This window comes from Onychostruthus taczanowskii, unplaced genomic scaffold, assembly GCF_017590055.1.
Source record: "Onychostruthus taczanowskii isolate IOZ18803 unplaced genomic scaffold, ASM1759005v1 scaffold116, whole genome shotgun sequence".
Lineage (NCBI taxonomy): Eukaryota > Metazoa > Chordata > Aves > Passeriformes > Passeridae > Onychostruthus > Onychostruthus taczanowskii.
Window position 1 is genome coordinate 865405 of NW_024498294.1, and position 71859 is coordinate 937263.

Below are 71859 nucleotides of genomic sequence, written 5' to 3' on the forward strand. Positions count from 1 at the left end.
GTGGAGGACAAGGTGGCTGGTGGAAATCTGTCACCTTGCCCTGCTCCCACAGCTTTAGGATCAGTGCAGGAAGGAGCTGGATGTCCTCTTTGGGCACTGCCACACAGTCCTCTCTCCTGCCAGCCCCACCAGCTTTGGGAAGCAACTCAAAGAATGAAATAAAGCCCAAACACCTGATCTAGCACAACCCTGCAATAGAAATTTATCATCAGGGTGGCTTTTATTCACTGGCTCAGAAAGAAATCCACTGGTAAAATCACTTTGATTTTTTAAAATATTTTTAAAATTTTATTATTATTTTGATTTTTTTTTTCCTTTTTCTTTTGAGAGGAACTGCCTAGTTAGCAGCCTTCTGCAGCACTGCTGTCCTTGCAGCTGGAGCAAGGCACACACAGCAGTGCCATGTAGCTCCAGGTTGTTTGCTGGGGTCACAGAAGAAGGACATGGATCTATTAGAAGATGAGAACTTAACACTTTCCCAGCTCCTCTGGAAGAATGAAACAAGCCCTTCAAAGAGGCAGGTTGGAATTCTATTTAATATGTGTTAATCACCAGTGAATATTATGCTCTGAGAGGTGAATGCTACTCTCACATAGAGGAAGTTTAGGAAAGTGAAGTGATTTATGAGGAATAACATTTGCATTAGTAGTTTGATGTTATAACTCAAGCAATCCATCAGATTTCACTTTGGTCCATTTATTTTGTACTTGCCTTGCCCAAGGCCTTGTTTCTCATTGCAATAAAAGGTCAACTCCCAGCACTGAGCTAAGCAAGAGCAGTGCAGAAGGGAGTTCAAAGACAAGGTAACATACAAACCAGAAGAATCCAGACAAGAGCTGATATTTAAAACACATTTATTTGAAATAGAAATACATTAAAAAATCAATACTTGGGAATAAATCTATCCTGCCTTTAAAATCATCTGCCTAAAGCTTGCATTTGATATGTCATTTTGGGGACAGCAGCTGGTTTCAAAGCCACGTGTACACATCAGTGTCAGGTTCTGTCAGGTGCCACGGATTCTCCTGAAGCCTGACAGGCTGCAAGAATCCTCTGTGAGCCCAAAAATCCTTCCTAAAACCTGAGAGGCTGCAAGAATCCCCCGTGAGCCCAAAAATCCTTCCCTAAACCCGAGCTGCCACAGCCTTCCCCAATGTCCTGTACCAACAGTCTTGGCAATAATCTGCACACAGCACTGCCTAAAATGAAAGCAGTGAGACTGGAAAAAGCAGTTTGTGTGCACTGGAGGATCATGCAGCAATCCCAGTTTCTGTAGTGAAGATGCTGGTCAGGATTATTGTTGCTACCAGATAAGACTGAGCCTGAATGGAGGAAAAATTCAAATAAGGCTTAAGAGGAAGAGAGGATGGAGGAAGAGGTGGAGGATGTGCTGTTTTTCCCTGCTGGTGCACTGGAGCCCCGTGTGGCCACCAGAACAGCTGTGGCTGTAGTTTCTGGACACAGCCAAACACGAGGGGCCATGGCTGTGTCACATTCGCTTGATTTGCAAGAGATTTTGTGCCAAATTAAACCAGAGCCTCACTGCAGCAGCAAGAGCTCATTTTCACCTGTTGGTGCAGCTCCCATCTTCCCTATAAATGTCTTTGCAGAGCAGCAGAGGCAGGTTTTCTTTGCTTGTGGGATTTTTTTCCTCTTCCAGTGGCTGGGTAAGTGTCAGTGGCAGAGCAAGGCAGAACAAAGAGGTCAGAAGGAATGAATTTTGTCAAGTCTGGCTTTGCTGGAGCTGCCAGGCTGCTCCTCCTGTTTGCTGAGTGCCCAGCCCTTGCTGTCCCAGAGTGTCCCCTCAAAGTGGCACATGCCACTTCCTTCATGTCTCCTTGGGCTGGTTTGAAACTGCACAGCCCTTCTCTGGCAGCCTTGAAGGGTTCAAACCAGGCCATATTTAGACACCAAAAGAAAAAAAAATAAAGGCTGCCTCTGGATTTTAGCTCCCTGGAGAATGGCTCTCCTCAGCACCCTGCCTCACTTCCATGGTGCCACCGTGGCTTTAGATTTGCTTTTTCAACTCTAAATACATCAACTACTTGAACCTGACAATGTGTGGTGCACATTTTACAACAGAAATCTTTGAATTAAGCTGAAAATTAATGCACAGTGACATAGGAGTCCTTTATTTTGTGTTAGCCAATTCTTGGCTTCCAGTTGCTGTCTAAATATTAAATATATATTTATCTAAATATAAACTTCCAACTTCTTGGCTTTATTATTTAATCCATTATACACATAAAATCTTCATCTGAGAGAATGAGAGGGAGAAACTGAATTTAGCTGATCCATGAATGGGGATAAGCTGAGAAAAAACTGGTGTGGAGCTCATAGGAGAATATGGGAAGTGTCAAAAGTGGCACTCATGGTATTTACTGACAAATGAAATAATTAACAATAAAAAACTCGGTGGATATTTCTGTGCATAAAAGGGTTGGGTTGGATTTCCATTCCACAGCTCTCTGATTTGCATATTAAGGCACAATTGCTGCTCATGACCAGTTAAGTTTTGTTAAACCTTGGATGAATAACAGCACTAAAAACGACTGATTTCACCCACTTTTGAGATCTCAAGTTGTTCGAGTTTGGAAAGCAGCATCACACCAAGAGAACCAGATCTGTACAGAGGGGGTTTTAACTGACCAGCTGAACAACTCAGTAAATGAAAATGCACAATATTTAGGCTGGGAATTAGTCATCTAAATATTTTTCAGGTCAATACCAAACAAATCCAGGAGCTGTAGAGTATTTGAGATAAGAAGAGACTTTTATAAGTGGCAGTCCTAGAGAGCAGTTGGGCTTACCTTGGAAAATGCTTTGGGAATAGGGGATATACTCTAATTTCCAATATTTATAGCAAAATGCATTAAAGAAGGAATAAAATGCTGGAATCATCTCCTCTGGCACTAATTCCTGGTGTCTGGGAGCTCCTGTGGGGTCAGACCTGCCAGCTGGGTGCATCAGTGGAGCTGGACTTAGAGTAAATAGTTGAATATCCATGTTTTTAAGGGCTGAACACATCCTGATATGAATTGCATCAATAGGATGTGACCTTTTTATGGCCCCTTTGATATTACATTAATAACTGAAAACAAATATTAAAAACAAGCCAGTATTTTGAGTACAACTGAACAGCACTGTCCCTCTGACAGCTGGTGAGAGATCTGTGTGAGGAGCAGGGGTCTCAAATTTGATTTGAGAGCATAGTTCAGACAGATACTAATTTCTTGCTATCCTAAAATCAGTGGCTGGCCTTGTCAAAGGCAGCATTTTGCAAGTTCCCGTGTGAAAGCAATCCTGGTGGGAGCAGTTCATTAACATAACAATCTATTCCTGGTGAAGAGAGTAATAAAGAAAAAAAAAATGCACTTGCATAAACTGTTTTTACACCATCAGATAGAAAAATGAAAACTATCTCTCACAAACTTGAGTGACCAATCAATACAGAATAACAACCTGTTAATAACCAATAAATTAATTGGCAAGAAAGCTCCTGTAGCGGTTTCAGTTTGAAACCAGGTGGAAATACTAATTTTGTGTAGTGGTTTTGGCTTGTTAATTTGAGATTTTACTAATTTTGAGATTTTTTGGTTAATATATTAAAGAGTGTGGTGGGTTTGGTGTTGGTTAGCTACTAATGTACTTTTTGTTGTGAGATAGGATTAGGAGAAAGGTAAATAAGGCTTAAAACTTTAAAAGGGTATAAAGAAAACTTTATTAACAGTAACTAAAAGAAAGAGAAATAAGAATTAGAATAAATTCTCAAGGCATGTTACGTTTTTACTAATCAGAAGAGAAAAAAGTACTTCTTAAGTTTCTTTCATCTTTACCATGTGTTTTTCACAAAAGCATGTCTAGTTTTCTAGTAGCTGGAAGCTTTACATCACTTCCCTAAATGTCTCTCATGTAAAACAACCACAACTACTAACAAACTGGAGTCCCACACGAGGTCTGTAAAACTGTATAAAAAGGAGTTATGTGAATAAAAAATGGGCTTTTCCACCATGAAGGAAATGGAGGCTGTGTGATTTATTCCCATACAGGTGAGGCACAGCAGTGCTGTGATGAGGAAGAATAACCACTACAGAATGAAATGTTTCTCTGGGCTGAGCCCACTAGCCACAGCTGAGAACAGAATATATTCCTTTTATATGGGCAGAATATATTCCTTTTATGTGGGCAGAATATATTCATTTTATGTGGGCAGAATATATTCCTTTTACGGCTGTGGGCAGAACACCCTGACTCTGTCCCTGCTTGTTTTCCCCGTTGTTTGCTGTACAGAAATGGAAGTGATGACCCAGCCAGAGCTGGGAGTTCTCTGCACAGCATCACCTGCTGGGATTTGTGTTTTCAGTGCTGTGCATCAATGCAGGGTGATATTTACCCTGGTGTGATGTGACAATGCCGCTGTGTCACAAGGTACAGACCTGTACTGTCACCCAGGGTTTGGTGATGGACGGGCCAAGAAAAGCACAGGGATTGCTGACTCTCTGGTGGAGAGGAAATCCAGGGAAAATCTCTGGGCTTGAGGCTTGGTTTGGGGGATTTTGGGCTGAAAAAGACCCTGTGAGGCCAAGTGACGTGGGGAGAGGTGAACCCCTGGTACCTTCAACCCAAAAGCAGCTCCCAGTCACTGCTGATGCATTTGCAGAGGGGAAGGTTTGAGCTGGGCACCACTGCAGGGACACCCTGTCCCTTCACAGCCTTTGGAGGCTCTTGCTTTAGGACTGGAGAGATTTGCTAGTTGTAGGAAGGGTCAGGGGGGTAGAAATGTGCCATGGCCACGCCAGGGAGTGCTCAGAGTGTGGGGCAGAGTTTTGTTCTGAATCCACATCAGAGGTTTTGTCTGGTCCTTGTGGTGTCACCAGGCTGAAACCGCTGGGGCAGTGGCACGTCCACTGCTCCGCCCTCCCCTGCCCTTTTCCAGGAAGCAATTCAGAGCCAAAAACCAATATTTCATTCAGCCATGACTGCCTCACCTTGACGTTCCAGAAGATTTGAAAATCTCACTATTTCCTTAGAAAATTGCACCTTGAATTAGATAAATTTGTCTTTGTGTCTTTGTTTCTGGAGATGCTCTGTTGGCTTCATTCTGAAATGAAATATTTGCATCCTTTTTTCTCTTTTTTTCTGCTTTGTCAAAAATCTGCCACCGAGTTTGACTGTTTTACGGATAGTTTGGATGGCAAACATATTATCTGATGGAAACAGAGCTGTTGTAGCAGCCAAAGGCAATCTCCCTGCTGAACAATTTGAACAAAGGATGGAAGCAAAGGACTCTATGTATTTTACTGATGGTAAACTGAGGCTCAAATGCTCCAACTTGTTTCCAAATGGGGTCTGGTAACAGAAAAGGAAGTGTTCTGCTGAAGGGATCAGCACTGCTGTGAAGCAAAGCACAAAAATAAAATTAAAAAAAAAAGCATTTTGTGGTACTTTTAAAGGAAGTTCGGCACTGTGGTGGTTTCCAGGAATTTCTGAGGGCTGGGAGAGAGATCTGGACCTAAAAATTTGGAATCAGTATTGCTGAAAGAAAGCAGAGCAGTGCAGTTGATCTTTTTCTAAACAAGCACATCTCTACATATGAAGCTGTAAATTTTTTTTTTCCCCAAGTCTAGTCCTGTGAGATTCCCCTCGAATAATTGGATTACACAGGAATAGAGGAGCATATAAAGAGGTTAACTTCGAATTTGCTGAATAGCTTAAGTGAATTGTATTTTTTATTATTTCTGTAAGATGTTCATAGTCTGTGTGGGTGGATAACAGCAGAGAGAGAGTTCAGGCAGCACTATGGCCTTGCATTAGGAATAAATTGCAGCCTGGAGGAGTTCTGCTTTATGGTCAAATTTTAAAGCCTTTGATAATAAGAAGAGTAAAGAAAATGGATTTGCCATTGCTGCAGAAGACACAAAGCTGTGTGTCTGTAACCTGTCCTAGATTAGCGTGGCACGTGCAGCATTTGTTGCAGCAGCAGCACGAAGGGATCTGCTCTGGGAGCTCTCTCCTGGCTGGGGGATTTTCTGAGCCCACCCTGAGCGTGCTCCCAAGGTCTATGCTGTTCTGGGGAGGGCAGAGATGAGATTTAATGTGCTGTGAAAGGCACTGAGCACGGGAGAGAGGAGAGGGAGCACAGCAAAAAGTTTATGCTCCCAACTTGTCAGTATAATTTTGCCCCTGCAGGATCTTTTTTTCCTTTTTTTTTTTTTTTTTGGGATGCAGAGCATGTGAGCCAGGAATGTTGCCTGGCAACTGGAGGGGAGCAACCTGTGCAGGGGGAAGGGAAGGGAGAGGGAATAAATTATTGCCCTTATTGCTCCTTTTAGACTGAGCCAGGAAATCTTTTGCTGAAGCTCTTTTCTTCTGAATTTCTTTCCCCAAACAAGTCACTTTTCTCTCTTTCTCTCTCTCTAAGGAGGATGCACCCAGCTGATGAATTGTTGTGATAAAGGAGGTTGGGCATCTGGAAATCATAAAAATTTAGGGTTCCCAGAGTGACTAAAATGAGACAATGTACTGGAGGAAATTCTGGTTGCTGGAATGGAAAGGGTTAAGTTGCTTGGGCTGAGCTCTGGCCTGAATTGGGGTAACAAGGGGAGGAGATCCCTCCCACCAAGGAGTGGGCTGGTGTACTCAGGTACTAGAGGAGATGGACCTGGGTAACAAATCCCATACTGAAGGTCGGGACTGGGGGCGTGGATTTCATGGGATTATCTTCAGCACTCCTGGCTTGTGTCAAGTGCCAAAAGAAGGAATGGTGTGTCACCCTGCCAGACTCTGGGCACAGTGAAATTCTGGCTCACCCCCTAGGAATTTTAGGAGGAAAGCCAGGCAAAGTATCAGTTCCAAGCTCTTTATTATCAGATGACTTCAACTGTAGAATCACAGCTGAGACCATCCAAACCACTCTCGAAGCATAAAATTCTCCTTAGTGCAACTTTTATTCTACAAATAGTAGATCTAAGTTGGCCTCTGATTGCACAGAACATCACTGGTTGCCTGCAAACTCTGCAGAAACAGCTATAAAATGGATTTTAACCAGCAGGCTCTGTGGGCAGTGAGTCCATGAAGCACAGCTGTTTGAAATTCAGGTCTTTTTGGAATGCAGGAGCTGAAATTCAGGTGCTCTCCTGCAAGAGGCAGAAACAGGAGGTGGGAGAGGAGGCTGCCCAGAATATTTATTTGCATGCAGGACACTTGGTGCTGGCAGCTTGGGAGGGAGCACTGAGCAGATTAACAATTAGCTCTGGCTGGGCACGAAGCAGGATGACCTAATGCTGAGATCAAACGCCTCCCCAGCCCGTGGCACTTTTTCTTTTTCTCCCACTTCTTCTTTGCCTGCTAGGAAATGTCAGAATAAATATTTTCTTTTTTTCTATGGAGTCTGGAATAGTCCTGCAATTGCAAAAATGAGCTGCATCTAATTTTCATGGAATCACAGGATGGTTTGGGTTGGGAGGGACCTCAAAGTTCATCCAGTGCCACCCCTGCCATGGGCAGGGACACCTTCCACTGTCCCAGGGGCTCCAAGTCCCAGTGTCCAGCCTGGCCTTGGGCACTGCCAGGGATCCAGGGGCAGCCCCAGCTGCTCTGGGCACCCTGTGCCAGGGCCTGCCCACCCTCACAGGGAACAATTCCTGCCCAATATCCCATCCATCCCTGCCCTCTGGGCCATGGGAAGCCATTCCCTGTGTCCTGTCACTTGTAAATCATCTCTCTCCATATTTCCTGCAGCCCCTCCAGGCCCTGCAAGGCCACAGCTCAGTCACCCCAAAGCTTCTCCTGTGCAGGTGAGCAATGCCAGCCGTGCCAGCCTTTCCTCCCAGCAGAGCTGCTCCATCCTCTGCTCACCCTGGAGCCTCCTCTGGGCTCTGCAGCAGCTCCACATCCTTCCAGGGCAGGAATTTGTCTTCAAGTGTGGAAAACCCTGTGCTGCCTTTTGTGAGAAGCATGGAAGTGCTCTCAGCAGAGAGGCCAGTGCCTGTGTCTGGGTGGATCATCCCAAAAAAGGACAAAATCCATACCAAAATGTTTCAAAGGATATAATTTTGTACAAAACTCCACATCCTGAGAAGACAGGTGCTGGAGCTGCCTGCATTGGGTTTTTGTGTGTGGAGGACAGAGGGAACTGGAATTCCAGCTCTGTTGACAATGTCCAGTAACTGCCTAGGAACTGGGGAAGGAGGATTAGGATGATGTTCTGCTGCGCTCTAAATTTAGGTTGTTTTGAGGCAGCCTGAACTCTGCTTTGGTGCTGGAGGACTGGACAGGAGAAGGGAGGGAGATGAGGAGCTCCTTCCACTCCAAAGCCTTCCCTTTCCAGGGAGAGCATCAGGGCAGCACCTCACCTGCAGCCAATGCCAAGACATTTCTCCCTCTCCTCACACAGCTCTTCCCTACAGACTGATTTTTGGAACCAGGGAATTCTCACTGATGGGAACCATTTGATTTGGGAATTGTCAAGGGAAAAACACAATGGTGTTGAGTTCTTATCTGGAATCTTGGTGCAATTTAAGGATTTAGAATGGGACCAAACAGATGTTTGGGAGGGAGGAGGACGAGGACAGGAGTTGCCCAGATTTTGGGTTGGCACTTTGAGTTCACTGCCTGCCTTGGAGCCCTGAGCTCAGGCAGGGTTGGAGTTTTGGGAAGCAAGGATTTGAGTGCAGAACGTGATGCCTTGGAGGAGCCCCCAGAGCAGAGGCCAGGCAAGGTGAAGGGAATAAAGTGGGGATTCATGAAAGCCTTCAGCAGGCACAGCTCGGGCAGCCACAGCCTCCAGAGGCTGCACCCAAGGTGGGCCATGGGCACGAGTTTCTCACACAATTATCAGTTTGGCCATTCACATATCAGGGGTTAATGCTCCAATTCCAGCTGCAGGTAATGAAGTCATTTACCCCCAGTTTGCTCCCCCAGCTCACTTTAGGTTATACTTTTTGGGGCCTGAGGCAGTGAGGTGTCCTTGAGTTCCAGGCACAGAGGGGAATTGCTGTCTCTGAATAAAACCTGAAGACAGTCCCCAGCATTCTGTATGGAGTTTAGAGTTACACTACAAGAACTGAAAAACACAAAAGCTAAAATCCTAAGACATCAAACAGAACAAAGGCTGATTGTAGGCAGCTGCCACTCCTGCAGGGCTTTACGTGAGTGTTCCTCTTTGCCATCTGAGAGATTCCTGTTCCAATCCCATTATCCCAACACAAAGCCAGGCAGCAGCACCTGCAGAAGGGCACATAGCCGTTAATTCTGGGCCATCTAAAAGCTGGGACTGACACCCAACTTCATTAATGTCTCATGTTGCAAACCTCGCTTGTTAAGATGTTTTTTTCTGCCATATTTACATGTGAACAATTCAGATTTAAACTCAACCAGTGTATTTTCAGAAATAACTCCAGTAAATCACTTTAATCCCCAGTGTGCTCTGTTAAATATAGTTGTTGTTAAAGTGTAAGCTGATATCATTAAAAGATTTAGCTGAGTGATGTCATACTCTGCTTTATCTAAACTGTCTTTTCCAGCTGAAATAATTGAGTACTAAAAATTTTTCTCAGAGGGCATCCTGAATCCAACACTATCCAGATATATGTTATTTTTCTGCAGGTTTTGGGATTGTTTGTCTGCAGTTAAATACTTTAACATTGCGAGCCTCACTGCTACTATTTTATTTGAGGGTTTTTTTCCCTTTCTTTTGACCTTGGTGTGTCCTCAATCTTTGCTGGATTGCTTGGAGGCTTGTCTGAGCGAAGAACCTCGTGTGTGTGATGTCAGCTCCATGCCACAAGGCTTGGAAGGTGAAGAACACTTAGATTTTCCTCTGCAAGGCTTTCTGAAAAATATTCTTTCATGACAACAAAAATTTCTGTCACGGGGTTTTGGATTTTGCTGAGATGTGAAAGGGGAAATCAGCAGCAAAATGGGAATGGGGGGAGAAAATATTGTAAGGAAATATTTGAAATTACTCTTCAAAGTATTTATGATTTACTTAGCAGGAGAGGCTATAAAACACAAAAGGCTTATGATTAAAAATAATAAAAAAGGAAAGATGAAAGGAGATGCAGTAAGAAGCTGCAAGTGTTCTTTGAGATTAAGTTGGTTGATCAAATAATAAGAGCTAAAAAGTGTGATCTGCTCCATTCATAAACCTGTCTTGGATTAATTTAATCTGCCATTTATTTATTTTAAATGCATGTCATATTGCCATATTAAGGTTTCTACCTAAAACAAAGGGGTGGCTGGGAAAACCAGAACAATTTGGTTTAAAATCAAAGACATGAGGACAAGCTGAAGATCAGAAGGTTTTATAAATTCCACGTGTGGCTTCCTGATCCTGGCATCCTGGAATTTATCATCCCCCAGAGCTAGATGGGCAGGATCCATCTTCTCCTGGAGCTCTCTGGGAACATTTTAGGAAATTTCACTTTGGTTTAGAAGGTTGTGCTGTTCAGTGTTTGTTTCCATGGTCTCAGTTCTGCTGAACTTCTGTGAAACAACCAAACTTTTTCTGTTCATCATCCGGACAAATACTGGTGAGACCTGAATTTGTGCTGAGCTCTGTGGAGTTGCCTCGTCATGAGCGAGCCACAGATGGGAGTGAGGCAGAATTCTGGTGTTGGGGCTTTGCAGAACAGCAACCTGAGAAGAAAACAATTTATTTTTCCCACTTTTGCTGCCCTGGATAAACCAGCACAGCTTGCCTGATGTGGGGAAAGGGAAGAGTCCTTTCAAACAGGCCCTGGGACCTGAGCTGCAGGTGCCAGATGAAGCTTTGTGCAGTTATTTCCCATGAATTTTATTTCACTGGCTGCAATGGAAATGCACTTTGTCATGGGCAAATATTTCCAAACATAGGGAAATATTTGTTAAATAAATGAATGTTAAGTATTAAAAAAATGGAATTTGGACAAAGTCTGAAGAGTCACATGGTTTTCCTTCTGTGCCCTTGCATCAGGTCACCAGAAACTGAGATTTTCCACAGGAAATTACTGCAAGTTACTGGGAATAGCACGAGTGAACCAGAGGAGTCTCAGACTTCCCTTGTTTGCTTTGTGTTTTATTAGGAATTTAAATTCTTCAGATTTTCATAGAGTTCATGAACATTTCAAAGTCATCTGTGCCTTCCTGTGCATGAATGTGAATTTCAAGCCAAGATTTATTACACATAGAGGGAAACTAATGGAATTTATCACTTCAGCAGCTTCAGGGGGGTAGTGAAGCCATTGCCACTACAAAAATACCATTGAACAGAAAAAATGGTGTTTTCTGTGAGAAGAAATGGTGTTTTCTGTGAGAGAAAATGGTGTTTTCCATGAGAAGAAATGGTGTTTTCTGTGAGAGAAAGTGGTGTTTTCTGTGAGAAGAAATAGTGTTTTCTGTTTCCCTCTCTGCTCTCCACATAGATTGTGACTTTCATCTTGCACATCTGAGAAAAGCTGCAGCAAAAATCTTTTGGGAAATGCCTTTAAATCTCTCAGATCCCAAAGTCCAGAGGTGCTGCTGGAGCTGATTGCAGGACCTACCTCAGCAGGTTCCGCATCTCCTGCTCTCAGCAGTGCAGGAAGGGCTGAGGGAGCTGAGTCAGGACTGACAAATGTCTGAGTATCCCAGAAAATGTCTGATGGTCAAAGCACAATTCTCTGCTCCTCTGAAGAGCCTGGGATGAGTGCAACTGCATATAGCAAGGAGAAACCAGGAGAAAATGGAAATTCTTCACCTTTTGGATTTGTTTTCAACTCTAGGACAGAACTGATGGAAGCACACACTCCAAGAAAGCTTTTGTGGGGTTTGGTTTTCAACTCCAGCTGCTTCCCAAGACCTCCAATTTGTCCCAGCTGCAAAGCTCATATGACAGGGTGATTATCTTGATTGGTAGGCAAAACAAGAAGGCTCTGAGACAGACTAATGAAGTCAATTGTGCTGCTGCAGGGGCCAGTTGAACACACTTTGTGAGAAATGGATCCACTCAGCTTCTGCAGAATATGTGAAAAAAATCTATATTTTCCTAAATTCCTACCGCCCAGATTAATTCTGAACTTTAATCCTGCTTAGAGCCATGATACATTTTGAAATAAGAAGTTCCAGGCACCCTTCATTTTTCATTAGGAAGGAATATTCTGGTCCTTTGCTTGCTGCATTTTGAGGAAAGGGATTTTCCAGGCAGTGACGTGTTGGGGTGACCATGCCTTGGTGTGAGCTGGGGAGGGAGTCCCAAACAGAATTCTCCAGTGTCTTAGGCTGGAAATGCAAGATGTGCTGGGGATGTGTATTATGTATAATTCTAATGCCACCTGTTAAAACCAGGTGGGGTGGTTTTCTTTAACTCTTCCACCCAGTGTCTTAGGCTGGAAAAGCAAGATGTGCTGGGGATGTGTATTATGTATAATTCTAATGCCACCTGTTAAAACCAGGTGGGGTGGTTTTCTTTAACTCTTCCAGGACCCATTCCTCCTCCAGGAGATCTCTTCTGTTAATGGGCCATTAATTATTAATTATCTTCTGTCCACAGGCCAGTGAGTGTCACTGCATGTCTGATAAAATTACATCCTCCCATTGGGAGAAGCTCCACCCAGGAGGAGGAGCCAAGCATTCCTGCCTGGACAGAATCGGAGATTTTGGGACACCACAGCAGCCTTTTCCCAACTGCATTGCCAGAGCAGCAGCTTTCTCCTCCACTGCATTCCCAGAGGAAGACCAGACCCATCGAAACCACCACTGGAGCTTCAGAGGAAAACTCCAGCCTTGTGCAGGATCCCTGCTCCAACAGAACCACAGCTGGCACTGCAGGAGGACTGAGCCACCATGGGATGGGACTGTGCCACCACCCTGACCCACAGGGTGTCAGCTCCTGCTCTGACTCTGGCAGTGGGTTTTGTATCACTGCATTTTATTTTCCTAGTAAAGAACTGTTACTCCTACTCCCATATCTCTGCCTGAGAGCCCCTTCATTACAAAACTATAATTTGGAGGGAGAGGTTTTACATTTTCCATTTCAAGAGAGGCTCCTGCCTTCCTCAGCAGCCACCTGTCTTTCCAACCAAGACACCCACGGAATTCAGCCCCTCTGGAGTGCTGGCCTTGGTCTGCAACTGGACACTGATGGAGCTGCAGCTCTGTAAATCCTATTTATGGGTAAATGCGATTCATACTGGGAATATCCAGCCCAGAGTGTGCTGTTGGTACCATTGAAACCCCACTAATGTCATTCAAGGGTCATCAGCAGCCTAGGTGGAGGTGATGATTTCTTCTATTTTACTCTAGGATTAGTTTGTGGTCATTTTTCTTATTTGCTAACATGATTTTACATTTTTATTTTCCTTTTTCCCTGAACTGCAGCTCCACAATTCATCTGAATTTACTATACCTGGTACCTTTCACATGTTTTAAACAACTTTTTTTTTTTTTTTGACCCTCTCTAGGTCTGCATTTCTCAATATTGATGAGCTGTTTATTGCCTTGGAGGTCTCTTGTGCCCCAAATTTTACCATCCCACGTGTATTCTCCTCCTCCTGTGGCTCCAGCTCTCACTGCTGCAGCAGGGCAGTGTTTCTCTGCATTTTATCTTTGCACTGCAGTCATTAAAAACCCCCTTTCACACAGAATTACTGCTGTGGCTATAAAACTATGTTTGTAGCACACCAAGATAACAAACCCAAACCAGATTATCCGTAGATAACTGGTCATTCAGAGAAATTGCTGTCACAGCTAAACCAAGTAAAACAAAGCTGTGGGCAGGTCAGGAGAAGTTCAGACTGAGCAGCCCCAGGGTCTGCAAACCCTGCATGAAACTGATGGATTGTTACTAACACAGAAAATGCCAAAAAATTCCACTTCCTAAGGCCTCTTCCTGCTGGTGAAGATGAGCATGTTTTACACAGCAAAACTTCCAGTGTGTTTTCCCAATTTCCTCTTGAATTGGGGTTTTTTGGATGCACAGTTGGCCTGCACACACCCCTCACTTGTACAGATATTTTTGGGGTGTTACTACTTGGACAACATCCATCAGTGTAGGTTTTCTCACAAGGAATTCCAAACTCCTAAAGATGCCCAAACTGAAATTGTTAGAGGCAAACCCTGCAAAAAATCTGCACAAGGGAAGAAAAATCTGCATGTGGGAAGATGGAGTGAGAAGACATCCAAGGCAATCTTTAATTATTCGCAAATCAACCCAAAGAACTCCAAACCACATTGCCTGGTCTCAAGGAAAAGGTTGTTTATAGGAATGAGTATATATTTATAGTGTATATATATTTATAGTATATATATATATTTATAGGAATTTGCTCAGTGTTGTCACCAGCTTCACCAGCCAGGAGGATCCTGGAGCAGATTTCCCTCCTCCTCCCCTGATTTTCTGGTTCTCAAGAGGCTTTGGAAGAGCTGGTGCTCCCCTGTGTTTGGATTTTGCTGTCATCACCTGCCCACACAGCAGATCCTCTGCATTTAGCACAGAAAACACCCTTCCCCTGAGAGGGGGAATTTCCCACTGGAATTCCTGCTCCCTGTTTAGCACAGGTGAAATTTTCCAGTTTTTTTTTTTTTTTCACAAGCTCCTAAATTCAGCCCTGCCTCCCTCTCTGCATTCTGTAGCTGCATTTTTCCTGTGGCCCCTTTCCTCTGATGTTTTCCATCACAGAAGGATGTGGTGTTCTGTTAGAACGTTCTTGGAATTAAAAATACCCTTTTTAAATTAACTATTTGATAATTCTCCTCATTAGTAAGCAGAGAGTAAAATCAGAAAATCATTAAAGATGAAAAAGACCTCCAAGTACCTTCAAACCAACTCCACCATGATGTAAAGTGCCACATATGCTTAATTTTTTACATTTTCAGGAATGGTGACTCCATCACTTCCCAGGGCAGCCTATCCTAATAAATACCTGAATAATTTGATTTTTTGGAAGTAATTTTTGACTTTGAAATGAGGACATGTGTATCAAAAGCATGTTTATCTATGATTCTTCAAGGGAAAAGAAAGTAAAGGTTCTTTTTAGCCATGAATAAATCTTTTAAAAAGTATGTCATCTGCAATAATTTATTCAAAATATTTTTGTTCCAATTAATTTCTAAAGTGTTAAGAAATATATGCATAAGGAAATCTTTGTAGTTGTGACTCCTTTAAAAAATAAAACCAGCCATTCATGATGTAATAATTAGTGAGAAGTACAAAGTGATCTAATACCCATTCTTCTGCATCAAACTGGCTTTCATTTTTAATCATAAATGCTGCCATTCTTAGCTCTGGAATAATTACAATTTCCATCGAGCTGCCCTGGGGGATGTGCTCAGCCCTGGGAGAAGGAAAGCAGGTCACTCCTTTGTTCTTTTTGTCCAAGGCCAGACCCAAACTTTTCCACCCATGGTGGGAAAGGTGTTGAGACGCTCATTCCATAAACACGTCCACGCTCCTCCCTGAGATTTTGGCATTGCTGCTTTGCCTTCTGGGGAAAATGTGGGTCTGGAGAGCCTTAGGAAATAGAATCAATAAAGATCTGTCTCATTAGTGTGGCATTAGGAAATGCTCATTACTCTTAAATCAGCTCATTGCAGCCCCTTAAGTGCAGCAGGTGCCTCCAGGTTAAAAATCATCCCAGCAGGTCCTAAAGCAGTTTTATTTTGCATGTTGTGTGTAAAAGAGTCAGGCTGCAGAGTCACAATTATTACTGAATTTAGGGGCCAGGTGTTGGTGCTGATGCCTTTTCTGGGGCAATTTTCAGGCATTTTTCCAACAGCACACGGGCAAATTTAAAAGAAAATCCTCCGGATTTGATAAGAAATCTAGAAACCTAAAAAGAGAGACCAGCCAAAATTAGGGGAATAAAAAGCAGTTCTATTCATTGAGGGGCCTTCAGGTACATTGCTAAAATCTGCTAGACAGTTTGAGTGGGTAAACAGTGGCCCTTGCAGAAAAACCTGATGCTCCTTTCAGAGTGATGGAAGGAAAAAGGAGCTAATTTGAGCCATCCCAGCCACCAGTGGTGTCTCTTCAAAGGACATCGCCTTGAGTGTGGGAGGTGTGCAGTAATACTGAGTATTTGCCACATCCAGGGGCCATGAATCCTGTGGATTTAACAGGATGTGTGTGAAGATTACTTCTTCTCTGAAGCAGCAAGATGCAAAGGATCTGGGAAGATCCCTGTAAAAAGCAGAACTGGAAGCTGGACCTGGTGGGGTTTATTTTTTAAAAGGTGCTGAGCACCTTCTGTATTGAGGCTTCTGTTTCCTTGTGCATTAGGATGCACTTGGTGGGGATGTCACCTGAGCCTGTCCTCACCCAGACTGGGAGGGCCCCTGCCATGGGAGTGTGTGGTCACTCAGAATTTGGATTTGTTACTCACAGATGGACAGAGACTGGTGAAGGAACCTTTTGCCCTCCCTCCAAAACCCAGGTAAAACCATGCCCTGGAAAGCAAAGCCTTGCTCGTGGCTTTGTGTTTGTGCAGTGTTAAAGGAATGAGAATTTGGCTTAGCCAAGACCCCTGGGCTGCTCCAGTGGCAGTGGGAAATAAGGAAATAAGTGAAGGAAACAATCCTTGAGCAGATAAAGACAACAAGTTGTCAAAGTGGTGGCGAGGTTAAAATCCAGCTGATTGAGCTCTGATGTCATCATACAGCCTGCAATCTGCCACCCTTTAAAAGCCATCAGGACATCCCCAGGGCACTGTGAGGGCAGTGTGTGGCCAGGAGGTGTGAATTTGGTGAGTTTAATGGGGAATGTTGTCCTTTCTGTCCCAGCTGCTCATCCCTGGGATGCCGGAGAGGAGCCACAGGCTGCTGGCCACCCGGCTCTCAGCATATGGACTCACCAGGGACTTCAAGGGAGATGAATTTCCCTTCTCTTTTGCCTCCCCTTGCCTCCATCAGTCCCTACAAGGATGTCCCTGGCTGGTTTGAAGGCTTAGGCAGTTGTGGCATTTGTACTTGCCCTGACAAAAAGCTGGGCTGCGCGGAGCGCCGCGGGAACATCGTTCTGACAGCCCAGTGAGTTTTACACTCCCAAACTCTCCTGCTTAATGTACCATGGGCTCTGGCCTGCTCCTACCTCCCTGTGCTGACTCCGGGGCCCAGGAGATGCTGGGACACGTGGCATGGATCCTGGCAGCTGGGATCACCCACAGGGATGGGGATGGGAATGGGAATGGGATATTCCTGACCCCCTTCTTTGCCAGGGGAAATGTGTGCAGGGGTGAGAGGGAAAAGTGGCCTTTGCAGGAGTGGTAACATGCTCAAAAAAGAGACAATGAAAAGGCTGGAGCAGGGAGTGCTCCTTGGGAAAAATGGTGATTTCCAACACTTGGACAGCGGTGTGGTGGTGATGTTCTCTTATTTGCATTTTTGGGCTAATGAAAGCTGCTAATGAGGCTGCTCCTACAGCAGTGACTAATCTTGGAGAATTTGGAATGAAACATTTCCTGAAAAGCCAGCAGTAAATAAAAATAACCCCTCATCCATGAGTCCCAGTTGCATAATCTTGGAGAATCAAGGTTCACGAGATAAAGCAAAATCAAAGCAGAATGTGGAAGTACAAAACAAGCCAGGAAACCCTGGAGAGAAATGTGGCTTACAAAGGAAATAAGATGAGCCAAACCCACAACAGATCATTAAATATTGAATAGTAAGTAACACAGAGCATGTAAAGAACAAAGAAAAAAACTTCTTGAGCATTTTTGAGCAAGTTTCCTGTGCAAGTGAAAAGCATAAAAGTGACACACACAATGTTTCATGCTGATACTTGAATGGCTTTGAGTGATGGAGCTGAGCAAAATTCCCCTTCTCCACCAGCAAAAGGCAATGCATTGGATCCTTGATATTCCCCAGACTTGTTTTATTGTGCCATTTGCTTATAAGCTGGCATTTTATTATTTAACTGCAAGCACTCAAATCCATGTATTTTTTTTCCCCCCTGAAAACCCGAACAGCAGCCCCATAAAATTGTGTGTAAAGAGAGAAAGTAATGAGAGCAAGTCCTGTCGGGGCTGAGGGAGCTGGGAAGGGGCTCAGCCTGGAGCAGAGGATGCTCGGGGGGGACCTTGTGGCTCTGCACAGCTCCTGCCAGGAGGGGACAGCCAGGGGGGCTCCAGGAGGAGAGGGAACGACCTCAGGTTGTGCCAGCTGGGACATCAGGAGGAATTTCTCCACACAGAGTTATCACAGTGATGATTGAGCTGGGCAAGAAAAAATATCCCTGCTCTGGCTCATTCCCAGCTTGCATTTCCTTATCCCAGCTGGGCTGGAGGACCTGGTGGGTGGCTGGGAGCAGCTGCTGGGAGCTCAGTGCCTGCAGGGGGACATGGACTGGAACTCAGTCCCCTCCGTAGCGCAGGAGGACTGAGGCAGAAATGGCTTCTAATCCACACCCAAGTTTAAATTTGCAGGCTTGAAGCAGATCCTGACAGGCAAGTTTTGTCACGACACAGGGTGCTCAAAACAGGAGAAACCAGGCTGGGAAAGGTCACCCTCAACCCTCAGAGCGAGGCTGGATCTGGGGAAAATCAGCAGGAAAGGTCATGTGCTGCTGCTGTGTGACAGCTGGGAGAGAGCAGGTTAAAAAGCGCTGAGCTTTGTCACTTTTAGGCAAAGTTTGTTGCCTGCAGTGTGAGTTGGTGTTTCTCCCCAGCGTTTTGATTAATTATTTTGGTCATTCATTCAGTGCAGAGTTTGCAGTGCAGTGCAGTGAACTGAAATGACCTAGAAATAATTCCCTAACACAACCTGACGCTCTGGCTTATATTCACAGAGAGATTTTTGGTTTTACTCCTCACCAAAGCACTCCTCAGCCATCCCAGGGAAGCTGGTGCCATTCCTGCAGGACCAAACAGCTTTCCATCCTCCAGGTGATGTTCAGTGGCTTCCTGCTCCAGCACTGCAGTGTGTTGGGACAGCGATTTTGCCTGTGGAGCTTTGGAGGAGCCCTGTGGGACCTGCCCAGGGGTTGAGTCCTGGCAGCAGGAACTGCAGCTGATTTTTTGGGAATCAACCTTGGGTTTTGGGAATCAGCAGCTCCTCAGGCACAGCCAGAGCCGGGGCAGCTGCTCTTTGTGGGGTCTGCTTAGGGTTTTACCAGGGTCACTGCCCTGCAGGAGCTGTAGTTAATTTTTGGTGCCTTTCCACCCACGGGGAGCACTGGGATGCAACGGCAGCTCTGTGTCTGCATAAGGTGTGGCCAGTAAATGATAGTGCCAGCGGGGCCTGGAAAACCTTTTCCTAGACTAAACTGAGCCTCCAAGGCTTCTTTTTTATGTTAAACATTTTCAGACATTCCCAGGTTGCTTTAGAATAATTATAAGGAACAGGAAGTGCACAATGTAAGGGAATAAGGCAGCAACTCATCCCATTCTGTTTTATTCCCCTTCAGCACTAAGTGGCTTTCCAGTTTGGTGAAGTGCAGGGGAAGCTCCAGATTCCAATTGAATATGAACATTTTGGTTATTTTCTACCCTCTGATACTTTGTTTGCAGCCACCTCTCAGCTGCTGATCCCCGAAGGCACGGCAGGCAGCTCTTGCAGCCTGACTAAAGCACCATTGCTGGCAAAACACATTAATTTTTGTCCTGGTGACAATGCCTGATCCGTCCTGTCCTTCTCTTAGGCACTAAGAGAATGTTGGACACATTTAGCACCAGCATGTACTTATGACTCACAAATAACTCACAGGATTACTTCAGCCTGCTTGAGATTCCAAAATAATCACTCAGGATTTGCCACTGAGCTGAATGTGAGACTGTTCACAAACCTGGGGGGAAAAGTGATCAGACGTGAAACTGCAAAATCGTGGAGTCATGGAATCACAGGATGGTTTGGATTGGAAAGGACCTTAAAGATCATCTCATGGGCAGGGCACTCCAGGCTTTTGTAAATAGGCTAAAAATTCCCTCCCACCAATCCACACATTTGAAAAATAATGACAAATCCTGAATGAAAATGCCGGTGTAGTGTGTGGTGAGAAGGAAGAACAAACCACAACAATACAACTCTAAAAGTCAATGGGATTTCTGTGAAAACAGAGGAAAGTTGCCCATTCTCCATCAATTGTCAGCAGGAAAGAGTGATGTCATTATTGACTGGCCTCAAACTATAAAGGCAGGAATGAGAAGTGGCAATACTTGGATGAGCTTCTTGAGAATACCAAGCTCTGTGGAGGGGTGAATATTTTGTTTCACTTTACCCCATTTGTGCTTTAATATTAGTTAAATTTTTTTTTTGCTTACTTTTGTAACTTCAGAAGAAGAAGAGAGGAAGTAATTTAGATTGCAGGAAAAAAGTTTGTAAATGGGTAAATCCCCTCCTCCCACGTTATTTTTATTTGGTTTATTTAAACACCCCCAGCAGGGCAAGAAACTGGGGAAGGAGAGTGAGGGGGGAGTAGAAAGAGCCTTTAGGATGTAAAGGCTGGTGCCTTCCTTCCTGAGCAGAGAACGTGGGTAACTGTGATGCTTTGGCAGAGTCAAACAGGGGCTGGCAGCCGCTGCAGCTCCTAGCTGATCCCTTCAGGTGCTGGGAGTGAGGATTTGGTGTTGCTGCTCCCTTGCCGTGTCTGTCCATGGGTGTCTGTTCGTGCTGTGCAACACCTCCTGGGAGTGGAGCCAATCCATCCTGGAGGGAAAGGGATCAAGGGGTGGATGTCCAAATGCTTTATTGCAGCCCCTTTTTGCTGCTGCCTGCTGGGCAGTGCCCGCCCGAGGGGTGTTGGCAGCAGGAGCTGCTGCCCTGTGCCATGGGATCACCCTGCCTTTGGGTTCCAGCCCCTGAGAACCAGCCAGCAGTGGGGGCTGAGCAGTTCTAATAGTTAATTGTAATGCTGTTGTGGCCTGAGCAGAACAAAACAGAAATAATCAGGCTAAAAACAAACAAAAAAACCCCAAAAGCAGCACAGTGTTATTTTAGAATAAAAGCACATGTAGCTGAACTAATACTCCTGACGAGCAAGGACATGGATTTCTCCCAGGGCATCCTGCAGTCCTGTAGGGGAGAAGTGACCTTATTTGCATTTTTCTTGTTGAATTGCTGTTGGGATTTCTGCAGCACGGCAAGAGCAAATTCCTCCAGGAGAACATGGAAATATCACAGCACTAACGCAATATCCTCCAAGTAGCTTCCTGCTCCTCAGCCCCTGCTGCCCCCCTGCCCTCCCACCACTCCTAACCAGCAATGAATGACAGCCCTCGGCCTCTTCCTTTCCCATTTCCCTCTGTATTCCCCAAATTGCTGCTTCCCCTTTTCCAGAACAATCCGGGACCTGCCCTCCCCGCTGGGCCCTCGCCGTGCGCTCCTCGCGAAGGTCAGCACTTGGCGCTTGAAGGCTGCGATTCCAGACGCCTCTCTCGGGAGCATTTTCCACTCTAATCAGGTCCTCTAAATTGCTTAGGCTCGTCCCCAGCATGAAGCCCTGCTCCAGTTTTGCAGGCAGATAATTAAATCCCGAGCCCAGGAGCGGCGTTGCAGCTGCGCCGCCACTTCTTCTCCGCGTCTTCTCATCTTCCCACCCTGCCAGGGCAGCTGAGACAGGAGCACGGAGCTTTTGGAGCCATGGATCATCTGCCTGGGGAGTATCCAGCACTGAGATGGCTCTAAAACCAGGGAGGTGTGCAGCTCACGGCAGCAGCAGGACTGCATGTGAGAAACTGCCCAAAACATTCCGAAATCTGTTTTTTTCCTTCTCCCGGAGCTCGCTCTGCCATCTTCCCGCAGGAGAATTAAAGCAGCAGGATGCCAGGAAGGGCTATTAACTGTCACCTCTTAAGCTCCCTGTATAATGTATGCACATACTAATTACATCGTAGGAATAGCACGGATTAATTATACACATCACAAGTGGGATACAGCGTTTTGGTATTTAAAGGATATTTTTATATAAATGACACATTTGGAACTTGAAAATAGCACAGATTGGGTTTGTCCAATGAAAGACTGCAAAATTCTGAATTTAATGTATAATATAACCTTTATTCTTTTTCCTCTAAACTCTTGGAAACTTACATAACAATCGTGCTTTAATTATGACACCGTTTATAGACATTTAAAATGCATCTTAATTTATAAATATTTTACATTTGGTCCATAGAACAGGTTGCAATTTACTAAATAATACTGTACTCTTTTAAACAGGCTCTGTATATATTTTTGAATATGTATATATTACATATATATTTTTATATAGAGATAGATTTGCTTGGTGTTGGATATTTCCTTATTGCAAAAAGCATATATGATCATACAATAATCTTTCTTTTTCAGGGCAAGTACTACAAAAAAGATACAGCTATTCACAGTTTACACACAGTAGTTCTACAACACTAGTTTGTGCTATGTGATAACGTTTGTACAGCTTTTTGCTAAAGAGCAGGTCTGTCAAACATCTGTCATAATTGTTTACAATCAAACATTAAATACTGCATTTTTCTTAGAACAACATGGGACTCGGTTACATTAAACAATAAAGAGAAAGTTGGAGTTTTTATCCTTAGTCTAATGAATTCCACAAGTATGATGTATCACGTGTGATGTCTGTGTAGGATGTAGGGGTTCCTCTAAATCCCAAAGACTTACAGGACGTTTGCATCTCAGCTATGGCCGTTTAGGATGGAGCTTAGATCTCCTAGTATTTTACATTTGACCTAGGTATGAAACAGTTTAGAACCTACCCAACATACTCTGAGAGTTTAGGATGTAGTTTGAAATACATGTGTATTATATATATATTATTTCTACATAATGTGCTTGACATTCTGAGAATAATACCTTATTGCAAGAACATGTTTGTCACCTTCAGACGAGAACAACGAAAAACCCAACATTCACAGGTAACATGTTTTTTTGTTTTTTTCCACGTAGTAGTTCTACATAAATTGTGCTATCTAACATTGTACGGTGCACAAAAAAAGTTTGCTGAAAAGCATGTTTTCATTGCACAGTTCTGTCACAGTCATTTACAATCAAACATCACCCTCCCAAAAGAAAAAAAGCCTCTGTGCCTGTCTTATAGCTGCCAAACGAGAAATGCCAAGCGGGGCTCCCGCTGCATTCCCCACACAGGGAAAACTTCCAGGGGCTGGCCGGGCTCTCTGGCCGTGTGGCAAATGCAGGACAGAGCCCAGAGCGGGATTGCATCGGGATCAAAGAGCTCTCCCTCGTGCCCTCAGCACCACCCAGCCCCTGGAAATGGAAATCCCACTGCTCTCAAAGTGCCGACCACGCGGAGTTTGGGGTTGGGAACTGGGGAAGTTCTCTAGCAGTTTCAGCTGAGCCCGACATTGGAACTAACTTCGATCTTTAAGCCGTTGTTTTGGTTTCTATTTTGGTGGCATTGCAATAATAGTAGAGTGATAACAGCATGATAAAAGCTCAGGGAGTCTGAGCTTGAATGGCAAATACTTTGTATTTTACTCCTGGGAATCTTTAAGAGCTCTTGGCTATTACTTTGCTAAAAAAGTTAAAAGTCATATTTATGCCTCTAGCATGGATTCACACAGATATCTTCTTTTTATAAGAAGCAAGATATGTACTTTTAAGGAAATTTATGACCTTGTCTGAAAGTCACCCTGAAAGGCTGAGCACAGCCAGTGTGTTTGGCCTGGGCTGCTCTGCCACAAACAACTCAATTTTTGCACTAGGAATGTTTATAAAGGCTGTGCCTGCTGTTAATTGAAGGAAGAGTCTCTTCCCCCCTCAAATGGCCTCAGCTGGAACAAATTTTAAGGGCAGACTTTTGCACTGGAAATCACTTGTTTACAAAATACTCCGTTCTCTTTGTACAAAACAACTCCGAACGTAATTTTACTCCTGCAAAGTCAGAAATAACAGTCTTGGGATTCAGCGGTAAGAAATAGTGATCAACTACGAAAAATCAGCAGCACAAAACTTCAAATAGTCGTGCTAAAAGGTAGATTAAAAAGGTCTTGGCACATCAATTTACAAATTCCAAGGTATGCAACTATCATTGTGAAAGGATAAAAACATTAACAGTCTGTGGATTGCTGGAGAACACAAAAACACTGTCAAACATCTGAGCTCGCGACGGCTGATCGAACCCATGGCGATTCCCTCGGAGTGGAGATGACCTTGTTGCTTTTTTTTTTTATCTCTTTTTTTTTTTAATATGTATTTTTTATTTTTTTTTTTTTTTGCCACTTCAAGTAGGTAATTTTATTCTCAGACGTGAATTTGTGGTCATATTCAACCATATTTTTTGTTTTTCTGGAGAAGGAGCGGTACTTGGACGAGGGAGGAGTTTAGATGTAGGCTTCTTTGTTGGCAGAGTTGCTTTGTTGGGCCTGGTCTGGCCCGTTCTCAGGGTGGGTGATGTCTTCACTTGGCTGAATCATCACTTGGATGCGCTGTTCAAAGGACAACAGTAAATGTGAGGCAGCCAAAAAACTCTTTCTAACCTTAATCTTCTTTTTTTTCCTAAATATTTAAAGACAGTTCTTCCCAGGGACCAGCAGCAAGCCACTTCCACTAAATAGAATTCCAGCTCTGTCCTGAAGGTGACAGGAGGAGCTCAAAAACCCTGTGCCAAATGCTGGGTGCCAACAAGGAAATGGGAGTTTATTTTCCTGGGGGAAATAAATGACGAGAGGCTCTGCTGTGAGCCCAGGGTCCAGCACAGGAGCTGCAGTGGGCAGCAGTGCTGGGCACCAGAGTGATGGGCATCTCCCCAGGAGAACTGAGAGTTCCTCCAAGGATAAACCAGTGTTTTAGAGTGTTTTATTCCTATTCTGTCTTTCCTCATCCTTTTGTCCTCTCTGTTCCTTCAGCTTCTCTGCCCAGCTCACATTCATATCTCAAAAGAAATTCCAGTCTGGCTCCTCAGAGCCTCTCACTGGTGCAGGCTCCCCCGTCACTTAATAATAATTTGCCAATGCTTTCAAAAATGAGACCTCAATCCACAACAAGGCTGAGATGAGGAACTTTTACCATGGCCTCACACAACCCTGCCCAAAGAGCAGCTGTATTTTAGGGCAACAGTTCTCCTTTTGCACCTAAACATTTACACAAGACCAAGCAAAATCTATTCAAAATGTAGGAGCTAAGAACAGGCAGGGGAGGAAACAAAAAAAAGAAATCAAAATCCAGATTTTTTCTGCAGACTTATTTGAAGCCTCAGTGAGTCCTTCAAAATTTGCTGAAGACAAATCTTTGGATCAAGATCTGAGCATTTCATGAGGCATCACTCGTCAATTCTGCTTAAGATCATCCAGCCCTTTGCAAAGATGGCTCTGTCAGCTGATTTTAGAATATTCCAGAAGTTCTGACAAATTACTTTTGACAGTCTTTGGTTGCCACAATCACAGAGCACTTCAGTACTTGGGCTGGAGAACTGGCTGTGATGTACAGGAGGAGCTGGAGAGGGAAAACTGAGGATCCACCCAGATTAAAAAAATGAGCTGTGGTGATTGTAGGTGGTTCCTGAATGATGTGTGGGGCAATAACATGGCCAATATTTCCCACCCCTTTAGCAGCACATCTCTGAGGACCTCAGAACTGACTGAAATGAAAACTGACTGAAATAAAAACTGACTGAAAAAAAACCTGACTCTCTTCCATGAGAAATGTTACCTCCTTTAAAAAATGGGATGAGCAGTCAGGGAGAGGCTGAGAGCAACGAGAAAAAAAGCCCCTAATGTTCTTCACCAAGTGACTGCTCACAGAAATCCCTTAAATAAAGGCTCAAGGGAAGTGCTCCCAAGGTATTCCATGTCCTCCCTCCCAGCTGCAGCAGAGCAGGGCAGGTGTGGCTCAGAGCAGGTGAAATGCAGGAGCTGAAGCCTTGGGGGCCATCGGGGAGATGCAAGCAGGGTCACTGAGCAGACTCCTGCAATCCCAGAGTTTTGTAGCTCAGCCCCTGATTTTGATTCCAGCTCCCCAGAGCATCCCCTGCCATGATCCACGGCTGCATGTCTTGCATTAATCAGGACAAATTTCCATAATTTGCAAACCTCTCCTCTGTTTTCTAGGTGTGAGGAGCTGGAATGCCGTGTCTGCAGCTGCCAGAGCAGAGATAAGGACCCTGTGGAACGTAGGGAATTGTGTTCAACAACAGATGGCTCAGACACTCCTCTTGTCTTTTGGTTGGCACTTTTATGGGTTTTTTTGGCTCAAAGCAAAATAACTGAGGGGGAAATAAATGACAGGAAAGAAGTGCTCAGCAATCTTTGATTGCACAAGGTGCCAAGGGGGTCGGGACAGGCAGACTTACCTGTTTTAGGGAGCCTTTCAGGGTTAGGAACATGTATGCCATGTAGCCAGGTATCAGCACCATAGAGGACAGGGCCATGAACCAGCCGACCCCCTGGCCCCATTTTGGGAACACGTAGCTGCCCATGGTCAGAGGGGTCATCTGCACAGCACTGAAGATGAACACTCCCTGCAAAAGCAGAAGGGGGGGTTTTGGGTGAGATTCCCAGAGTGTTCTGGCTTCAAGAGATTTTCCGGAGCTTCCCAAGAGGCCTCTTGCCAAAATGAATGTTTCACCTTCAGGCTGTATTTTCACACATAAACCTGCACCTCAGATAATCCAGGTGTGCTGCTAGTACCAGTAAATGCCTTGGATAAGCTGCACAGAGCCAGAGGGAAGGGGGCTGCTGGGGAAAATAGGGATCCTGGGAATACCTGTGAACATGTACGTGGTGCCATTGAGCAACAACACCCATGTTGCTTTTGGGATGTTCTCCAGTCATGCCCTGCAGACACAGAATTCCATGGGCTATTCCCAGGAAAAACTCCTGTCCTGGCCTGTCTCAAATGTCTAAACCAGTCAGGAAAACCTGCTAAAGTCAATCGGGAGAGAGGGAGGCTCTTTCTGATCCCAGGCTGAGGCCTTGTGCAGGACAGATTCCCAGAGGAGGATGCAGAGGCAGATTTTTATCCCTGCTCTGAGCGGGGCTGGGCAGCATGTTCTGCTGAGGACTTGACAAATCTGGCCAGTCTGACAATGTTGGGCATCTTCCTCCTGTGCCACTAAAATAAAATGTATCTCTTATGCCTTCCTGATTGCTTGTTTTTTACAAAAATGAAATCTGCCTAGATTTGGGCAGGGATGACTCGAGGAACCCTCAATGTGAACACATTTCCGTGTCTTTTTAGTCTCCTCATTTGCTTTTTCTGGTTAAATGCTGGCTCATGTGTAACAGTGGCTGCTTGATTAGTTTGTCACATTGCATCTGGGTTCAGTGTATGTGCAGTACATTTACATTCCTTTGCTTACTACTTCACAAGGTACTGAATGGGATTCACTGGGCAAAGTTTAGAATCAGGAAAGGGCTGTTCTGTGGTTTCCAGTTCAGATTCCTTGCAGAGTTTGCCAGAAAACCCACAGCAATGAAGTATGAAATGAGTAATACATGCCACAGAATGCCATGAGGGAAGAACATGAGTTTAGAACCCTGCTCTGTCACCAGAAGTGCTTGTGGAGGAATTCAGTTTACAGAATGTTGGTATTTTTGTGTATGTGGAAAATTTAGATTTTAGATTGCTAAATTCTATTTTAGAACACCAAAAAAAAAAAAAAAAAAGGTCAAAATTTGTTCCTTACAGTTTTCTAAGTCTGCCAATCAACATCTTGAGCATTTCCAGAGGTCTAATAAAAATCTTGGCTTCTCTTTTTGGGGCACAGTCTTTCTGGAATGACACTGCTTTTTGGCTATTGTTTTCAATGAGATTGCTCAAATCCTTAAAAAAATAGTGAGGGCAGAACTAATATGAACCTGTGAACCTGTGGGGCTGGAAATGACAAGGCTGCAGCACCCAGGCCACTCATTTACATCCTTTCAACCAGAGAATAAAAGTTTGTTCCTTACTGCCACAATGATAGGAGTGAAAAAGGACCAGCAGAGTTTCCACCAGATGCAGGGTCTGTATCCCACCATCTCTTGGATGTTGTCATAAAATCTATTAACACCTGGATGTAGAAATAAGAAACAGCACAGAAACATATCAGGTAGTGGAGGTGATGGGAAGCTCAGTGGTTCTGAGAGACATTGCCATAAACTATGATTATATTTGGAAGCTCTACAAAGATCTCAAGATAACTTTTCCTCTGTCTGAATGGCAAAAAAAGTCAAGCTCAAGAGCACCAAAAATCACCTGTTCTTACTCTTCCACATCATACTTAATTAAACAGAGACCAGCAAACTTATTCCCATGCAAAATGAGGAAGTTGTACATGGGAAGGTCAGATGCAAGAAACACCCTTGATTGATTTCAACCCTAGGTTATATTAGGATGAGAAATTCAGGGTGTGTTTTACAATTACAACCCACCCAAGCCATCCCAGCATTAACCAGCTTCGTTGCAGTGCCCACCATGCATGGGCAGAGGTGGAGCTGCAATCAGAGGGGCCCTCTTGCTGCTGCTGCTCTCCACCAGCCTCCTCAAGCTGTGTCTGTCACCAATTCGTGGCTCTGATTTCTTCATGGTTAGAGCCTGGAGCTGACAATTCCAAGGTGTGGTTCAAGCCCTCTATGGACCATCCACTTAAACTCCTTGTATGGTCCCTTCCAGCTCAGAATATTCTGTGATTTCTGGGAGAATTTTGGTGTATTTTTCCATTTGCTGGGTTCATTAGCAGTGCCTCTCCCCTGTCAAATGCTTTCCACCCTCTCAGGCCCACTAAAATCCAGCAGGAAGGCTCCTGGAGCAGCTGGAGTGCCTCATTGATGATGGGAGCAGCTCCTCAGAGGAGCTGACGCAGCTCTGAGGACAAAATACTGTGACAATATCCCACAGATCATTAATCCTTAGAGCCAGAGTGCCAGTCCAGGCTTCTGGATATTTGAAGGTGATTATTCCCTAACTGACCAAGGGGCCTGGCTCACTGCAGGACCCTGGAGCGAGAGAATTTCTGGAAAAGCAAAATATTACAAATCCCAAGAGCCCTGAGGAAATATGTACCCAACAGTTCTGAAGATCCAGGCTTCCCAAGGGAGTGGGACAGGGAAGGAGATGGAATATCACCCTTTCAATGTTCCTGAAACACTTCATGGCTCCCAGGCCTCTAGGTAGGGTTTTTAAAAGGCAGCAGCACCTTCCACAGGCCAACTTTGAATTATATCCACAGAAATCAAGGCCACTTTCAGTTCCAACCCCAGCATGTGCACAGATCAACAGTGCAGATCAAACCCCCAGCACCTACTACAGATCACAGGATGAGTTATCCTCCGAGTGTGTAAAGCTCAGGGAAAACATACAAACAGGCTGTTTACCATAGCACCAGGATATCGAGATGCACTCAAAGAATACAAGGAACAAGAGACTCATTCCACTGGCAGAGTAGTAGTCAAAAAGCTTAAACACATAGATTCCACCCTGAAATGGAAAAGAAAGAATAAAAAAGTAGAGCAAGGCATCCAGCTTCAAAATGTAAGTTACAAACTAACAGTGGTGGGTAGGTTAGGGCCTACTAGTGTAAATTAAACAGGTTGAATTTTGTTCAGAGTTGAGGTCAATCCTGACAAAATTAAGATTGCTACTGTTTAGACTGAAAAGTTTAATTTCACTTTTTGTTCTTTATTTGATAATTTAATCATAATTTAGCCATTAATCATTCCCCTCAAACAATTTGCAAAGTCAACATCTGCAGCTGCCACTTTTTGGACTGTAGGAATGTGGGGATGTGCATTTTGCTGTCCCCTGAGCCCTGCAGGGGACACCCAGGTAAGGCCTTTTAGGGACTACCTGAAAACAGAGGCCAGACAGAATTAATGGGGTTTGGAGTTCTACACTACAGAGCTGCAGGAGTACAAATAGATGGAAAATAGAAAAGCTAAATAAATAAAAGAAAAAATCCTAACATAAAAAAATAATCCTGCTATAAATAAATAAAATAAAAATAAAAATTTCAAAGCTAAAATCCTAAGGCACCACAGGGTGTTCTATGCGTAAACCGCCAAAACCCTGGCGAGCGCCAATCCCTGACAATCCAGGGGCTGGCAGAGATTCCTGGCTGGACTGGGGAAGGGAGAATGCTGGTGCTGGGCAGAGGCAGAGCCCAGCCAGCAGTACCTGAGTGATGTTGGACAGCCCTATCACGTAGGACACGATGCACACCACGGCGATGAAGAGCTCGCGGCGGTTGCGCAGCAGCTTGGGGAACTCGTCCACCAGGGCAGTGATGAACCCTTCCACGGTGCAGAACTGCAGGGAAAGGGGACACAAAACACAGTCCAGAGCCCAGCTGGACACAGAACACAGTCCAGAGCCCAGCATGGAGTTCTGGGGAGCAGTTTGTGATTGGACCCTTTGCTGGCCTCAGGCTGCAGCCGTCCAGCGAGAAGTGAAAATTCACTTGACTGCAGCGGAAGCTCTGCTCCTGAATATCCTTGTTTCTGTCTAAAGAGATCTGTGCAAAAAGATTTCCAGCTTGAGGAACTCTCAAAATTCTAAGCTATGAACTGTGGCTTTCGCTCTGTGAACAGGAACTGTTCTTTTTTTTATATGATAAACTTACTGTTGAGGGCTTTGGTCCCTTAATCCTACAAAATAAACTTCTCTCTTATATGATTTGCTCACATACAAGAAAGCCAACACACAGAGAAAGTCTAACCAGATTGGTGCCTCATGCAGGAGGTTAAAGATTCTCATATGATTCTCATATGTAATAAATCAAATATTCCTGTATCCCCAGAAAACATTTTTTGTTGAGGCTGTGTCCTCCAAACAGAAATCATGGCCACACTCCAGAATCCTCCTGTGTGTTTATATTCAGATAAATGTTATCATTATGGTGGCTGAAATATGAAAACCAGAAGGTAAGTAAAGTTTTATTAATTTTCAGCAGAGCAAGTAGAATTGAACCAATGGTTACAGCTCCTGTAAATTACAGTGGATGAAATGTTTCAGTGACAGACAGAAAATGCAGGGAGCATGACAGCCTGTAGATACATATTCCTTTTAATAATATTAGACCACCTTCCTCAGCTGTTAGTTGCCTAGAGACAAGTGCTTTCAAGAATATTTTTGACCCAATTTTTCACAGCAGCTTCCCCCCAGATTGAGCAGTGGGTTTTAATGTCAAGCCTGAAGCTCACTGAAAAACAAAGAAATAAAAATTGTAAGTTTTCCACTTCCTTTCATCTCCCAGGATAAAATGCCCTCTTGGTCCTTTTGTGTTCACAGGCTGAAGTCAGCTTGGATTTGTAGAAAATGATGTTATTTTCTCTCCTGAAAGACTGGTACAGTGCTGAGGTAGTAAATCCCATATTCCTTTACGTGCTGGGAGGGCTGTGTTAGGGACTGGGAAGTGCTGGTTTGCCAACTGCAGCTGAGTGCAAGTAAATGAACACATCTGCCTAGCACTGGGCTCCTAAAAATGGTCCAAGAGTTCAGCAGCCAGGGGGGACTTTCCTGACCAAACCCTCCACGTATTCCTTGCAAAATAAAGCAGGGTGCTCTCCTGAGTGCTGCCATGGCGTTGTTCTCTGTATTAAAATTAGCACCAATTAACAAAAGGTTTTGTTGGACATAGTTATTTCTAAAGGGTTTTCTCTCATGCTGTGTGCTTTTTTATTTGTGTCACAATCAACATTTTTAATGATTCCATGTTTTAATTATTTAATAGTTTAATCTAGACAGAGAATAGCTTGGATTTGCAAACTCCAGGGTTGATCCTTCTCCTTTATTTCCAGTTGTCAGATACCACCCAGAGCTTAGGTACAGCCTGAACCAATAAATTTGTGATCCTTTCCCTTGGGAAGTGATTTCAGAACACATCAAAACCCAGAACATCCTCAGTAACAATCCCATACCCACTGAACTAACTCCAGATCTTAAAATTAAATGTGTGCTGTGTCTTTTTGCTCCAGTGGTGAGTTCTGGAGCCACCCTTCAGAAATACCTGTGGCATCTAAATCTTGTAAAACATATCCCAGTGTCTCCTACACAGCTGAACATTGCACAGGTATCTTTAACATTGTGATTTCACAGGGAATATTTCAAAGGTAAGCTCCTTTTTGCCTGCAGAATAAATTTTCTGCCCATTTTTCATGTGCTTCCAACAGTTCATAAAAGAACAAAAGTGTTCAAGCGTCAGGTTTTTACTCAATCTTTCCTGAGAGCCTCCTGTTCTTTATTTGATTATTCCAGGGATCATCCTGCCCCACTTCCAGCTGGCAGTGGAAGGTACAGGGGGGAGCCCTGTTGTGTTATTTTGTCTGACCAAAATGGGAAAGCAGCAGCTGACACTCTGTATGGAGTTCAGAGTTATACACTGAAGAACTGCATATGAAAAATACAAACCCTAAATATATTAAAAATCCTAACATAAAATAAATAACCTTAATGTAAAATAAATAATCCTAAATTATTAAATAGATCCTAATTTATAAAATAACTAATCCTAATAGAAATAAATAAAATATAAATTAAAATATCAAACCTGGTTCCACCCAGTGGCAGAAAACCTGTATTTTTATTTGTTTCCACCCCAGTTTTACCTGACTGTCAATGCCAAGCATGAGCAGCATGGAGAAGAAGAGTATTGCCCACAAAGGGGAGATGGGCAACTGTGTCACTGCCTCTGGGTAAGCCAGAAATGCCAGTCCAGGGCCTGGGGGAGAAACAGGAGACAGAAGATCAGTGGGAGGGCTGGGCTGGGATCCTCTGCTCCTGCTGGGCTCTGTTTGGGTGGCTCTGGATGCAGCACCTGAGCAGGGATTTCAGCTGCTCAGTGCTCCCTGACCAGCAGGGCACTGCAAGCACCTGGGTTTGAAAATGAACCAGCCAAAACAACAACAACAACAACAAACCAAACAAACAAACAAAAAAAACCACCCCAGAGCCCCCCAAAGCCAACCAAGCAGAATACTGAATGAGTTCAGGAGCTGCTCCTGAGAGCCCTGGCACAGCCAAGGCAGGGTGCTGTCCTTGGCTGGGGTTACATCCTCAGGCACTGCTCAGCTCTCTCTCCCCCCAAGCAGGTTTGACAGCTGCAATCTCCTTTGCAGCTGTCAGAAGAGAAACAGAGACAGCTCAGCAATGGAGAAGACACTTCCCAGCATTTCCAGTATTCCCATTTGCTGTTCCATTCCACTCACTCTCTCTAAATACACATTTTAATAAACTCTGTCCTTGTGGACAACCAAACTTTTTAATTTTTGTTCTTGCTAACAAATTCCTGTTTAAAAGGAGTTTTGTTGTTCTCATGGCATAGCTGGACTTCAGGGTCAGAGGGAAAATCAGCACATTTAATAGACACAGGAATAAAGCTCATGTGCTTCACCTAAGGAGTGCCTCTGATTTTTCAGTTTCCATTAGAAGTCTGTCAGTGACAAGTGCTGGGTCACAGCCATCAAACCAGTGGAGCAAGGGTGGCATCAACACCTGGATCTCTAAAGTCTAATGAGGATTTTGAAGCAATTAATTGCTAACAAGAGCAGATATGATTGGAAAGCAGTTCAGAAAGCATTCCAAATAGCAGTGCTAAAAGCAAAATAAGCTTCAGATAAATATGTTAATTTTACTCTGTTTTGCACTCCACAGGAATGCAGCTACGCCTTTTAATAATATCATTTGTTTTATAAGGCTGTATAAAAGATGGCAAAACAACCTCTCATGGTGGTAAAATCTGGCACCAGCCTCCAAGCTTACTAGGAGAAATAGAAACCTTAATTAAAGGGTCAAATTTTTAAATATCCTTTGCAATTAGTGGTCATGGGCATCTTTCAGAGATCTGTAATCAAATGTACTTAATATGATGTTAAAATATTGCGGTGTTTGCAGGTGTAGCCTTTATATAATTCCTTCTGTATCAAAGACATAAATCCAAAAAGCTTATTTCACACACCACTGCCTTTCCAGAGCAGTTTTTAATAACAGCGCCTGCCATCATCATTTTGTACCTAATCTCTTTGTATGTGTAATTTATTGAAGATTATTTTTAGGGCTTAAATTCTCTCCTTTTCTAACCAAGGAGATATTTCAGTGGGTTGTGTTTGCTAATACAGTCATCCAGATTTTGTCCACCAGTGAGTTCCAGCCAAGCTTTGAGTTATGAGATCCCTCCCTGTGGCCAGAACTGCTAAGTGAGTATCTGGTGCACCAGCTGGGTCAGGGCAGCCATCTGCTCTGCTGCTTTAAGCTTTTTCAGCTGGAAGACACACAAGAAACTGCAAGGAAGAACACAATCCTCCCATGGACAGCTCCACAGCTCCCTGCCCTAAATAAAATGTCTTTCATGATACAGAGTCACATGAAACAGGTGTAGGTCTGAACAGGGGAGAAATGGATTTGCCTCCAAGGGTTTAACCTCAAGAAATGGGAAAAGGAATAAAACCCAGCTGAATGGGGAAATATTAGCTTAAAACCCAGCCCATAATGACCAGCATTCCTCCTGCTCTGCCTGGAGTGGGTTGGGATAACACTTTTCCTTCTGCCTTTCCTTCTGGGAGAATGAGGGGACAGGGAGCTGAGGAACGGTGAGGAGGGATTTTAAGCAGTTGCAGGAACAACCTACAAGCAAAAAAACCCAAAAAAACCCTGATGCACAGCTTAGAGGAAAAGATTTTGGGTACCTGATGCTGCAACATCTGCAATTGGCCTCTTTGTGACATTGGCCATGAATCCCACAATGGAGAAGATGACAAAGCCAGCAAACATGCTCGTGCATGAGTTTATGCAGCACACTATGATGGAGTCCCTGAAACAAAGGGAAGGGGCTTTAAGCAGCAGGGAAAGCAAATGTTCATCCTTTTTGGGTTGTTTTTTTTGTGTTTTTTTTTTTTTTTTTTTTTAAATTTTATTTTTAATTTTTTTTTTGTCCTGTGAATAATCTCAATGATTTAGGATTTCCCAGTTTGGCTTCCATTCCATGCTGGGGAAGTCTCTCCTGTTGGTGTAAAGGCAGTTACATATCTCACCCCCAGCCAGCTGGAACAGTTAATATTCAGCACTAAACTTTATTTCAATTATCTGTACACAGAGACAGAACCCAACTCCAGCTGAGACAGGCAAGTGCCACTGCAATATGTGCAGTCATCTGCTTACCTGTAAACATTATTGTGGAAAGGGTTGTAACTTCCAAGGGCAATCAGTGAACCAAGACCCAAACCGTAGGAGAAGAAAATCTGTGTGGCAGCATCCAGCCAAACCTGATTGCAGGAAACAATTTTTTTAAAAATCTGTTTCTGCACTTGAGGAAGTGGTCATATGTCTGAAAGCGGAAGAGTGAGGAGTGAAACTTTGGTTTACCAGCACACAATATTTACCTCAGAGTCTGAAAGCTTACTGAAGTTGGGAGTTATATAGAATAAAATGCCTTCCTTTGCTCCAGGCAGTGTTACACCACGGAAGAACAAGATAAGCAGCATAACATAGGGATAAGTAGCAGAGAAATATACCACCTGATGTGAAGAAACAAGACAGTGTAAGTGTGCAAAAAAGAATGATCAAAAGTATTTGCTCCCTGAAAATACTCTAGCAGCAACTGAGGATGGCTCTTAACATTGAGGCATTTTTCAATGAAGAAGCTTGGGACATGCCTACAGCGAAATTCTCTAAACTCCAGCTCTGAAGACAGGTGGCTGCTGCCTATTTTTCTGAAAAGAGAACAGTGTGAACTAGGATATTTTCACACTTTTTTTTTTTTTTTTTGGTATTTAACACAAGGAAGTCCCAAAAGCACAAGGATCGTGGCACCAGGATCCTGCTCGTAAATCATCTGGCAGTTCATTTTCCCCACACTCTCCTCCTCTATATTACAGGCTCCTACTTTCTTGCCTTTTCAGAGGTCCTGTAAGAAACCCTTTCTGAAGTCAGACTCAGCCCTCTTTTTGCCCTCTTTGTGCTTTGGAGACAGGAGAAAGAAAATGGTTTACTCTGAGCTCAGCTCAGCCCTGTCCTACACACAGCTCGAGGTGGATCACAGTTTGGTCAAACTAACAATCTGTTCCCTCAGAGTGAAGAAATCCCAGTCCTTTGCACCAGACCTGAGTTCTTCTAACCCAACACCAAACCCCATTGCTGTGGCTTTTCATTTCCCTAGGATTTCTTCTGACACAAAAAAGCATGAGCCATCATCAGATGTTGCTGCGCTTTCATTCAGAAAGGTCTCTCAAGAATATACTTTCCATTAATTGATTGGTAAATCCTAATTTCCACTCACAGCCAGGCAGACCCCAAGAAGCACAGGGCGAAATCCTGTGGTAGGACCTCAAATGTTTCTCACCCACATGAGGGAAGGTGGGAGCAGCTCTTCCCAACACTTCCTTACATATCCAGGCCCAGCAAGAGATGAGCAATAAATGCATAATTCTTGCTGGAACCAAACCACTCCATCCTCACTCTGTTGCTATTCAAACCAGCTGGAATATTAATCCCAGGAAAAAGCAGGAATATTTTTTAGGTGATTTTATACCTGGCCAAGCCAAGAGGCCTGTAAATGAAACATCTAAGGCTGTGGTCTGACCTAGCTAGAGAGGAGCCAGCTCTTCCTAAAACTTGGGGCTGTATCAATCCAAGAAAACACAAATTAAATCCTTCACAGCCAAACTGCCCCCGGTGCCTCTTACCTCAAGAATTCTCAGAATATTTGAGCAAAATGGGCATTTTTAATTGAAAGGTATTTACAGTACTTTTAAATCTTACCTTTCCAGTCCAGCCTACCCCCTTCCAGATACAAAAATACACCAGGATCCAGGCAATTGCCAGGGTGATTGCCAGTGGCCACCGGATTTGCCCGGGCTTTTCCAAGCCGTCGGTCATTTGGTGCATGTTGCGTCTGCAACGAGCCAACACAACATTTGGCAAAGAATTCAGAAGGTGAAACAGGAAGGATAACAAGGTGACCCTTGGACATGCACGGGAAGGAGAGAGGAAAGTGCTGAGCTTACTCCCAGAACTCCACCACGGCACTTGTCATGTTGGTGGTGTTTGCTAAGGTGTAGTTGGAGAAGCAGCGGTCGGTGTTCCAAGGGTTCTCACAGTGTTTCCAAGGAAGGGTCTGGAGAAGGGAGAGCACAAAAAACCTGGAGTCAAACACTTCTTAAGCAAGAATTACCTCAAGTATCTCTTTCTTTGCTAGAACTGACAGCTGAGTGCAGAACTAAAGCACCTGGAGCTCTGCAGACATTGATCTCCCTGGAGTGAAAGTTATTTCAATTCCTATCAGTTGTGGGAGGCAGGTGTGGAACTATTCCCTTTTTTCTTCAGCACAGCAGCCCAAACACTCTGGGCTCACCATGAGAGTATATTGAAACAGCACAAAGGACCTCCTGGAGGTCCTGCTACCTCTTGTTGCACAAGAGATAATAAAATTGGGATGGTTATTGATCAGAGAGTTTCATTTTCCCATCAGGTCAGGGGACAATTGGAGAAAGGTAAAATTTCTATTTGCTACATGCATGTGTCCATCCCATCTTTCAGAAGCTGTGAGGAGCAGAGCCTGTTTCTCATGGTATCCATTAGAATGAGCCTCATTTACATGTAATTTATGGATCCTTCTGACGGCAATTGTTGGGAAATCCTCTCGCAGAACTTCTGTGTCAGGGCACTGTGTGCTTTATACAGAAGGATAAGAGGCTTCAAGGGAATTAGAAGTCGATATTCATTTAACACGGGCCACAAGAAACACTTCCAGACTCTGCCTGACCTTTCACATCAATAACAATTCTGAGGACAACAAAGCAGAAATGATCATGTCACTTCCAGACAGTAATTAATGCAAATTTGGTCAAGGCAAAATTCTTTAAAGCCAAGAACAAGCAAGCATGAGCAAAATTTATAGAAGAGACAATTGAACAATGACGCATTAATTATATACAACTTATGTAAGAATGCTTCCTCAGATGGCCAAACCCCACACATCAGACAGGACTTACTCAGCTGATGAATCACCCTTGAGGGGGAAAAAAAGGCAGCTAAAAATAAAGTAAACAGGAAAGAAAACAACGCAAAAATAACAACAATGAATGGAAGTTCAGAGCTAATCAAATCACAGACCTTCCATTCCATGGGGGTTTCTTTAATAAACCCCTGTATCGTTAAGCCACATTGCAATGATACAATGTTCCAAAGAACTCATGTTTGTGTGGCTGCTACTGAAGAAACAAAATAATTAGTTGTACACTAGAATTTTTCTTGGGGGAGTGACTGACTGTAAGTTCAGCTTTCTGCTCTAAATTTCTTGTGGAGAAAAAAAAAATAAAAGGGATTTTTACAAAATGGGTTTTATCAGTAAGAATGGATTATCCTACAGATTTCTGTGTGTGCTGTGTTAACCTCACACATCTACACTGAGGCAGATTAGTGATGCATCCATATTTTACTTGGCTTTATATCCACAAAACAATTCCCCATCCCCTCTGACACACACTTACAGTGGTAAAGGAATTATACAGGTAGTATATGGCCCAGGAAATAATCACAATGTAGTAAATATTTAGCCAAAAGGACAGGACTGCAGCAGCCAGTCCCACACCTGCAAGGAAAACAAAGAGAAATAAAACCAAGGGAACTTCCAGTTGAAGAGCTGCATTCAGGGCAAACACATCAGGGCAGGAACCATTGGGAAAAGTTGTATGAGTGAGAATTTCAGAAGTGCCATTACACAAAGGTCATTATTTGGGTGATGGCTCAGCCATCCATGAACTCACTGCCAGCCTTCAGCTCTCTCTGTGGTGCAGTCCCACCAGCTGCTGCTGCTGAGAGTTCCCTGGCATGCTTTACTCCCAGGAAAAGGAGCTAAATCAGCTCATTCTCTGGAACAGCAGCCCCACAGGAGCTCGTGGCAGATGCACACACAGTGAGAATGTGTTCCAAGGCTCTCAGGCCATGGATCAGAGGGCCTGGTGCTCAGTGCAGGCTGTTGGCACGTCAGACTAAAGACATGCCAGGGTTCCACCATGAGGGTGTCTTCTGCTCCACACGGACACTCCAGGGGTGTTCTGAACTATTCAGGACAGATGTTCCATGACACTGAGCAGGAGGAAGTGCTCACAATAATCAGGATAATGCAAAGCAAGGTCGATCCAAACCTTACCAACAGCAGCAACTCAAGCAAAATCACTTCTCTGTGAGAGACAATTTGATCTCCCTGTGTTTTCCCAGTGTTAAATCTCCCAGAGCAAAATCCAGTTTCAACAAACTTGCAGCTCACCCTGTGCTAATTGTCAGTCCTTCTGTGTCAGGTAGTTTGTAACACCACGCGCAGCTCTGCTGGGCCAGAACTCAGCTCAGGAGCTCAGAAGTGTCAGAGGATTTGGGATTAGAAGGGTGAAAATCATCATTTGAGAGCTTTGTGGGTCTGTACAGAATCGAGATTAAAACCCTGGGTTCTGGCAATCAAACCTCAAACTCAAAGTGTGGAGTGAGTTTTTCTTAAGGAATTCAGCATGAAATTGCCAAAAGTGTCTGGCTTTTGAATTCCAGTTAAAAAAACAGGTGATGCCAATCTCTGTGAGCTCAGAAAAATTTACCAAAGTTTACCAAATTGCTGTGAACACATCCAAACATGCTCAGGCACCTACTGCTGGATATGCTATTTTTAACAGTTTTTATTCATTTCTACAGAAAATCCCAAGAGTTTTTGAAGTTCAAAAATAAGTTTGTTGCAATTGTAATGCCTAAATCTTACTATTTTTAATGGAGAAGAAAAAATATTTCAAAAATATTTTTTTTTATTTCAACATCCTCACTTACACCTCAGAAAATCAGTGTCTTTAAAAAAAACATGGTTTAAGTATAAATGAAAGACACCAAGAGACATCCTTGCCTTGGCACTTTTGGAAACTTCTGCAATTTGGAAACAAATGAGAAAGAATTGGAATCCATAGCATACCTTTGAACATTGGAGCAAGCTTCCACACTCCAAGGCCTCCTATAGATGTATACTGACCAAGGGAACACTCCAAAAGGAACAGTGGCACTCCAGCAAAAATTAAAGTAAGGAAATAGGGAATCAGGAATGCACCTAAAAAGGAATTTTAACAAGCCTGTTACAATGGGGGAAAACACAAGCGGATTTCCAGTTTCCATCCCTGTTCCAAATGAAAAGAAACCCACAGGGTATTTTTCCTCTCAGATGTAACCTTTCAAAAATGTTAGTGGAAATCACATGTGCACTTCTGAACCAGCACCTCCAGAGGTGAAAATAAAGGGAGAAACAGAACTCCCCATCGTTTAAATGTTTTCTGTTGAAGTAAAAAGCTGAAATCCAGAAGCCTGTGGGCTTTGCTGCCTTCACCTCTCATGGAGAGCACAAAGGCTTTAACCAGCCCTGGCTGCTTTCCAGCCTTTTATGGGGAGCTCAGAGTCAGCTACAAACCCCATGAAAATCGTCTCAAAACTCAGCCCAGAAGAGAGGGATCTGCAGGGTTGGGTGGAGGGCAACGTGCTTTAGTTCTGCTCTGATACTTTATGGTCTTTCAAGTGCCACTGGCAGCTAGGAGTTAGAATAAACACCAGGGCAGAGCTCAAAGCAGAGCCCCACACTCCAAAATGGCTCTGAACCTCCTGGAAAAGTGGAAAGCAAGAAAACCCAAAAAAACCCAAGCCAAAACAACAACAACAACAAAACCCCCCAAAACCAAACCAAAATAAAAAACCAAACATCAACAACAACAAAAAACCCCAAAAAACCCCAGCTCCAAAACATCACAGCAAACCAAAAACCAAAACCAAAACAGCAACAAAAAAAGCCCCAAACCCCAAAACAAAACAAAAAAAACAAACCAAAGCAACAACAAAACCCCAAAAGTCCCAAAACGTCCGAAAAAACCGTCCAACCCCCCAGCAAACAAACAAACACAAAACCAAACCAAAGCAAGAACAAAACCAAAAAAATCCAAAACAAAAACTAAAACCCCCAAAAGACCCCACAGCAAGCAATCAAACAAAAAATCAAAACCCCAAACCAAAACAACAATAAAAACCAAAAGACCTAAAACAAAACAAAAAACTAAAAGAAAAATGAAAAACACCAGAGCAAACAAATAAAAAGCCAAATAACCACCCCCAATAATAAACCAAACCAATCCTATCAGCCAACCAGCAAAAAAAAAAAAAAAAAACCAAACCAAAAAACCCTCAAAAATATCCTGCAACACCCTAAAAAACCTACCAAAAAATCCCCAAATAACACCAACTAAATGTATGAAAAATCTATCCAAACCAGGGTTTGCTTTGCTGGTGATTTGCTGGTGACTCCCAACCCACAATCACGGCCAACGTACCTCCACCATTCTTGCCGCACAGGTACGGAAATCTCCACACATTCCCTAAGCCAATGGCATAACCTACACAGGACATAAGAAAGTCAAATTTCCCTTTCCAAGTGTCTCGGTCTGGAAGGTCCGTCTTCTTCTTCTGCACTTTTACTACCAAGGTTTTGGGCTTGTCGTTGGTGATGGAGGCGTCGACCTCGGTGGAGATCTGTCCGTCCGCCACTTTGGTGCCGTTGGTGGCCATGTCTCTGGGCTTGGCTGGCGAGGCTCTGGCGGCGGCCGGGCGGGAGATTTCAGCACCAGTCCACGTGGACAGCAGCTTTGCGGCTCGTGGCGATCCACCCGGGAGCGACGGCGTGCGCAGGGCCGGCCCGCGGAGCCACCGCGCGGAGCCTCAGCGCGCCGCGGAGCCACCTGCGCGACACGGGCACACTCAGACACACGGCCAAGGCCTCCTGGCAGGGCTGGCTCTGCACCCAGCAGGGAGCAGAGGGGAATCCCTACAAAACAAGCCCTAAGATCCACTGATTGTAACTTTTCCCTATGGATGACCTACAGAAAAAAGAATTTTAAAAAAATCAAACCAAGGAATAGCAGTTGCCACCTTTAACAGTGGGTTAATATTGAATTTAGAATGTTCACGACTAATCCAAAACAATAACCAATGTTAAAAAAACCAAAATAAAGAATAAACCAAGGAATAGCCTGTTGCCACTTTTAAGAGTGGTTTAATACTGAATTTAAAACGTTCACGACTAATCCAAAACAATCTCCAAGACCCCTTTTTAATATTCTTTCCTATAGATCTATGAGTCTACAGGAAAAAGAATATTTAAAAAAACCAAGCCAAGGAATTGCCACTGCCACCTTTAAGAGTGAGTTAATACTGAATTTAATAGTGGGTTAATGCTGAATTTAGAATGTTCATGACTAATCCAAAACAATCTCCAAGACCCCTTTTTAATATTCTTTCCTATAGATCTCCTCTGAGTCTACAAAAAAAAGGATTTAAAAAAAACCAAACCAAGGAATAGCAGTTGCCACCTTTAATAGTGGGTTAATACTGAATTTAGAACGTTCACAACTAATCCAAAACAATCTCCAAGACCCATTTAAAATATTATTTCCTACAGATCTCCTATGAGTCCACAGAGAAAAGAATTAAAAAAACCCAAACCCCTTTAATAGTGGATTAATAGTGAATTTAGAACACTCATAATTAATCCAAAACAACCACTGAGACCCACTGATTTTATTTCATCCCTATAGATCTCTTACAAGTCCACAGAAAGAATTAAAAAAAAAATTAAAAAATCAAGGCATAGCAGTTGCCACCATTAATAATGGATTTAGAGAGTTCACTATTAATACAAAACAATCTCCAAGATCCACTTATTATACATTGTCCCTATAAATCTCTTATGAGTTTACAGAAAGAATTAAAAAAATAAATCAAGAAACAGCAGTTGCCACCCTTAATAGTATTTGGATTAATAGTATGTTTAGAACATTCACTATTAATCCAAATCAATCTCCAAGACCTACTGATTATAATTTTTCCTATAGATCTCCTATGACTATATAGAAAGAATTTTTAAAAGTAATCAAGAAATAGCAGTTGCCACCCTTAATAGTGGATTTAGAGTGTTCACTATTAACCAAAACAATCTCCAAGACCCATTTATTGTATTTTTTTCTATAGACCTCCTATGAGTCTACAGAGAAAAGAATTTTTTAAAAAATCAAGAAATAGCAGTTGCCACCTTTTATAGTGGGTTAATACTGAATTTAGAGAGTTTACTATTAATCCAAAACAATCTCCAAGACCCACTTCCTATATTCTTATGGGTCTACAGAAAGAATTTTAAAAAATGAAGAAGTATCACTTGGGACCTTTAATGATAAATTAAACAATAAATTTTAAAAGTTCACTATTAATCCCAACCAATCTCTAAGGTGCACTGATTACATTTTGTCACTATAGATCACTCACAGGTCTACAGAAAGAATGTAATAACAATTTCAACTAGTAGCAGTTGCCATCTTTAACAGTGGATTAATACTGAATTTAGAATGCTCACTACCAACCAAAACAATCTCCAAGACCCATTTATTATAATTTTTCCTATAGATCTCTTGCAAGTCTGCAGAAAGAATTAAAACCAATTTCAACGAACAGCAGTTGCCATTTTTAATAATGGACTACTACTGAATTTAGAAAGTTCAATATTAATCCAAAACAATCTCCAAGACCACTTATTATCCTTTTTCCCTACAGATCTCTTATGAGTCTACACAAAAAAGAATTCAAGAAACACCAACCAAGTAATAGAAGTTGCCATGTTTAATAGTGGATTAATGCTAAATTTAGAATGTTGGCTATTAACCAAAACAATCTCTCTGATTATATTTTGTCCCTAGAGATCTCTTAAGAATCTACAGAAAGAATTAAAAAAAGTAAATCAAGAAACAGCAATTGCCACCATTAATAGTGAATTTAGAAAGTTCTCTTATCTAAAACACCTCTCCCTGAAATGCTCCCAAAGGAATTAAACAATAAACTAGATCAAGCAACAGGACTTAATCCTGGGTGATGATGTCAGGTTATACATGTGGTTATAATTAGCTGTTAATGTAAGACAAATGTTTCACCAAGCTGAAATTGTCAGCACAGTGAGTGACAGCCTGCAATGGTCACCCCTCATTTCTGTTTCCAACCATTTGTGGACCTTTAAAACACCATTGCTGTTGCTAGGTACCCTTTCAAAATCAAAATAAAAGAATAATCAAGGAAGCAAATATGGATTATGAAAAATGACCTGGGGTATTTTAATCAACTTTGAAGTGCTTTTGGCTTCTGCAAACTTCCACAGCTCTGCTTCAGCTGGAAAACACACTGAAATAAAGCTTTTCATGTCTTCTGTGACCCATCCACAACCAATTTATTGTCTGTTTTCTCTTGATAACTCCTTTTGTCAGCCCAGTGCTCAAACCAGGGGCTGCAGCACATGAACCACTGGCCAGGGGGAAGGAGCTGCACCTTGTGTTTTTAACACTGGGTATGAGGTCAGGCAGACATCAACAATAATTTTATTTACCTATTTTTGGAAGGGAGGATTGAGGTTATTAGCCATTAATTTCTAATTGAAAGTCATGGTAAAAGAAACATTAAAAAATATGTAAAGGCTATGTTTTTCTTTGAATTGTCATTTCTGATCACTGCATGATTATAAAGCCATGTGCAACTATTAAAAGGAAGTTTTTGGTTGGAAGCTGTAGGTGTGGTTGGGGTGAGGAGAGAACAAGGATGGGTGCTTGTAGCCTTCCTTCCTGTCTGTTCCACTTCAGGGTGGGCTCAGAGAGGGAAAATTCATCTCTGCCTGCATCCTCACAAGCCCCTTGTGCAGATATCTCTCTTTTAAAACCCAGTTTTCCACATCCCATGTCCGTCCAGTCTCCTGTACCCAACCCCACCACTCCCAGCTGTGCTCAGTATTCCAGGAAAGGCATTTCCTGATGCAGGAGGAAATTGGGATCCTGGTGGTGGAAAAAGGGGGCTCCTCCTGGGAGACCACCCCAAAACTGGGAGCTGCCAGCTGAGGGGCCATGCGTGGATGGCTGTGGCCAGCTGCAGGGTGCAGCCCCAGATGTGCAGTTTGGCAGCCCCAGATGTGCAGTTTGGCAGCTCCATCTGCTGCTCAACAGCCAGAACTGAACGTGGCTCTTCTCAGCCAACACAGCCTGGATGAAAAAAACCCCACCAGGGTTTTTGTTTGTAAAGTCCTGGGACTTTACAAACAGTCCTGCACTAGATTAGATTTGTTCTTGTTGCTGCAATTTGTGTTTGAGTTGGGCTTTGTCATCAGCAGAGTTTCCAAGTATTGGAAGAGGCTGAATGTGTTGAGGGTGAGTGGAAAAAACCCCAAACCAATAAAAAAATCCCTGTCCAATAACCCAGCACTGCATGGAGAGATCCACATGCACATCTCTTGTTTGGTTCATCACGAGGGAGAAATTCCTGCTCTCGGGGATCTGGCCTGGGTCAAAACAGAGAAACCAAGCCAGGAGGAACACGGATTGCAGGAACAGGGACTGGAGGAACAGGAGTGAGTGGGACAGGGATTGTAGGAACAGGGTGAGTGGGACAGGGATTGAGAGGGTCAGAGATTGCAGGAACAGGGTTTGAGAGGCTCAGGGATTGCAGGAACATGGTGAGAGGGACAGAGGTTGCAGGAACAGGGATTGGAGGAACAGGGATTGCAGGAACAGGGTGTGTGGATCAGGGATTGAGAGGAACAGGGTGAGTGGGTCAGGGATTGAGAGGAACAGGGATTGAGAGGGACAGGAATGGAGAGGTGCAGGGTTTGAGCCCCTCAGATCTCCAAAAAGGCCCTGCAGGTGAGTGCTGGGCATGGAGCTGTCCTGCTGCTCCAGCCCTCCCAGACTCTGCAGAGCTCTGCTGGGCTTTAAAGCCTCTGCTGAGTGCACAGAGAAACTCAGCCCAGTGCAGGACTCCATGACAAAGACAAACCAGAGGGTTAGTTAGGAAACCTTCAGGAATAAAGCAGGAACCTCCTGGAGGAAGGAGCCCAAACCTGTTTCAGCACTTCCCAAGACAGCCCAGCACATTTGTGTCAAGTCTGAGGGGTGGCTGGCAGGCAGCCTGGGGCTTTTTATGTTAAAAGATATTGAAAACAGTGGTTCAAACAATCACCTGGGGATGTGCTGCACTTTATGCCACAACATAACCACTGCACACACCCCAAGTATCCCAAACCTTGGCAGCATCAAACCCAGAGCCTCAGCAGAGGCTCCTTTTGAGAGGATGCAGGTGGGGATTGACCACTTTGCTTCTGTGCTGCCCTACCACTGCTGGTGCCATCATTCCAGTTGGCACTGGCACTGGCATCATGCATGGACATTTGTGCATTTCTGGTCACACAGCACATCAGCTTCAGACAATGAACAAATACTTCAATTCCAGTTTGGAAAGTACGGGTTTTTCCAAACCATGAAAAGTAACTTTTCCCAAGCCTAAGAAATAATGATAGTAAATTACAACAGCAGAAGTGGAGTCTAACCTCCAGTCCACACTCTCCATACACTGCAGTGCTTTATGACTTACAAAAACCTGGAAGAACTGGCAGTGCAGCAGCAAAGACCCTGGGTACACGCTCTCTAATCAGATTAGGCACTATCCCACAGCACTGGGATTCAAATTTCAAATTGCTCTGACATGGAATGGGACAGAAAGACACTTATGTAAGCCCCATGGGCTGGCCTGGGCAGGAGGAAATACAAATTGCAGCTGCCAGGCAGCAGAGCAGGTATGGCACTCGCTGCCTTTGTGGGGAGGAGATGGAGAAATCCATTAAACAACTCTGTCTTTCCTCCCCCCTCCCTTCAGGCCAACCCTGAGTGTGCTAGGAAGGGCACAGCAGCTTCCCACCACATTCCTCAGGGTATAAAAGAGCTTCCTTGACTGCAGTTACTAGGGCTGCTGAGCCAAGGGCTGCAAGCCCTGTGCATCAGGGGCTGGATCCCAGCTGGGGAAGAATGGCCTGGGAGAGCCAGGCTCACATAGCAGCCAAGGGCATGGGCACTGCCAGGGAAACTGCAACAAAGGCAGGGCCAGTGCACAAAAGCATTTTTCTCTCTCCTGGACTGCACGAAAGTGGCTCAGAGGAGTTGAGCTGATGAAAGTGAACAGCAAGATTGCTGTCATCTTTCACAGGTTTTCTTGCTTGTGGCAGCAAAAGGCAGGGAAATCTCTATTTGTGCACAACCAGCTGTGCAAACATTTCTGCTCAGGATGGGGCAGGAAGTGGGGCAGTAGAAGGAAATGCATCAGATGCAATCTCCAGATGATGGTGCCTAAAGTAGAACATGGAAACTGATTTTTAACATGTCTATATGAATGTTAGCACTGAGAAAAGCAGAATTCTCCATTTTGGATGCCTGAAACTTGTGAAGAGCAGGGATCCAGTGCCCACTTCTGGAAATCCCAGCTCACTTTTACAGGTTTCAAAGTCACCAGTAAAACATCACCTCACCAAACCCCAAAGAGTACAAATTTGTGAAAGAACCAGAACTGCAGAGTTAAACCTGGGAAAACCTTCTCTCTTCTGGCACAGCTTTTAAATCTAGCTGTGCTGACAGAAAAGCCATTCTTCTCAGATGTACACATCTGAGCCCCAAGCCCTGCAGGAAGGAGCCTTACAGGGCAGGTCAGGGCTGGGCTCCAGGGCAAGCTCAGTGCCACAGGCAAAAATGCTGCTGATTGGTGGCCAAATATTCATCAGGAGAAGGCACCACCGTGGTTTGAGCAGCAGAGAAAGAACTCCTCAATTAATTCTCTACTGATCAAAACCCAAACACTTCCAAGGCATCCTTGCCCTTCTCCACCCAGGACACACTAAAAGCAGGAAAGGCTCCAATCTGAGGCAGATGTCACAGGCCAGAAAGGCAAGTTTTGCCATTCCTGCTGCTTCTGCAAGATTAGGTTCCAGATTAATTGACTGTTTCCTTTACTTTATGTGATCATGCAAGTCTACACCTAGTCCAGGCAGGATGGCAGAACCAAGCTCTATCCAGCAAATATTTTCATTTAAAACAAATTTGCATGGATGTGGAGAATCCACTCCCATCTGAGCCCAGCTCCTTGGTGCAATCTGAAGCTCCAAAGAGCAGCACAAGAAGGAGAAAGGGGAGGATGTGGCTCAGTTAAAGCCTGGCAGAGGGGAGCCCCTGTTCAGGTTTCAGGCATTGGCTCCTTCTCTGATCTTTGTAGCTGAGCTCCCACTGAGGAGGTGCTCAGTCAGATCCCATCCTGCCCAGGCTGATGGGCTGGACTTCCTGCACAGCCTGCTCTCCAAATCCTCCAACAGCATCTTCAGCAGCAGCCAGAGGAGCCAAAGTGAGCCCCAGCCTGGGAGGAAGGGGCCAGTTTGGAGCTCAGGGTGGGAGGTGAGGTGGAGCCAATGCAGGGGCCCTTGGCAGCAGCTGGAGGCTCTGAATGCCACAGCTGGGACTGAGCCAGATGTGGGGCTGAGCCAGATGTGGGGCTGAGCCAGCTGTGGGGCTGAGCCAGATGTGGGGCTGCCAGAGCCAGCACTGAGGGGACAATTCCTGAGGCAGTTCCTGCTGTGGGGAGCTTCAGGCCAGAGGAGCCAGGCAGGAGGGACGTTGAGACTTTGAGCACCAGCTTTTCCAAGAAAGGAGCCACTGGAGTGGAGAACCAGAGCTGGGGTCAAACAATGGGTGAGACAAAGCCTGGAAATTAGCAGCAGAAGAGGCCAATGGATTTCCCTCTGGCTCTCCTTTCCCACACAGTGCTTGGCACAATGTGGGGAAAAGACAAGAATGTGTTGGGAGGTGACAGAACTGTCATGGAATCACTGAGGTTGGAAAAGCCCTGTGAGATCCTCACATCCACCCCTGACCAACCCAGTGCTGCCAAGCCCACAGTACACCTCTGTCCCCAAGGGACACCTTTTAATCCCTTCAGGGATGGTGACTCCTGGGCAGCCTCTTTCCTGGGCAGCCTCTTCCAGGGCATGACAACCTTTTTGGTTATGAAATTTTCCCAACTCTCCAATCTTGCTGGGCACACCTGGGCACCGCTGGGCACCTCTAGGCACATCTAGGCATCCCTGGGCACCCCTGGGCACCCCTGGGCTCGTGTCCAGCCGCTGTCCCCAGCACCCCCAGGTCCCTCCCAGCCAATTTCCCTTCAGGCTGTAAGACAGTTCATGAAAGCTCCTCTGCTTGCTCCCATTCTAGCCACCCCTAAAGAAACAAATTTCCTCTCTAGCCACACAGCAGAGGCTGCATGTGAGGGAAAGAAAGAAAAGAGTTTCCTAAAAATAGCCTCTCTTGACTCTCCTTATAGTTACCAGCCTTCCTATAGCACTTGTCTGTCTCTCATGGGATGCACAAACTGCCACAGAAATCCAAAGAAATCATATTTAACTGTGGCTTGGAAACAGGCCCACCCCCAGGAAGGAAAAGCAGCTGCTTTGTTTTCCAATCTTCATGTGCAAGGATAAAATAAAGATGAAATCCAAAAGCCACAAAACGTCACCAGAGCTGTCCAAATTTCTGTGGCATGCAGAGATTCCTGAGGAGACATCTGTGCAATTGAGAGTCCAAAGAACAGGTATTTACTGCCCAAGTCCAGTTCAGGGATGAGATTTATCATTTTCTGTTGCTCTCCTGGCACAAAATTCCCTCTTAATGTAAAGATACAAAGGTCTAACCTACAGAGAGAGCATGTCTCTTACACAGTGTTGTTATCAAGGACATATCCTGGTTAGATCCTTAAATAAATATTAATCACTTAATCCTCAAAAAAACACCAAAGTTTCATATTTCTAAAGAATTTACTAGCACATGTGTAGTTGTGAAATTATAAGAGATTCTGTAATTAGTCTGGGAAAAAACCCACAGTAAAATTAAAGGGAAAAAAACACACTAAAATTAAAGAAAAGAGGAACAAAAAAGAAATGCAAGATGCAAAATCATGGAAAGTGCTGGCCACATAGCCCATAGCAAGGTTATTTCTGAAAGACAATGGATTTTGTTCTTTTTGTTAACATCAGGGTCAGGATACAGCAAAGCACACTTAAACCACAAGTGCAAAATTATCCTGACAATCCTGGGAGCCTGCATGAGGCCCATTGCAAAATCTACAATATTTTCTTGCAAGCATGGAGTGATATGTAAGATTTGTTGCAACATTTTTGTTTAAAATAGACAATAGGTGCTGGAAGGAGAAGATTTTTCCACTCAATATGGAATTGAATCAAAACTAACTGATAATCAGTCCCTTACAAAGATTTTACAGCGATCAGCACCAATTCCTAAATCCATCCCAGTAGTTCTAACAGGCAGGGGGTGGTTATAAACTATTTTGAGTGTATTTCTCCTCAGCCCACATTAGCACCATCTGCTCCTACTACTTCATATTTACACACCACAACATTTTGGGCCTAGCTTCAGAAAGATTTCTAGCAATTTACAACAGAACCAAATGGCTCTGGGGTACCTGCTTGCTTTGGTGATTCCCACCTTCTGGAATGGTGTTTTCTTTGTTGTTTGCACTGTTGTATTCATTTGCAATAAAGTCTTTGTCACAATTCCTATTTTTAGCTTCTAGACTGATTACATATAATAAATATAAATTAATAACGTAATAAATGTACTATAAATAATATGTAAATAATGTAAAAATAATGTTAAATAAGGTAATAAAAGCTAATAAATATAATAAAATATAATAATCACCGTCTACTGCAGCCACATATGCACTTCTAGTTCCCACACAGTAAAGAGGATGTGCTTCAGAAAAGCAAGGACAACGTTCCCATATTTACTTGGAATCCTGGTTGTACTCTCATCCATCTGAAGTTTAATGGAGCAGGGTGATAATACAAGTTACTGCAGCATAAAATGGCTTTGCTTGTTGTTCTTTACCTATATTGGGTGTCATTCTTTAACCCTAGTTGGTGTTAACTAGGGCTCTGCCCTAGTTGTGCAGAGCCCAAGGCCTTCCCTGACAGCCCACACTGGTCTGCAGGCAGAAAATGCAACACAGAGAGGCTCAAAAAAGGACACAACTGATGCCTAGAAGATGCAACATCTGGGGATCAGGGAGAGGCTCAAAAAAGGACACAACTGGTGCCAGTCAGCATTGGGATTGATGCTCCAACAGGTTCCATTATCCCTCTGCTGACACCCAGGAAATAACCCAACATTGCTGGTCCATCCTGGCCACAGAAACAAAGCCAAATTTAGTGGAAAAATGGATTTACTGCCCTGTGCTGAACTGCAGAAATCAAAGATTCTCCCCCACAGGCACCACCAATCACAAGATTTGCTTCCCTACTCCCATCCCCTTGCCTGTGAGGAGATGAGGGTGATAAGGAGCCCACCCAACTCTTTTTCCTGCTGTCCTGCACCTCTTTTTTTGGCCTTTTTGGAGTTTGTACCCAGGGGAGCTGCTGTGGGCAGGAGTTGGGCAGTTCTGACTTCCTGCCTTGGGGGCATTGAGCTCTGGGGCCCAGGGAGCTGCACAAAGCCCGTCCTTGGAGACACACCAATGCAGGAAGCCAGCCCAGAAAAAGGGAGCAGCAAGTACTCAGAAAGGCAAAGTAATTTGCCCAAGCAGGAGGCTGGAGCAGAATTTAGAGCAGAGTTTCTTTGCGTGCCAGTGCAGTCCCTTAACCTTCAATAATAATGCTGCTACACTCTCCTAACGGCCTCTTTTCATCTCCAGCATGTACAAATGACTAAGTATGAAAGACTTTCTGCCTCGTGGAAGCAAATAAAGGCAAATAAAAGCATATAAAAGCTCCAGCAAGGACCACGGTTTCTGGAGAAAAAAAATTTCAGTGTAAGTAATTGGGGGTGGTGTTTGTTATTTAATTTTTACCAATCTCTAAGCTCTGTGCCATTTCTCTTCCCAATGAAGAGAATACCCTGGCATGCCAGAGCCAAGTTTGCTGGCAGGCAGAGTTCCATGAGGGAAAAAGGATGGAAAAGGTGATGCTGCTGCCCTGCATCTACTCTGCCAGTGCCCAAATCTGCCAGAGCCAGGCCTGGGCATCAGCACCAGGGCTCAGCAGTGGCTTTGGAAGCCTGTGAGAGTCAGCACACTGCCTAAATTATTTGGAGGTGCCACATCCCTGAAGTAAAACATTTCCTTTGGTGAAGACATGATGTGAAAACATGATATCCATCACTCTGCCTGCCTTCTGTATGTGATGCTCAGTCCCCTGGGATTTTGGTTTGTTTGAGGGCTGGAGGCAGCTCCCATCTGTTACTGTGGCATTTTTTAAAGTGTTATTGTTTTGGGTGAGAGTAGGTGGAACCACATGTCAGAATGCAGCAGAAGGAACATCATTCCAGCCTGAGTTTCTTGTATTTAAGGGAAACTCTGACTATTGATCAGCAGCCTGTGAATGGCTCCTGCTTTGTATGAGCCCCCACGTCACACACAAGAGCCCAGTGTTGATGGGGAGCGGCAGCCAAGGCAACCCTGAATGCTTTCACCAAGATTCCAAGGCCAAAATCCACAGAATCTGACCCAAACACCCAGATTTTCACCAAATGCTTGGTGTTCCTCGGCCTCTGATTTCCCACATAGCTCCCAGTGCCCAATCAGGCCAAATTTAGACCAGACACTGTCTTAAAATGGATCTCTACTCTGAAAAGGCTGTTGGCTCTTGATGCTTGAAAAGGGGCATCTTCACCATTGTGGGGGTGAGGTGGAGAGAGAAGTAAAGTTTTAACAGCGTTTACAATTCTCTTCATTAGATTTAAAAACATTACCCAAGTTTCAATTTCATGCTTAAGAATGAAGCCACAAGGAGAAGAAAAATAATTTCTGTACAGTGATGCTGAAGAAATATTGGGCTTTGATGATCACTTCAATCTCAAGTAGAGCTTCAAAATCATTAGTAAAACCAATAGAATTTGGGCCACAAAAATGTAACATTTTTGTTCTGCATGTCTCCCTTGTGCTTCTCCTGCCACCTCCAGTGAGTACTTCAGATTTTGGAGATATTTGAGTTTCTCTTAAACCCAAAAACGCTGCCTGAAAGTGCCAGGGCCGAGTTATTGTTCAGGGGATGACATCTTGGCACATCTGAGATCAGATTTTGTCTGTGTGACTGGGCAAGTCACTTTGGGTGACATCCAGAGGGGGAAGCTGTCTGCAGCTCCCAGACCCACCCACCAGGCAGGATGCACAGAGCTCCAGCATCAGAGTGAGGGCTACAAATGCATTTTGACAAACAGAGCTAAATTATTCCCCTTTTTCAGAGGCTGGCTGTGCCACCTTCATGCAAGTCAAGCTTCTTTCAGTTTCTGTAATTTTGTTGGAATTTATCTTTTTCCCCCCAACTCCCACAAAACTCCTTCTCCAATTTTAGCCCAGCTCAAGGCCTGCACTTCCCCAAGTCTGGTGGAGAGGAGGCAGCTCTGGCAGATGCTGTTTCCTGGTTTACAAAGCCTCTCGACTGGCAACAGCAGCTGCCAACACTGCTAATGCAAAGGATTCTAATTTTGGGGCTTCCTCTACATTTTAGCTCGTGGCTTCCTTAAAACAGCCCTGGTTTCTGAATAAGAAAAGACTTTATATTTGTGATTCTTACATGCGGTTATCATACAGAGCAAAGCAAACAAAAAAAGGCTGCAGGCACATGCACATGTTAATGCAGTTAAGACTCTGGGCAGGAGAAATTGGAAAAATCAGACCATTTTGGAGGGGGTGCAGTAGAGAGAAGAAAAGGCCTGAATCTGAGGTTACCCTTTTCAGATATAGCTCCAAGCTAAAGCCACATTTTCTAACTGTTCTGTTTTCTTTGATCCTCAAACTTCAATCCAAACCTTCAGGTTTAAATGGGATTTCAGTCTGAACTAAAAGCAGTTTAAACGGAAACAAGAAATTATTTTTCCCCTCACCCCTCCTGTCAAATCAGGAATTTGAAGCTGCAATATTGAGGTGCTTTGCAAATCTATAAAACTTTCTGCCTTGAAGTGATAAGGACAAACAATCAGGGCGCTCACTCTGAGGGTAGGAGATAAATAGAATCATTTCGGTTTTTTCAGTTGACAAAAAAGGAAATATAAAAGCAATAAAAGTAAAAAGCTGAATAGAAATTCGAGCATTTTGCAAGGGGTCAGTGTATGAAAAGCAGTCCCTGCTGGTTTGGGCTGATGGCTCAATTGCATGACAATGCCAGCAGGGCAAGGCTTCACGCCTGTCCAGGAGGATTTCCAGCCTCCCTCAAGACAAGCACTGGGGTCAGGGTCTGTTCTAAAACCTTGGCATGGCTCTGAACGGAACACAAACACATTTGGGGGGATTTTGGAGCCCTGAATCCCAGCCCTAATTCCCGTAACAACAACTCAGCAACACCTCAGATCAACTTCCTGGAACTAATTGGCCTTTAGGAGATCAAACCTGCTCCTGAATTCTCCCATGGCAGCGAGGCTCTGCTGGGCTTTGGCATCCACTTTGGGTTTGTCAGGTGCCCCTGAGGTCTGGCTGCAGCCCCTGCGCTCATTTCCTGCAGCTGTCTGGAATGTCAAGCCCTGGGTGAGGGGACTTGGGATCCCTTCCTGGAGGGGTCCTTTGCTCCAGGGCAGTCATATCTGTGCTGTGGCATTGTATTTATAAGGTTAAAAGTGCACCTGGGTGGTTTTTACCTGGCTACACTGGTGGTCTAAATAGGTTTATTAGGAATATATTGAAGTATCATACAAAGATTTCCAGTGTGGAGGTCATGCATTGAAAACCATCAGCAGAATTTTGGTTTTACCTCTCTGGAGCTTTCTATCTGCAAAGAAGCTTCGAAGCTTTGCTGCTTTGGGCAAAATAAATCTATTGAACAATCTCCTCAGGCATGCCTTGAGCATCCACTAACAACTCTCCTTGCTTGGGACCATTACAAATACCTGCCTCTCACAGCAAGTCAGTCATTTCAAACACAGGACAAAATATCCACTTTGCTGGCTGCAGTGTAAACACAGAGTAACAATTTCCTGCCTCATAAAGGAATTGATTTGTGTTGTTTTGTTTTTTGTTTTTTTTTTTATTTTCAGCAAACTTACCAGCAGACATGCATGCACCAGCAGTGACATTGCTCAGAGCTGCCAACCAGCTGAAGGGGTCAGGGAGCCACACAGCACCAAGGGCTGGCTTCTGCCATGGCTCAAAGCCTGCTGCTCTTATCACACACAGAGATAAGGCGCCATCAGGGCTTGGAGGAGAGCTCAAGACAATCTGACAGCAAAGGTTAATTCTGCAACTTGAGAGCCACTGTCAGCATCTGGGACAATCTTCCCCTTGCTCTATGCCCCAGAAAAAGGGCTTGGAGCTCTGGAACTCCTCTGCCAGGGATGCTGAGGCCACATTGGAACAGAATTAATTCCCTGGGGTAATTAGCAGGAGCCCAGAGCAGCAAGCAGGAGGAGGAGAAAAGCAGGTCCCAGACAGAACAGGGCACTTGGGGAAGGTCAGTGCCAGGTGAGCTCCTGAGCAGGGCCAGCAAATGCTCTGAGGAGAGCTGAGGTTCTTGCTGGCGACATGGCAGCTCTTGTCCAAAGTGTTAAATCCTCACTTGAGCCCGCTGATCACCTCTGTTCTAAGGGGACAGCTGCTCATTCCAAGGCAGACATTGAATTATTTACTCCCAGCCACTACGAAACACATTTTCCTTGATCTCTAGGGCATATTTTTCACTCTGAAGCCTTAGGAGGCAAACACCTTCCTCGAGGAGGCAAAGGAGGGAGCTATTTTCCCCCACACCATTTGTTTGAATAATAAACCACTTGAGCAAAAATATGACACATGGGAGTTATGATTTTTTTTTTCCCCTGGAGGAGATTAGGTTCAGCTTGCCTTTTTTCCAAAGGTACACAGTTCATCAGCAAGAAGTTAGAGGAGGAAAAATGTGTTTTCATATCGGGTAAGAGTGCACACAGTGCTTGCCTTGCTCTCAAAATGGATGAGACTGCAGCAAGCTGCAGGACTGACAGCTTTATTTTCATCTGCCTGCCCTGATAGAGCATATCAGGAAACATTTTTCCAGATCCACACTTGAGGATTTGAACATTCATACTGAGACCACTTTAATCTCATTTGACTCTATAGGAAAAAAGAAAAAAAAAAAGCCCCCTCATATATGTATTTAGTTACATCAGATAAAACCTTACTTGCTGCAGAAAATAATTTGCTTTGGTGTTTTTTTCCCTCCCCTTTTTTTGGGAGCTGCTTTTTCTCCCCCTCAGACTTTCACAGCCTTCCAATTGCAAGGTTTGTGGCACTTGCCGAGGGTGAAGGAATCTAATTTGCTAATTCAATCATCATTTGCAAACTAATGACTGTGAGCACGTATAAAACCAACATTAAAATATCTGAAAGAGCAGCCATGGTGGGGAATACATTCTCAGAGTAAACAAAACCACCTTGCAACTGAAGCATTTACAGCCTGAGCATATTTCTGCTTCAGGAATTCAGTCTCTTCCTGGACAGCAACTCCATTATTAATGAAATTAGCAGTAATAAAACCAGAAATCAAGCCTTCCCCACAGCTGGGCTTCTCTAAGAACTCCAGCTGGACTGACTTTTGGGTTAAGGCAGCACAACAGGAAGAGTAATAAACCCCCTACTTCTCAATCAGTGCTTCAGATTCACCCAAGAAATGACATTTCTCAGTGTTTTTCTGAGAAAATTCCTCAAGCTTTCTAAATTCCAACTCAGAGTAAAGGACATATGTATGAAGATAAACAAAAAAACTCAATATGAGCCAACAGCAACATTCAGTTCTCTCTGTTGACATTACTTTGGGACAGATCTGTAGTTGATAATCAGCAAAAATTCAGTTTCCTGAAGCACACCTGGAAATCCTGCCTTTATCCACCTGTAAATCTGCCTGTGACCCTGAGCTGGCAGAGAGGATCCTCACTGGGAAAAAGGAATGTACAAATAGCCCACAGTCCTTCCATTCAGGTGTTGCAAATGACCCCTAATCTCAGTGAGTCCAAATTAGATTATTGTGCCAGAGTTTCTCCAGTGGAGAAGAGAGCCCCCAGGCCATCACAGATGCAATAATAAATTAATTTATTTGAGAAAACAGCCTGACAAGGGGGGTAATTTTTTTGGACAGTCAGGAAAATATGTCTTCTCAGCTGCTTTTGGATAATAGATGAGGAATGTTATTTATCAGCAGGCATCCAGTGATATTTAGGACGGCTTAGCAACTATTCCTTTGCTGCCACACTGTAGTACATGTTCTACTGCATGCTTTCCCTTCATGGACTTCACTTTATCCCACCCCAGGGGCTCCTTGGGATCGATGCACTCCACTTCCATCAGCACCTCAGGACTGCCCAGACAACCTTTCCAAGCAGGAGTGAATTTCCAGGTAAATCCGTGGAGCAGATCTTAGAAAAACACGTATTTTCACACTGGAACAAGTTAGGGAGGCATTGATCTTGCATGATGCCTGTGAGTTCTCTCAGCAGCAGCAATTCCTTCCTGCCAGCACGTTACACAGAGCAGCTTTCAGAGGGCAAAAATCAATGGAGGAACATTTGTCTGTTTTACAGCAAAGGCAGAAAAAAAAAAAAAAAAGGTGAAGTGGCCACAACCACCTAACAGGAACTGATTAAGCTGGAATGGGAACCTGGTCCAACATTAAAATATCTGAAACAGCAGCTGTGGTGGGGAATTCATTCTCAGAGTAAACAAAACCACCTCATAACCGAAGCATTTAAAGCCTGAGCATGTTTCTACTTCAGGAATTCAGTCTCTGACTCTAGAGCACAAAGTTTTCCACATTTCCACAATTTATTCCCCATCCAACAGGCTCTGGAGGATCAGGTGGCTGCAATCACCTCCAAGGGCAGCCTCTTCCCACCTGAGCTCCTGTGGAGGGGAACGTCCAAGTTTCCAAAGGTCACCATCAACTTCAAAAGAGTAGCTGACAAAATGCCTGTCCTCCTCCCCTCTCAAAACCAGAGTGCAATTTGCAGTATCCAAAGGATTTGTCTCACCAATCCCCACATTTTGGAATGAGCATCTCAGCACCAACTGGGTATCCAGATCCTTGGGGAGATTTTGGCATCTGAAATCTGACTATCTGTGCCTGTGGGGTTTGATCAAAAGAGGGGCAGGCTGGAAATAAGCTAAAAATCAAAGCAGTTCATAGAAAAGCTTTGCACACAATAAACCTGGAAGGACCTTGCTAATCCCAGCTCCAATACAGGCTCCAAATGCAAAGCAAAAAGAGCCTCCATTAATTATCAACCATCATTTCTGCTTTTCTACATTTTATTTTTCATATTTGATTGAAAATACTTCAGGGTAGACTGAAGGCAGGATGGTACAACTTGAAATTCTTCACAGAGAAGCTCCAGAGTGCTGGTGGGAAGATGCCAGGTCTCACAGAATCAGCACCAAGCAGAGCATTCCAGCAGCCAGGCAGTTAAAAAGGCTCAGAAAACGCCAGCTCAGCTGCCACACACAGCCCTGTTGAACAAGCTCATCAAATTACCCACTGGAGCATTTCCAGTGGCCCAGCTGACTTGCTGAGCTGGGGGATTTGCTTGGCTACACTGGCACAGGGAATTTCAGCCCTATTTTGTGGCACAGTCTGTGGGATCTGTTGGCACAGGGAATTTCAGCCCCATTTTATGGCACAGTCTGTGGGATCTGTTGGCACAGGGGATTTCAGCTCCATTTGTGTGCCACAGCCTGTGGGATCTGCTGGCACAGGGCATTTCAGCCCCATTTGTGTGCCACAGCCTGTGGGATCTGTTCCCTCCATGGATATTTGCCAGTTCCTCACCGTGGGGCTGTGGTGTGAAATAATTCAGTGCTGGAATGGGGCACCCAGCTGGAAAATGCCAGAGCAGTGCAGGAACACGCTGAGCCAAGGGACAGGAACCTGCCCAACCTGCAGGGAGCAGGCAGAGACCGAGCTTTGCTCAGGGAGGTGCTGGTGAGGACATCACTGCTCCCTTCCTCGCCTTTCCTTTTCCAGCTGTCCTGATGAGAAGTGGCTGCCACAGCAGAAAGGGGGAAGGAGAGGGGACTCTGCCAAAGGCAAAATAAACACCCCTATAATCTCAGGAGTGTGATTATGGACCACACTTCAATCTAAAAAGTCCATCTTGTGCTCTCTTTCTCAGGCCTCAAGTATCTGAAATGTCTCCGAATTACCCTTCTCCTAAGGGCAGACTGCTTTTCCAATAAGTATTCGGATCAAGAAAGAGAGATATTAATATTTTTCTTTATTTTTATTCTCTCTTCTGTCCCTTTTGCCATGCAGAAATGACATATTTTTGAATGCCAGGCTCTGACATGCTTACTGAAGCAGCTCCCAGAGGATCAAAAATTAAGGTGACGACCACACTGTGTCACTGATCTCAGCTGTCAAAATACAATTTTTGGGGGACTAAAGCCCTTCAAACCCCAAAAATCCCAGCCAGTTCTTACCGACAAACAGACCTGCTTCTTCTCTGTTGAAAATGTAGCTCCTGGGTTGCTTTTGACTGTGCTTCACAACCCTGACAAGTGTTCCACAATTTTGTCCCACTCCTTAAATGTCTCCATCCACTTGCTGGTGGGACCAATTTGTTTGGAAAGGATTGCTCAGACCCAGAAGTGGGAATTCTTTGCTGCCACCTGATAAGGCAGCAGACAGCCCCAGCTCAAAACGTTTTTTGATTTCAGTATGAAACTAAACAAGTGAAAAAACAAGCAAAATTTATTTTTCCAAATGGGTTTTATATTTAACCTTCAATTATATTAACTGTGCCATAAAAGTGGATGTACTACTGTAATTATACACTCAAAAAATGCTGCTTAAAATCTGAAATGATTGCACTGTTTCATTGCCTTGCTGCTTTAGACTGTTTCCTTTTCCAAACATCTCCTACCCTCAGTTCAAGCGAAATGTTAAAGGTGACAGGATCTCTCCGAGCCCTGAATTTCCTTCAGAAAATTGCACTTTCAGGTTCTAAAAAGCCAAGAGGAGCTTAATGGCCTGCAACTGCAATTCCAGCCACTGCAAATCATATACAGCTCTCCCATGAAAGCATTAAAGAGCTAAGACTTAATTAGCATCCCTGATTAAATAGCAATTCATACAGCCATTATATCTTCCAGTTAGGCAGTGCAGTGCTCTGGAAAAGCAGAGAAGGGGGGAAAAAAAACCACACACACTCCTCCTCTCAATGAAAAAATTCACCTCCACCCACTTCTCCAAACTCCATCCTGGGAAATGTTCATTATTTACCATGCTAGGCACACTTTGAAAGCTCCCAGGCAGAGTTTCCATCAGCAAACTCGACCTGTGTGAGAGATCAGAGAGCCCCTGAGCCAGCCTGGCAAAGGCAAGGGCAAGCACAAGAGCAGCTCAGGAGAGCAGCATGAAAAGACTCCCAGAGCCAGTCATGTTCCTGCAGCCTGGGGGAGGGAAGGGGGCTCCCAGCACAGAAAAACCCACAGTGCTGATGAAAGTCTCCAGAACAGGCATTGCTCCAACTCTGCTCCTCATCTGCCCTGCTTCCACATCACCATTTCACACACAGCATGCAGGAGAGGATCAGCTCCTTCCTGGGACAGCTGGGATGGCAATTCTTCACCCCCCCTTGCTGTTAGGGAGTGAAGTGATGGCAAAAGGGGAGCAGGAACATACTGGGAGGCAGAGGCACATCCAGGGACACCCTCTCTGTGCTGGGATAGCACAGCCAGGGGTGGCTTTATGCTGGACTAAGAGCTCATGTTGTGAGGCAGAGGAAATCCCTTGGATTAGGAATTTCCAGGCCTGAATATATTATTCCCCACTTAGTTCAGCCCAAAAGGTGCTGCCCTGCCCCTGTTTTTTGCTGGATTTGGGAAGATCTCCAGACAAAGAGGATCAGCATCTGTTGCAGTTTTTACCAAATGGATCACACAGCACCAACAACTCCTTCTCCCCAGCCAGCTCACACCCTGGTTGTGCTCTCCAGGCTGGAAGGATCATTCCAGCCCCTTGAGAATCTCATTTTATGAAGCCAAGCAGGGAAATTGTACAAGAAGCAGTGATAGGACAACAGCCACAAAGAAGTAAGGAAAGGGAGCAAAAGTAAATTTGCACCACATGTGCAATTACCATCATAGAACAACATTTTATCAGGACAGGTGCAGGATTAACAACACTGCTCCTCCACTACAGCAGACTCTTAGTTTTCACATCAGGAAGACAGATGATTTGTGGCTTTTAATGAGGCTTGACAAAGCACAGGGTCAAGAACTGATTTGGGCTCCTACCACACTGCTCCAGGGGAACACGCTGAGATTTTGGTAGCTTATCTCTCAGACAAATGGAGAATTGCACTGCAGCAATATTCCTTCCCTCAGCCAAACTGGAAATCTTAGCTACATGAAAGAAGTCTGTGATGAGGATAAATAAACTGTCACAAGACAAGACTTCAATAAATTAGCCAGACAGACAGAACAAAGACAGATGGGATATAGGAGGAGAGGGAGTTGCTGTATTTAGTGTCTGAAATGTCATTTGGATGCTGCTCACTGCTAATGTGCCTCCTGGGCCTTGCAAAGTCCTGCTCCATCGGCCTTCAGAAAGCCAGAGGTCAAATTTACATAGAATAATATGAATACTTGCTCATATTTGAACAGTCCCTGCTTCCTGCTAAAAACATTCTCCAGTGACTTTCTGGAACAAATGTGTTCTCACAGAGCTCAGCAGTCCCTCCCATGCACCCCACACTCCTGTGCCTCCTCTGGCATTCCTCATTTCTGCCTCTAGTCCCATCCCACCTATTCCCATTCCAGAGATCTTGGAGCAGTGTTTCTTCCACTCCTTTTTTCCATCACTCCCAAATCTCACCCAGCTGTCTGATGCCAATACTCAAGGCACTGTTTGCCCTCTGCTGCTCCACAGCCCAGTGCACCTCTGGCTCTCGTTTCTGCAGCTTAGCCACTGGCTCCTGCTGAGGGAACAGCCAAGATTTTTTGGATTTGCACAGCCCCAAAGAACTAAGGCCATCACTGAACACACAAAACAACTCAGAGATGAGTGTGGTGCAGTTTCAGCTGTTTGCACTGTAATACATGACTGCTCAGTTGAGGAAAAGCTTGGAACAACATATGGTCCCAATTACCTCTGTCCTCCTGCAACCAATACTTCTCTTTTCCAGATACAATTTATCTGTGCTGCTTGGCAGCTCAGCTGGCTCCCCTTCTTCTCCTGAGGAACACAACCACATGCAGATGCTATTTATACACTGGGCAAATTATTTCTGCAGCCATAATTTCCCAATAAAACCGGCCTCGTGTCCCATCCAAAAGGTGAGAGTCATGATCTGTGACTGTGAAAGATGCCTTGGCACTTTCTGGAAAGTAAATCCACAGTCCTGGCACAGTGTCAGCTTTGTAATTGCATTCTGTGGACCTGTGGTAGCTCTTTCCTAACAAATAGCTGATGAATTCCACCCCAGAAGTGACTGGGAGTCAGTCCCAGGTTCCAGGAAGCTGTTAAATCAAAGAACAAACTTCATAATGAGCACCATAATTATAAGCCTTATTTTTCTCATGGATTTGTCCTTACAGGTATTTTTTATGCTCTTTTTCAGCTCCCACAATCCCTTCACAATAGCTGGGCTCAACAGGAGTCACAGGAGGAAATCTCTTCCTCACTTTGTGGTTGAAATGCTGGTCAGAAACCTGGGGGAATACAAATGGCACACGAAACCTCATTTCCCTCGCTCCCTACAGCAGCAGCTTGGGAGTGCTCAGTTACTTCCCATTTAAAACTTTCCAAGCCTTGGCTGAAGGGAGAGTCCCACAGTGCCAAATACTGACAAACAGATCTGAAGGGGAGCGAAATGTGTTTTGGAATAATGAATTCAGGTTTATTTTCCCTTGCACTGGTTTTATAAGGTGCATTGTTGTATTTAGGAGCAAAAGTAAACCAAAAAATTTGATTTGCAAAAAGCCAATGCAAAACAGCTTTTTCTAGGTAAGAAAAAAATCCCTCCACACATGAAAACTGCAACAGGAATCCCCACAAATGCCAAATATCTTTCTACCCTATGTCTTAGGGTCCATTTAATTCATACAATTTGAAAATGAGCACAACGTGCTATCACTTAAAAAAAACAGAAACCCAAACCCAGCATTATTATTGTTGTTATTATTATTATTATTCACCATATTTATAGTACACCAGTGGAATATCCTTGCTCAGCTTATCAATGTCCACAAAAAGCCCCAAACAGGGGAATTTTGTGGCCTAGCTCTGCAAGCTCAGCCAGAATGTGAAAGAGAGGTGTTTGGAGCATCTCCCATTCTGTCACCACCCCCCAGGCTGCACACTTGTCACAGTGCCATGTGCTGCCAGGTACCCAGCAATTTGTTGCAAAGCAGAGAGCTGGATGCTCAGTAACCCTCCTGAACTAATTTTTCTCACTCTCTGGAAACAATTTTCTAGGCCATCTATCTGGGAATGTCACCTTCCTAATGGGAAGCAAATAACTGCTGCCTCCTCGAGCTCCTGGAGAACACAGCTGAGCTTTACTTTTCTTTTTATTAACAATCTACAGCAGTGATGGCAAAGGAAAAATGTATTTTATTCAAGACTTTAATCAACACTTGATGAGAATTATGTGCTTTCCCTCTTTAAATGTAGCTCTGTGGCTTTTTTTTTTCTCTTTATACTAAAATGGGTAAGTTTTGCTTCAAAGTGGTGAGATTGATGCTTGAAATTAAGGTAACACCCCAGAAGTTTAACACAGCTGAATAGCAGGAGGAAAACTTTGAGCCATGCTTCCATGAGAAACCTGCCAGGGAGGAGATGGTTCCATTATTGGAAATGTCTTTTTATTTGCCTCACTACAAAGGCTTCCATTATAAACAGCAAAACATTAAAAAAGCTGAGATGTTCCCAACTGGTTAAAGGTTTCACAGCAACTGGGAGAACCCCAATGAGCACTGAACTTTTCTGGGTCCTGTGGCTGGGAACACTGAGAGAAATACTCAAAATATGATCTTACTTTGATGAATTTTTAAAATAAAACTGAAAAGATCATATTGAGTACCAACATTTCTGAAAAAAATGCTGAGCCTAATGCAAGAGCAGTGAGCAGCACTGCCCTGCTCATGCAGAACTCCTGGGGGAGAGCTACAGGAATGGGGAGCAGAGGAGAAAATTCCCTTCCACTCCCTCCACTGTCCCTGGCTCTAGGTTGGGAAGGGAAGGAAGGAGAGAAGTAGGAAGCAGGCAGAATATTATAAATATTATATATTATATATATCCCTTACCTGCCACAGAGAATCCCAAGGCAGCTCCTCATTCACAAGAGACCAGACCACCTCTCTGCCCCATCACCAATGAGTTTCCAGAACCCTGCACTGACTCCTTTTCCAATTTATTTTTCTATTCACCAATGAAAGGCAGTTCCCCAGGGGCTCATCCACCTCCCGAGCAGCAGCAGAGCCGTTTCCCCACAGCAGCACTGGGCTCTGGAAGGTTCCCTGCCCCTTTTGTCCCAGGATTTCAAGCTGGGAACACTGTGGTCTCACAGAGCTGCTGCCTTTCTAAAGGAGCTGAAAGTGTTCCTCAGGCTCCGGTCCCAGGAGTGCATTCACCCTCGGTGCTGGGAGCCCTTCCCTCTTCCCTCTGGAGGGAAGTTCTGAAGGACTGGAGGGCAAATCCTGCTGCCATTGTTGGGGCCCTCAGAGGTCCCAGCCGAGGGGAGGCCGCGCAGGCCCCGCGCTCCTGCAGCCCCGGGAGCGGGCGCCGCGGGAACAGAAGATCTTTTTGGGAATGCAGCATTAACCTTGGGAAGAGAAGCGTTCAAAAGGCTGAGGAGTGTCCCAAAACAAGTCCTGACCTATATAATAGAGTGGGTTTTGTTTGCTGAGGCATGAGCAGATACTACTCTGCTGCTTTAAGTGAGCAGGCCCGGCACCAAAGCTATCAATGGAATTATATCTGCTTCTGCTGCTGGGAAGTTCTGCTCTTTGCACAGCACTCACTGAGGTGTAAAATGGGCACTTAATGTTACTTGCTTGGACTCATTTCAAAAGCAATTGCTGCACCTGTTCGTACCAAGGCACAAAGTTCTTTTATTTTTTTTTTACCAGAGCCCAACGCTGCAAAACCTTGATTGAAATAACACTATCTTCTATATTACTCCACATTTCTTTATTCTTTACTGATCACCTCCTTTCCAAAATGCATTTCACCCAAAGAAATCAAAATAAATATCTGTTTCTGCCTATTAGACAATAAGCAATTCCTTGGCTCTCCAGAAGAACAGAAATCTTTCTGTATTGCACAATATTGAGTTGGAACAAGATATCCCAGCTCCTCTGGAGCTTCATCTTCCAGGTATTAACCAGGCAAATGGGACTCCTCAAGAATAATGCACATTATAGTTAATTCCATACCCTCTGAGCACAATAAAATGACAAACCAAGTCCCATTTCTCCACAGAAAAATCTCAGTTCTTATCTGCACGGCACAGATTGAGTGGAGAGTTCTCCCCTGTGATTGAGCTCTAAGCCAGTCTAAGGCAGCAATGGAGCTGCTCCAAATATCCTGCCAGACTGCAGGGATTGTGCACACGGGAGCCTTGGCTCTGGGAAGCTGTGCAGATCCTCAGCCTCCACTGGGAGCCCGTGTTACTTTGAAGGAAAATGGAATTTCCCTAAAGGGAGCGGATTTTAACCTAAACAAACAAACAGCACACCACGGTATAAAGTTATTACAGTCAGGAGAGAAGTCTTCATTGCCCTGTAGCTACAAACATTGGTGTGCCTGGAGGGAACGGAGAAAGTGAGGGAATGTGCATAATTTATTGATTTATTGCCATTTTTCTATAAGCCAGTCAAATGCACCCAAACAGCCAAACCCACAGTGCTCCTGTATGAGCCTGAGGACCTCCAGAGGCTCTTCCCAAATTTTCTGTGAGGTGCACCATGAATTTTGGAGATGTCCATCACCTCTAAATGTGAGATCCTGGGGGAAGGCCCAGAGATCCTGGGGGAAGCCAGGCCCATGGAGGCAGCTGCTGTGGATGAAGCTTTCCATCAGGGAAGGCAGAATAAATCCTCCTGCCTTTATTATTTGTTTATTCATTTATTAATAGAGCAAATAGACTCCAAATACTGTTTCTTCCTGGTGTAAACATTGGCTGAAGTACCTCCCACCAGCAGAGGCTGCATTCAGATATCTCCAATTTTGCACTCCCATCATTCCCATCTTCAAACCACAGGGCCTTTATGTTTGGTTACCAACACAAGTACCAAACCCTCCCAAGAACTCTGAAGGGATAACGACATTCAGGGCAAAGCTGGCACCTTGCTTAAGAGGGTAAAACCGTGTCACCCTTCAGCTGGGCCAATGCTATTTGCATGGTTTAATAGTATTCTGTTTATTCAGGCTTGTTCAGGATAAGAAAACTCATGCAAAATTCACAGCAGCTCACTGCCTACCTCAGTGAGGAAGCTGGGGAAAATTGGGTTCTCGAGCTGTGGAAGCACTTGTGGGTATCAAGTGGTAAAATTAAATAGAGAGAAAAAAACAATGGTGGGAGCATTATTGTTTTCAAACATTATATGGGCGATGGAAATATCACATAGCAAATACTTATATGTAATTCAGAATGTGTTGATCAAAGATCACCATTGGATTATATTAAAGAGTGTGGCTGAATATTTCAGAAGTACACACGTGTGCATTTCAGTGGGGTTGAGGTGTCTGTCCTTCTTAGAGTCCTCAGAAAAAATAAAAAACCCTATGCTGACTTATTAATGCCTAGTTTGGGTCAGAAATACCAGGTTTAATTGTTTTGGTCTAATGGCCAGTTCAGACTAGGGAGGGAAAGATGTGGATGGGGGCAGAAGAGGGGTTACAGCTGCCAAACACATCCACAAATACCAACATCATTTTAAAGACCCATGGGACCAGAGCTTGAAGCCTTTTATTAGCCAAGAAATTCCCATTACCTGCGAGTGCTCCCCACAAGACAGCGCTGCACCTTGTGTAACTCAGCTCCTGAACACAAACCCCTGTGCCTGACTCTCCCAGCATTCCATTTTTATTATGCACCACATCCTCCAGTGCTTTCAGCAGCTCTTTGTAGGGCTCATCACAGGAGATGACAAAGTGTCAGCTCCCAGCTCCCCTTGAAGATCCCCCCTCCCTGGAAGGTGCCAATCTGAGGTCCCACAAGCCAAGGCATGCTCGTGTTCTATCACATGTCAGGAGCTAGAAACAACAGCCTGGAGGGTGCCTTCCCCCCCTCCACTCCTGTAAACAAAGGAACTCTTTATTGCTGGAGTATTAGATCTCACAGGAAAGCTGTGAATCCTGACTGCTACATGGCACAGAGAACTCCTGCTCCTGCTAAGCACAGCTCCTACAAACAAACCCTGCTGGTGCTGGAGACATTTATCTGCAAGGCACTTCAGACACCCTCACACACAAATCATTCTGCACATTTCAGAGTGATTCCAGTGATGGAATTTCACTCTGCTTTTAAGGAAGGTGCCACCATTACACAAACAAAATACAGAGCCTTGGTGTAAATTGGATGGAGGTTATTTTAATTTGCTGTTCCAGAACTGGAAACATTTTGTGGAAGCAGTGGTGACATTAAGTAGCTGGAACTGAATTAAAACTGTAAGGAGAATAAATGGAAGCAGCATTCTTTTGTGATTCCCATCCTCCAGAGAGAACAATGACCAATTCAGCCTTCCTGGGGAAAAAAAGGACCCTCCCACACAAAAAGTCACAACAGCCCAGCTGCCACCCAGTCTACTTTTCATGCTCCCCATCACCATCCAAAAGCACAGAACTGCATTGTCCACTGCTGGAAGAGTATCCAGGCCAGTGGAGCTATGGCTTTCTGCAAAGACCCCCTTTCTCTCTTTCCCAGCTGCCCAAATTCCACTCCAAGAACTTCCTCTCATTTCCAGCAGCTATGTGCAAAGCCTCCATCTTGAAGGCAGGAGAACCACGGAGAAAAAAACTGCTGTACAACAAACATCCCAGCTCAGAATAAAGCTTAGAACAACCCCTCACCATCAATTCATACACAAACACAGCAAATGCCTTTAAAAAAATAATAAACAGACAAAGCAGTGTGATCTGAACCAGCCCAAGCCAGCAGAAAAGACAAGGGGATGTGGCAGATCCACAGACTGGCTTCCCATAGAAACCATCCCAGAAAATCACAGGTAACACAAGCCCAGCAGAGTGGATGGCACTCATGGAAATCTCCTTCCAGCAGCACTTCTCTGCAGGAGTGTAAGAATCCAGCCCTGATAACAGAAGGAGCTGCAGACAGACATTTTCTTTCACACATGAGGCAAGCTGCCACACAGGCCAGGTGCTGAGCAGAGTAATCTCTCTGTGTGTCACACAGCTGCTTTTGAAACAACAGTTCTTAGGGGTTTTGCTCTTTGCCTGGTTGTTTTTTTTATTTTTTTTCTTGTTTATGCTCCTAATCCAGAAGCAAGCATTGAGCAGACTGAGGTGTTTCAAGCTGAGGTTGTTCTCTGCTGCTGTTCAAACTTTTCAGCTGCAAACTCTTCTCTTGGACCCAGCAAAACCCTGCACCTGCTGGGGAGAGCTGGATTAAGTGCAGCAGAACTTCTTGTTACCAAAAATTAGCAGACCAAGTGGAATAAAATGGTGCATGAAGGCAAAAAAATGCCCAGGCTTTGGCTCCTTGGCCATTCTTTCATCCCAAAGGATGCAAGCGGGTGCAACTGCTCCTTCAGGAGCAAGCAGCAAATATTTCTGCAGTGCTGCTGCCAACAGCCTCCTGTGAGCAGCCAGGGCAGGCAGGGAGGGTGGCCTTGATGGTTCCCATCTGCTTCCCACGGAGCAGAATTCTGAGCTCCCTCATTGTGGCCATTCCTTTGCAGAGTTAATTGTTTCTGTGTGTTCCTGTCCCCAAGGGAAGTGCCACTGACACATCTCTGGGCACTTACAGCAATTTTCCCTCAGTCTGCACACCTTGGTCACCCCCAGGGAGAAACCTGCCCAGAAACCTGCCCAGAAACCTGCCTACTTTTATTCTGTTTGCTTGACTCTCTGCTTATACTCACCAGTGTGGTTTTTAGATTGTCTGCATGGATGGAGGAAGCAGCTCATTTTGACATGAACTCAATTAATCCTCACTATATGTTGTGGCCAAAATGAAGATACACAAGCTTTGGAGGGAGTCAGAATACAAAGAATTTCATACAACATCTGTAAAAAGGCAGATTATTGCCCTGCCCTCCATCTCACCTTTAACTTTAGCACATCTATAAATAAAAATAAATCACCTGTGGCCACAACACACCTGGATTTTAACCACCAGGTACTCAGATATTTACCTGCCATGCCTCAGGTACCTCTCAGCAATGCTTTCTTTAACCTCTTGAAGCAAATCCCAACACAAGCAGCTCTGTCCTTGCAATACGATTCTGTTGAGGTTTTCTAAGACTTCAAAAATAGTGGCCAAATGAAAATGTAGTGGTGGCATGACAGGCAAAACAATCTCTTGAGGGGTTTGCTCAGCAAGTGTGTGTTCCTTGAAATAAGACAGCTTTTGTGTTGCTCAGAAGACAAGGCAGCAAGTTCTTATATAAAGAACAAAAGAAACTAAATGGGGTTGCCTTTCTACCACTGTCAGTGCTGGCACAGATGTGAGCTGAACATAATAGTGTGCGTGGTTTTTTTAAAAATAGACTTTAAAAAATTACCCAGGGAAATTTGGGACATATTTAAAGGCCCATCTAAGCACTTTTCAGGTGCATATTTGTCCATTAAAAAACCACTTTGGCTAAGATATACAGGCCCCTGTAAAATAAAAGAATTCTTGGAGAATTTTCATTTGAACCTTTCCTGTCCCAAGATATTACCTCCATCAGCTAGCCATTTATTTGTATGTAATCTGCATAAAGACAGGAGCAGGCTCTCGTGCTGAAGCTCAATTTTCAATATGAAAAGGTCTAAAGCTGTAATAAATCCCACCAGTCACAGCTCAGCTCCCTTCTGTGGGAGGAATCACACTGAGACAAATCCAAATGTTCCACGGCCTCTCCAAATTGCTTTCAAACGATGTCCTTGAGCACCTCCACTTCTTTATTATTTCCATCAAACCAAATTTCCACTGGGACTACCCCAGCAGTTTATCATCACTCTATAAACCTGTCAAGTGCCTTGGAGACCCCTGGCAACAGCTTTTGTCACTCCAGTGCCTCCTTGGAAGCTCTTGTTGTGTAAAAGCAGAATCATCCCCATGCTCAGGGGAAATTGATATTCTCGGAGTGGCTGAATGCAAATGTGGGAGAACAATCTTCCCCACAGCCCTGCCTGTGTTTGGAAGCACAGCCATACATCCCCTCTTCCAGCCAGCCACGAAGATGGAATTCTACCACATGTCCATGCAAAGCTGCCTCCTCTGGAAGGCTGCTGTGAGCACTTCAAAAGAGAATTCCGAGCGATGAACCACAGCCAACCCCCTTGGTGGTATTTGGGATCCAGCAAAACCCTCCCCGATCTCCTCAGGGGAGGGACCAGGATGCCAGGGCCAGATTCACAGCCAGGGCAAACTCCTGTTGGTTTATTCAAGCCCTTTCCAAGGTACACACTTGGCTCCCTTCCCTGCTGTTTTCTCCAGAAATATTCCTTATTATTCCCCTCTCAACACCACAGGCTGGTCACTGGGACAATTTTCTGTTCCAGCCAGCAAGCAGAGCTTTTGTGGGTTTGGGGAGGGGGCAGCAGCCACATTTTTTCTCACACCTGCTCTCCTAAAACTTGGGCAGCCACAGGGAGGTAATTTACTCTATAATCCCAGTTTTAGTGCAGTGCACAGGGGGGATTACAGAATGCTGTGCACCACACGCCAGCAGTCAGCAGGTGGCTCTCAGGTCAGAGGAGTTCAGCCAAGAGAGGTCACCTGAGGGGTCAGCTGGGGTCAGGCGAGCATTTGCATGGTTTTCCATGGAACAGCAGCACCAGATTCCCTGCCTTTCATAGGGCTTTGGGATTTATCCCCTCAAAGTCTACTTTTTCAGAAAAATGGCAGTTGAGAAGATATCACAGTGTAAACAGCCCCTGGTTTTATCAAATGTAGCACCACTTTGGTACAGGAAATTCCTGGGTGCAGAGCAATAGGCTGACAGACATCAACCCCATAAAACCCCATTAAACCCCTTAGAACCTCATAAAACCCTTTAAAACCCCACAGGCACACAGCCAGGCTGCTGTGTGTGGTTATAGACATTTCTGCTTGCCCCCATACCTAAAGCTGAGCTTTCTTTAAGATGCTTCTTGCCCAGGAGTAGCCCAGACAGCCCAAGACCAAAGGAGTGACAATCAATGGCTGTGCCACTGCTGCAGGTTGGCTCAGAAGGACATTGTCACCTCGTTATGGTGACAAACCACTCTCAGCTGGGTGCACAGCACAGGCCAGAGCAAAAGCTCCAGCTGACACTCAGTCTGTTCACTTGGACCTGAGCTGAAGAACTTAATAACCCCAGAAATCATCTCAACCACTGCCAGGGCAGAGCAGGAGCCCCCCTGGAGAAGGGGGAAACGTGGAGTACACACATTTTCACACACACACAAATGCTGCTGGGGTGTGGATTTGCACATTTACAGGCAAAGCTGGCCAGTTGATCCCTGGTAGCTGGCAGAAATCCCAATCCTGCTGTGCACAGCAACTGCACCTGGAGTGATGGATCACAGGACATGGGAGGTTTCACTCAGGCAGAAGTCTTGCTGATATCTAAAGCCATGCCTAATGTCCAAGTTCATTAATTAGTTCACTCCCTAAATCTAAAATAGATTTTGTTTCTAAAATAGACTAAGATTTTCACCTGCAAAATTATTACAAAAACTCAGAAAACATTAAACGTTAGCAAAAAAATCCCAAAATTCCCAACCAACCAAAAAACCAAAAAAAGCCCCTAATGGCTTTAATTAAACATAACAAAGTCCACTAGTGTGTTTAGGTGCTCTAATACATAACTTTCTGTACATTACAGAGCAGGTGTCCTGGTTATCAAAAGATGTCTTAAATGATACCTCAGTTTGTCCTGGCTGTACAAAAACCCCAGAAGTCCAGAGGAGCTGATCCTGTACAATCAGGTTTTGGAATTGGCAATAAAACTGGGAGCTCTGCTGAG

At 44.4% G+C, this 71859-nt stretch overlaps 1 protein-coding gene across 1 annotated transcript; it reads right to left on the bottom strand.

Annotated features, from left to right (window-relative positions):
• Positions 1 to 21921: 21921 nt before the first annotated feature.
• On the bottom strand, positions 21922 to 41575 carry SLC6A1 (solute carrier family 6 member 1). The gene is made up of 14 exons (XM_041427544.1): positions 41157 to 41575; positions 39764 to 39895; positions 38304 to 38404; positions 36819 to 36928; positions 36574 to 36706; positions 35196 to 35330; positions 34975 to 35078; positions 34503 to 34627; positions 32427 to 32539; positions 29998 to 30129; positions 29199 to 29301; positions 27795 to 27895; positions 26195 to 26362; positions 21922 to 24332 (listed from the first exon to the last, which is right to left on the bottom strand). The coding sequence occupies exons 1-14, from the start codon at positions 41389 to 41391 to the stop codon at positions 24228 to 24230; spliced, it is 1797 nt and encodes a 598-aa protein (XP_041283478.1). The 5' UTR covers positions 41392 to 41575; the 3' UTR covers positions 21922 to 24227.
• Between the last annotated feature and the right edge of the window lie 30284 nt (positions 41576 to 71859).

Bases quoted from the DNA above. Each gene is read 5' to 3' on its own strand.
- SLC6A1 (XM_041427544.1), bottom strand. From the start codon at position 41,391: ATGGCCACCAACGGCACCAAAGTGGCGGACGGACAGATCTCCACCGAG. The intron at 29,302-29,997 runs GTACTGCTGGCT...TTTCCATTTCAG, and splicing joins GGCTGTCCAACATCACTCAG to GGTGGAATCTATGTGTTTAA. The intron at 27,896-29,198 runs GTAAACAGCCTG...TTCTACATCCAG, and splicing joins CTCGATATCCTGGTGCTATG to GTGTTAATAGATTTTATGAC.